Genomic DNA, 72,089 nt, shown 5'->3' on the forward strand with positions numbered 1-72,089 from the left:
ACATGTTCCCTGTATAAATGGGAGACCACAGTGCTCCATCTGAATCTGAAATAGCATTTATGAGAATGAGACATGCAGATAAAAAGGTGACTCAGAGTGCCACCTCAAACCTAATCTGAGTGAGAAATTGGTGAGTAAAAGTGTTTGCATGTTTCAGGATCACACATTGCCACATAGTGGTCCAATGACATAGCCAGCCAAACACCTGACTCACTACCCTGGAATGTATTGGTGAACCATATCTGTAAGGCACAGCTATCAAAGTACAGTTTCTATAGATGAAATCCAGAATTTTCTAACATCTTGGGCAGAATACAAGTAGTGAAAGCAGTGGCTCCTAGCATTCCCAGAAAGGAGGTACACTGGGCTCAAGCAATTTGCACTTGGCTTTGATGGTGACTAGGAGTTGGGAATTCTTCCAAAGAGCAGTGATGTACCTGGCACAGAAAGGGATACCAACCCAGAAGTGCAGAGACTCCATGGTGCACACATTACAGCCAGATGTATGAGGCTTTCAACACAAATCACCTCCTCACCTGTAGAATTCAGATATAAACACAATACATAATCCTTTGAAATGTCATGTGTACTGTATATCCTGGAATAACAAAGTTAGTTCCTTCAGTTGTGCCCACACTAATTTACTGTAGTATGTATAGATTATTTCTCCTCTTTGTTAGAGAAGAAAGTCTTAGTTTCCAGGAAAACTCCTCACCTGTTCATCCTTGACATATCACACATGATCATTTGCTTTGTTGGTCTCCACTATCTCTTCCAGAACTACATTGTTTAGGATTGAGAATCACCTGAATGGAGCCTCATTCTTAGGATGATGTCATATCTATTAAAAGAGATTATTTCTATTCTGATGAAAATTAATTAAATCCTACCACTCTAAGATATCCACCATGACCTGTTTTTGGTATTTCTTTGCTCACCTGTAACACTGGGATAGTATCACCTTTTATAATTCTCATATTTAGATCTTTCTACCTCTTAAACCACACCTTATCTTGCAATCCAAAAATAAAATAATCAATGATAAAAACCATTACTTAGTTCTAGTATTTTATGCTTCCCAGAAAGAATATTACATCAAATTATCTGGGCTCTTTACTTGGTCTTCAAGGAAAGCTCTATGGTGAAATGACTGCAACTGAAGTACTTGAAAAAGCATGACTTGAAAACTGTGCTTAAAAGAATGCTTACCATGTAGGCAGCACTGTATACTATATACACTATACTATTAATATTACTATTGTCATTCACTTCAACCCTCCTTATAAGCATTTTTCTTGTTGCTAGAAAATGTGTTCTGGAATTATGTACATGTCTTTTTTAACTTTCATTTGCTCATTTCCTGTTCCTGACTTTTTTTCCCCCTGATTTCTGCACTTTACCAACAAATTCTGTGAATTATTCAATTCTCAGCAGAAACATTATTTTCTTTATGCAACAATTTCTTATGGACTTAAATAGAAGTTGATATTCCTCTTTTATGTCCTCAGTGAGAGACTGGTTAATTAATATAACCCACTGAAAATTAATAAATTAATGAGTTTAATTTTCTCTCAATTGATTAAACATCCAATTTACTCAGATTTTAATGCAGATGGAAATCCAGTTGCTCTTTTCCTGCAGTTAAAAATGGACACATAAGACTGGGAAGGATAGAGGATAAATCTAGGAAAAATTCTAAGGATCATCCTACCTTGGGATATAAGTTTCATCTACTTTTGCTACAACTTACTGTTCCTATGCTGACCCAAGCAAAAACAAATGCCCTTCTTAGTGCAACGTTTGAAGAACACTAGTTCCGATGAGAGAAGAAGGGGAAAATATCCGGAGACCAAAGGAAATCCCTACTACTTTTTAACATTCCCCATGTCTTAGATCAAATCTTATATGAAAATTAATTTCCTTTTCTGAATGTCAGAATTTTAAATGTCAGAGTTAAAACTTACTCAGACTAAATCCCTTAGGTACAATCATAGGTTCAGTTCCCAATATCCTCTTTAAATATTACCAAAATGTTTCCCTTCAAAGTGCATAGTCACTCATGTGAACACTGACTCGCATATTTTATTTTCTGGTCTTCCTATGTGAACAGATCAGTGTACCCCACTGTTGCATTCCATGCAGATGAAGAAATTCATTCCTAGAGACATGTATAGCAGAAGAAATATCAACTGCCACAGTCTGGCTGGGCACAAATCACGGGCCATTCCGACTCGGCTATGGCTCTCAGCAATCAACATTCAAATGAAGTCAATAACGTGATTCTACTGAGGAATTGATGAGTGACAAAATAATAATTTCTACAGGCCAAGAATTTTAACTGATCCTTCTAGCCTTATTTAAGTGGAGAAGACATAAGGAAGCATTGTAAGACTCCATCGTTTTTCCTCCCTGAATCTCAGTAACTCCGGGACCATCCATTAAGTATTCAGAGCATAGGACTCAATCTTGGATTCCTAAAACTGTAGAAGTAAAATTTTAAAATTAATAAATGGGATAGTATCAAACTAAAAAGCTTCCTCATAGCAAAGGAAACAATAAAGAGCAGGAAGAGAGAGCATACAGAATGGGATAAAATCTTTTCCACCTGCACCTGAGATAGGCAGCTAGAGCTTTAATTTCCAAAATATACAGAGAACTCAAAAAGCTTAACACCAAAAACAATCCCCCCACACAAATAACTCAAATCAATAAATTGGCAAAGGAAATAAATAGACACTTCTCAAAAGAAGAAATATAAATGGTCAACAAGTGTATGAAAAAAGGTTCAACATCTCTAGAAACTAGAGAAATGCAAACTAAAACTACACTGAGATTTCATTTCACTCCAGTCAGAATAGCAATTAACAAGAATACAAGCAACAATAAATGTTGGCAAGAACGTGGTCAAAAGAGTACACTCATATATTGCTGGTGGGACTGCAAATTGGTGCAACCACTCTGGAAAGAAGTATGGAGCTTCCTCAAAAAACTAGGAATGAACCACCATTTGATGCAATTATATCACTTCTTGGTATATATCCAAAGGATTTAAAATCAGCATACTACAATGATGCAGCCACATCAATATTTATAGCATCACAATTCAGGATAGCTAAATTATGGAATCAACCTAGATGCCCATCAAAAGATAAATGGGTATAGAAATGTGGTTTATATACACAATGAAATATTAATGAATCATAAAGAATGAATCATAATGAATGACTATGAATCATAATGAATGATTAATGAATCATAATGAATGACTGTGTGACATTCACTGATAAATGAATGGATTTAGAGACTCTTGTGATGTAAAATAAGCCAATCCACAAAAACAAAGGTTGAATATTCTCTCTGATGCATGGATGTTAACCAATGAAAAGTGGGGGGAGGGAAAGAATAGAAGTTCAGTGGATTAGACAAATGGGGGTGAAGGGAAAGGAGGGGGCATAGGAATAGGAAAGACTGTGCAATCTAACATAACTTTCCTATGTTCATATGTAAATACACCACAAATAGTCTCAATATTGTGTATATCCACAAGATTAGAATCCTAATTAAAATAAGATATATTCCATGTTTGTATAAATATGCCAAAGTACATGTTGCTGTCATGTATAACTGAAAAGTACAAATAAAAATTTTAAAAAGACTCAGTTTTGGGCAGCTCCTAACACCTGAGTTGATAGAAGAAAGATAAAGAAGTGTCATCAAAACCATAAATTGCTTATTCTGGCTCTAAATGACTTCTGAAATAGAATGCATTGAAGCTGGGAAGAGGAACCAATTCTAAGACACCAGTTCCATTATACTCAAGGGACTCATAAATTACCTTCAAAAAATTGAAAATGATATTATCTATATCAAAAACAGCTTTTCTGAGCACCACTGAGATATTTACATAAAACCATTGTCCCCACTTTGGAAACCATCTCTGGTATGTCTCAGTTTTCACCAACACCTGCTAGACAACTCCCAGTATCCAGAATCAACCATCTTATCTTTCGTGTAAGCTGGCTCAGTGAAACACTTTTTAATGTGGTTATACCAGAGAAGTGCTATTTTACACAAAATGGAATTACCAAGACTTATAATCTCTGTACTTTAACCAATGTGTGTATCATAAACTCTTTTAGCTATAATATTCTGAAGCATGAGTGGTTAATATAGCTTTTGTTTGTTTGCATAGGAAAACAGTGGTTGATCTAGAGAGTCATTCCTAGTTTCTAAAAAAAGGAAAATTTCCCCATAAAGGTACTGTTTTCATCACTAATTAAAAATCAACCTTGAATTAGGGAACTCTGCAGCCATCATGATCCTTTTTTATAGACAACTGTGATTAACCAATAGGTAAAATATGCTTATATTTTAGGCTTCCTGATTGTCCAAGAATACTTATCTATTCTGTATATTATGAGACAATTCTAGTAAAATCTTATCTTGGGGTCTCATTTTATTTATATATAAAGTGATAACACATGACTTCTTGATTTTGAAACTCTTACCTGCTGTAACTTTCTACAGTTCTGTGATCTTCCCAGGGAGGCTTCATATACAGAGAATCTAAATAAGGGTGTCTCAAAGAGGAAATCTGATCAAAGTCTTCAGATAAGGGTCTTTGACTTCACTATTGAAGGAAGGAGTGGCTGAAGGGAATATTCTAGATTGCTTTTAATTCCTGCACATTATTCATACCTTGGTTATTTCTTTTTTCCAGTTTCCATAGTTACTGGTATAAACTGAAAATACATATGAATTGTGTAGAGTGAGACAATGGAAGTTGGAAAAGAAGAGCAACCTTAGCATAAAATAATAAATGTAGGGACAGAACTATAAAACTAGAATTTCTCCATGAAAACCAACTATTGTATTTCTTAAAACACATGGTGCCAGGATGAGAATTGTGATTTTTTTCTTGTCAAATTATGTGACAGTGGCTAAATGTACTAAAATTTGTGGAACGATTTTTTACACCTATAGAAACAATGCTATTTAAACTTGTAACAAATTATGTGCCATCTATGAAAAGTCTATGGCATAAGTACTTAATTGCTAACATATGAGTGGTTCAATCTTCTATGATCTCACAGTTACCTTTTTTTAAGAATATCACTTGATAAACTGTGATTTTGCATTTCTTCAATGTCCTGCAGGACCTTTAAGATCAAATCAGGAATATATCCAAAAAATGTAGATAGCCTCTAGAAGCTGGAAAAGGCTTGAGAACTGACATTTTTGTTCATTAAGCCCTGTCTCAAGATTCATACCCACCAGAATCAAAATAGAGAGAATAACAAGTGTTGGTGAGTTTATAAAGAAATCTCAACCAACATGTTATTGCTTGAAATATAAAATGTTTCAGAAGCTTTGGGAAATAGTTTATCAGCTTCTAAAAATGTTAAAAAATAGAATTATTATTCTGATCCACAGCTGGATATCTACCCAAGAGAATTGAAAACTTATGTTTGTATATAAATGCTCATCATAGCATTATTGGTGATAGTCAAAAAGTGGGAAAAAACACAAATGTAAATGTAAAAAGAAGTAGAATGCTGAATAATAATAATACAACACGGATGAATCTCAAAAACAGTATGCTCCAAGTTACACTCAGGTGGTTGGAAGAGAGTTCTCAAAGGAAAGTTATGGGATTCTCCCTTTTTCTCTTTGTATTTCTGGTTAAGTGTTTTGTTCATCATGTACTTCTGCCACACATGTTACCTTGGCACAGGCTCAAATGGATGGAATCAATTTATAACATGCCAGTATCTGCAAACTATGAGCCTGAACAAAATTTTTATCTTCATAAGTTAATCATTCCAAGTATTTTATTTTAGTGACAGAAAGGTAACTAACACAGAAGCTAAAATTTGCCTGATTAATGGGCCATTTGTATCATTATATCACTGTTGCCAGACTCATCAAGTGAATGGAACTCAGATAGGATCTTACAAGTCTGTGCTCGTGCTCACTGTGTTTTGATACCTGAAATGTCACTTGTGTTATATAGATTCAGTTTCCAATGTCCTAAAAACTTAACTTGTCATTTGGGCCTTGTGGCACACACCTATATTCCCATCCACTTGGGGACTGAAGCAGAAGGATAGCAAGTTGGAGCCCAGACTGTGCACCTTAAAAAGAATCTGTCTTTAAAAAAAAAAAGTTAAAATTGGAAGGGCTGGACATGTATTTCAGAGTACTCCTAAGTTCTGTTTCTAATAATGAAACAAAAGGAAGAAGATATTAAAAAAATAATAAAATAAAAAACAAAGAAAGCTATTTCCGTAAAATATTCCTGGATAAAAATGGTGGGTTTTGTTCTTCCAAAAAGTTTATTGCAGTTACATGATCTCCAGCCTTGCATTATCTATATGCTTAACATTTTCCATATCATATTCTCTTTTAAAACCTGGAGGTAGTCCACATTATCTACAAAGAATTTGTTTTCCTAACTCCAGATATAGTTTCTATTGGATAACAACGCTATCTACTCACTGTTTCAATCAGTTACCACCTTATGCATCTACAAATTTGCTGCTTTTTTATCTTTTTATACCTTCCTTCATCATGTACAATAGATGATACCTTAGTACTTTACATTAATTATTTGCATATAGACAGAGAAATTTATATTGCTTTTTCTAGATTTGCCATATATTCATTAGCATTGAACTCAGCCAGCTTATCTAACAGTTATTTTTTCCATAAGGCACAGTACTACTTCAGGGACACTGGCCTGCACTTCACCAATATATTTAATGGCCACTTGAAGCAGCAAATGACCAATAGAAAAACACAAAAATATTTATAACATTCCCTAAAAGACTATGTGAAGACATCTGTATATAGTATAAGAGATGAAAAAAAAGCAGATACTTTCATCCTGATTCAACCTCACCTGTGCTTTTCACAGCTATAAAACACAATTCTGACAGATTAAAGAGGAAAAGTACTATTATAATTTTATAGCTGCTGGAAAAAATTCACATGACAGAATTTAACATAGGTATTCAGATTGACACATTTTCCCTTCATTTTCTATTTTACTCCTCGGTATTTCTAGGATTAATTTTTGAGTGGTGTGTTAACTCTGTTAAAAAGAAGAATTGAACCTATGACAAAGTTTATTAGCTTTTGAAATATAAGCAACAAAACAGAGTGTCTATTTTAAGGAATAAAACATATAGTGTTTTGATATATGTACTTATGTAATCATTTTCACAATCAAGGTAATTAACATATCTATTACTTCACATAATTGTCATTGTGTGTATATAGTCTTTAGAACTACTCTCTCAGTGAATTTTCAGTATATGATAAGAACATGATCATTAACCACAACTAGTATGTTGTCCACTAGATATCTAGAACACATTCATTTCATAATTCTGAGATTTAAACTATAACCAACAACTGTCCACTTCTTCAGACTTCAGCCCCTGGCAACGATCATTCCACTCTCTGTTTCCTCTAAGTTTCACTTTTCTAATAGAATACATTTCTTTCTTTGTCTGGATTATTCCACTTAGCATGACATCCTTAGTTTCATTCATATTGATACATATGGAAGGTTTGCCTTCCATTTTAAGATCCATGATATTTCATTTTATCCTACTACTATAATTTATTTTTCACTTTTCTGTGGATAGACACTTAGGTTGTTTACATACATGACTATTGTGAATGGTGCTTCAATGAACATGAAAGTACAAACTATTTTGAGGTCTTTTAGTTCTTTTGTGTTAGGTAGAATCTATATTTAGTGATAGTTGTATATTAAATATCTGAGAATATTCCATAGATTATTTCAGACATATTTGGAGACACCCAATTATTTCAAAATATAAATGATGATCAATTATTTGCATATTTATAGGGATTCTAACTAGATTCTGTGATAAAGCTTTCAAAAATCAAGTTTTTTTGGAGAAGCTACAGAATTTACTGTAATTATTTTATACTTGTATTCAACAAACGTGTATTGAGGCTCTACTTTTGTAAGGGACTACATTTAGAGAGACAAAAACATAAAATATATCAAACCACAAGTTTCTTACTAAACAGAAAAGAGACACACATTGATTAAAATATTTTCCCCATTTAATTAGTTCTCTGTTAAGAACATTACTGAAATAGCTTGATGGAATTTTTTTTACTCTGTTTCTACAGACATAGAAAAACTTCATAGAAAAATTGACATGTAATTTCAATATCTTGTGACATTTCCCAGTACCATCCCCAAGCCATGTTTCAAAAAATTTATTGTGTTAATCACTGATATTTTAACTGAATACCTATTAAGAAAAATACTACATTTCTTGAATAATACAATTCTATTTCAAGGTAACTTTTTCTCCTTAACAAATTTATTAAGTACCTTCTCTCAAGGCTAGTATGCAGCCAATAAATTATATTCTGAGGATAGTACCAAAATTATCAAAAAATTAAATATTGACCTTATATTTGGAAATATTAACTTCTTTCAAAAAGATCAAATCACTTCTTCTTAGAAAAAGTTTTCTGTTATCCAATTATACAAATCATTTGGTAGACTTCTATGGAGCTTTAATTATATTCTAAAATCCTAGATTTTTTCTTATAAAATTCAGTATTTTATAAAATCAAACAGAGAAACTCATGTCATGTTGCTGTAAAATTATTAATGGGAATTTCTGAAATTTGAGGGAATTGCTACAGATCTATGGAGGGTAGATGCAAATCATATATCATGATTCGCTTTTAAAAAATTTTATATGCTTAAAATAAATAAACTTATTAGAATAAGTAGTTACTTAACACTGACATTAACAAAATGAATAGTATGAATATTTATTAATTCCATAAAATTCATGCCAAGTATGATATCAGAAATAAGTAATATAAAAGGTGATTACATTGTGATTAAGACAAAGTCGAAATTTTATGTAGGTGGAAGGGGTGGATGAAAACAGAAAGAAATATAAAGTATAATTTAAATAGGCAAAGAAAATTGAGCAAAATTTAAGATATCACTTAATTGATTTAGTGTCTCTTATTCAAATTTCCATGTTTGTCAAGTTAAATTATACTAACTAGTACATTTAAAGGGATTTTATGATCTGTTGCAACAGGGGAAAGCTATAATGTGGTACTGAAGTGGAAAATTGGTCATGTATTTCACCTAATCCCAAGGGTGTATCAGTCATGGTAGTGCTTTACACTGTGGTCATATATTAAATTTCTTTAAGACTGAACAGACATTCCCAAAAGGCTAGATTGCAAACTAAACCCTATGTACCTATTAGCATTATTGTAACTGAATAAAAGCACCTAAATTTCTGATATCCTCATTACTCACACTGTAAGTTCCATGTAGAGATAACAGGAAAAAAGAATCACGTTTCTATATTGATGCTTGTGGCAATTGCATTATATTTGATTTTCTTCTGAAAGCAGATTAACATTGCTGGAAATTTGGGAATCACAAACTTGAATAATTAAAATAGCTCTCTTAGAAGATTTTCCATCTTCTACTCATGTCTGCTCTTTCTCACTCCCACCTCAATATTTCAACATTTGTTCTCACTGGAGTTCCTGGTCTAGAAGTTTACTCCCTCTGGCTCTCCATCCCCTTCTCCTCCATCTATGCCATGGTGTTCCTGGGAAACTGTACGGTGCTCCATGTGATCAGGACTGAGCCAAGCTTGCACCAGCCCATGTTCTACTTCCTGGCCATGCTGTCCCTCACGGATCTGTGCATGGGACTGTCCACTGTGTACACGGTGCTGGGAGTCCTCTATGGGTTCATGCAAGATATCAGCCTGGATTTCTGCATTGCTCAGTCCTATTTCATCCATGGTCTGTCCCTCATGGAGTCCTCTGTCCTCCTGGCTATGGCCTTTGACCGCTACATTGCCATTTGCAACCCTCTACGCTACTCCTCCATCCTAACCAATGACAAAATCATGAAAATCGGGGTGGCAATTTTGTGTAGAAGTTTTTCATTCATTTCTCCTGCCATCATCTGCCTGAAGTTCTTAAATTACTGCCGTCCTCACATCCTCTCTCACTCTTTCTGCCTGCACCAAGACTTACTTCGATTGGCCTGTTCAGACATCCGCTTCAACAGCATCTATGCTCTGGTTCTGGTGATCATGAACTTGCTGCTGGATGCTGTGCTCATCATAATCTCCTACATTATGATCTTGCACACTGTCTTAGCCATCGCATCCCGGGAGGAGAGAATGAAGTCCTTACAGACCTGTGTGTCTCACATCTGTGCTGTTTTGGTTTTCTACATCCCAATCATTGGTCTGACCATGGTTCATCGCTTTGGCAAACACCTCTCTCCTCTGGTTCATGTCCTCATGGGCAACATCTATATCCTTTTCCCACCCTTGATGAACCCCATTATCTACAGTATCAAGACCCACCAGATACGAAGGAGAGTGCAGAGGTTGTTCTCCTTGAAAACAGTCTAAGTCTTGAGTTGCAATGTGAATATATTTGGAAGTCAATGTGTACAGTTAAGAAAAGTTGAGATTCAGTAAGTAATTCAAAATAGATTCTCTAACTTCTATTTAAATGATTGTATCCCCGATTTTTCACAGCTACCACAAATCTATGAAGAATTTTATAAATCATAATATGTATGTTGAATAAGAACCATGTTAATGTCTTAGATAATTTTTGAAAGTAAAATTCATACTGATTAGGGACAGATGAGTGAAGGTATATTTTAGTACATGGATCAGGAAAAAGGTAAATTTTGATGTCTAATTCCCTTTAAATAGTTGCTGAAAGACCAACCTTTATTTTATCCATTTTTGTTATTCTAAGCAGCATTTTTGTGTTTATCCATATGCCCTATACCACGTTCAGTCACATGGCCATTTAATGGACTAAACATCATAAGGAGACTGGACTTCCTAAATCTTGTAAAGAGTACTAAAACAAACAATAAGTAAGCTTGATGCTAGATTGTCCACTAATCCAACAATTGCCCCCACCCCCAGTTTATGTGCAATAATATAACTGAAGATAGGAACAACCAGCAAGTGCCATAGTGGAGGAAAATAGAGTTTTATTATTAGTGTCTTTATCGAAATTGCAATATCAACAGTAATTAATATTTAAAAATTATTATTTTCATTTATCATTAATCATTTCAATTCCATTTCCATTAAAAATAGTGCCTAGATTGTTACAAAGATCAAGTAATATAAATATTCCTTATATAAGCTCTATATAAGAATGAAGTAAATATTAATTTCTTTGATACAAATTGATTTTTTCTAAATACATATAGGTTCAGAGGTTTACAAGATGAGATTTGTCTATTCTGTCTCACTTTCTAATTTCAGCATAGATCCTTCAGTCTTACTTTTCTTCTGGATTTTTACATGAGGGGACAGAAAGAAATATATCCCTGAAGCTCTGACAACTTAGCAGAGAGGGGTGACTGTGTACTGAGGAGATGTAGAGAAAAACATAAAGAAGGGTGTGAGTACTTTTTAGCCATAACCTTTCATCTAACCTCTGTGTCTCAGCCCACCTTTGACTTGCCCAACCACCAGTTTGCAGGTAACAGAATCTTTGGAAACTGGAATTTTCATCTTCTGGTTAGTAATTTAACTGGTGAAGCTTTACATATAACATGTTGAGCTAAAGGAAAAGAGGTTATAAAATAATACACCGTTTTGTTTTTATAATATCTGAATGTATGGTAGACATTGATGTAGGTCCTTTAATACACTTGCCATTTCCAATTTCATGAGTGCTAAACAGACCATCTGGATTTGAGGAAACAAAAGACATAGAAGTGTGCTACGGAGACAAAATCCCTGGTGATTTTTCACCCATGCACAGGTTAAGATTTGGCATAGGGATCTCTAATCACTGAAATTAAATCAGTCTAGAAAAAATACTGTTTATTTGTCATGCATGAGAGCATACCTTCCAGCCGGACAATTTGCTTGATGTTTTTAGATTAAGTTTGTGACATGCCTACTAGCCTACTATATAAGTTCTTTAGAAAGATTGTCATTTGCTAATAATGAACTCTTCTTGAAATTGGACATGAGCATCATAGATGTAAGGTGATCCATTCACGTGCTATTGATTTGTAATAAAGTTGACAAAATTGAAGGAAAAAAGAACTATTTTAAGAAACATGTACTGCATAAATGGGACATCAGTATCTAAACAAAGTGATCTTAAGAGTTCTGATTACATATATGCAAAAATGTACTCTGAAGTGATCACAGATTTCTAGCAATAGCTAATCTATCTACACACACACACACATCTTTGATGGTACTAAAAATTATACTAGAGATTGTACTCAGGTGATCATGAGTTTGCAACTGCTCTATCACTCAGCAATCAACACACCAGGCCTTTTCATTTTTATTTGTTTTTTAATATTGAGACATGGTCTTGATAAGTTGTCTAGGCCGAATTATCCACCATTCTGCTCAATCTCCAAAGTAGCTATAATATGAGGTGTGTACAGTATATATCTATAAAACTTTGGTATAAAACATACAAATAAATCTTTGTGACTTCTCTTAGGCAACTATTTATTAAGTATGCCATCAAAATATGATCAACAACAGAAAAATGTAAATTATGATCAAGAAAAATTATAATATTTTGTACTTCAAAGGACATCCCCTTGACATTGCAAAGAAAAGCAATAGACAGAAATAAATATATTTGTAAATCATGTTTTTGATAATGGAGTCATAGCTCTTCTAATTAAATAATTTAATGATAAACAATATTATACCATCAATCATTAGTCATTAGAGAAGAGCATATCAAAACTCAAGATTCATACCCACCAGAATCACCACAAAGTAAATAGAATCACAAGTGTTACTGAGTCTCTTAAGAAATCTCAACCAACATCATTTGTTGGTGGGAATACAAAAGGTTACAACAGGTTTAGAAAATAGTTAATCAGCTTCTCAAAATGTTAAAAAAGTAGAATTATTATTCTAACCAACTGCTACATATATGCCCCAAAGATTTGAAAACATGTTTGTATATGAATGTACACCATAGCATTCTTGGCAATAGCACAAAATGTAAAATAAAATAAAATAAAATAAAATAAAAACCAGAAATGTCCATCAAATATTATCATATAAAAATGTAGTAGATACATTCAATAAAATATTTTCCACCTATGAAAAGATATGGAATACTGAGTAATGCTACAACATGGATTAATATCATAGTATACCCATTCAATGTCAGAGTCAGGCATAGAAGGTGGGTCTTTCACATGAAATTGCAGGACCTCTGCCTTTTTCTCTTTTGCTTCCTGGATTCTGAGTTCAGTGTTTTCATTCTGCCATGTGCTCCTGCTGTGGTATGGTGCCTTGCCACAGGGCTCAATAGATCATGTACCAGAGTATACAAAGCAGTGAACCAAAATAATCCTCTCCTCTTTGTAAGTTAATCATCTGAGTTATTTTGTTATCATAATGGAAAGCTGCAAAAGACAGAAAAGGCAAAGCTTTACATGTGCAACAGGTAATTTATCATAGGAAATTACTGCTTTAAATTCTCTCCCAGTGGGTTGAGTTCAGGTATTAGATGAATATTTATTTCTCCACCTATATATACTAACAGTCAAAAGGCATGCACTTATAAACTAATCTCATTATCAACTGAATTTGTGGTATATAAAGTTGACATAAACAATGCATAGAAAACTGCTGCTATGGAGGGTTCAATTCCTATCAGCCTGTGGCCAATAAATTTTACCAACTGAAATCCTGTTATAATATATGTTTATATACCAATGTCCTTGTGAAACAAACAGTTTCGTCATTATCAAAAATATGCTCATCCTCAAAACTTTTTCTTGATAAAACTTAATGATGCTCTTGTTGGTTTTAATTTATTTTGCTTTCCCCTGATCTGCACCTTTGCCTTGTCTATAATTTCTCATTCCCTTTTGAATCTGGGGAGACAACCAGCAGCAGCCTAGATGAGTTTATTTTCCTGACCCTGTGTATAATACTGAGCAGCCTAATACCAACGTTGTTCACTTCACAGTTTAGTCAGTTGTCACCTCATGTCTTGAAATATTTTTGCTTTTCCATATTACTCATATTTCCCATCTATATAATAAATGTTACTTCACCACTGTTCGTGGAAATTCTTTATGTGCAGAATGGGGACCTTTGTTTTCTGGATGGAACATATTGATTCATCAGCATTGAACACATATTTGCATTATAACTCATGCAAATGGTGAATGGTGTTTGTCTAACATATTTTTTCCCTAAGGAACATTGCCATTCTTTTGTACTTAGGAATTATTCACACTTTCACCACTTCCCTTGGAGGGCATATTCAACAACAATTACCAATAAGAAGCACAAAAATCTTTACAACATGGCACTAAACGACCACGTGAGGACATCTGTGTGTGGTATGAGAACTGAAACAGGAGAGCAGAGCATCACCTGGTTCAGTCTCACCTGAGCTCATCAGTGCTATGACACTCAACCCCGAAAGACTGAAGAGGAAAAACACCATTGTAATTTTGTAGCTTCTGTACAAAATCAAATATGACTAAATTCAACATGTGTCCAAGTTCACACATACTTTATCCACGTTTTCTCTTACTAATTTATACTTACAAGTAATAATCAATCCTGGAGAGGATGTGGGGTAAAAGGAACACTTTTACACTTTTGGTGGGATTATAAACTAGTATTTCCACTATATAAGTCAGTATGGAGATTCCTCAAAAGACTGGACATGGAATCACAGTATGACCCAGCTATGCCACTTCAATAAGTATGCTAAAGAATTAAATTCACAATAATACAGTGATACACACATACCCATGTTTATAGCAGTACAATTCACAATAATAAAATCTTGGAACCAGCCTAAGTGTCTATAAAGGCATGAATGGATAAAGAAAATGTCTTATATATATTCACAATATAATTTTATTCAGCAATAAAGAAAATGAAATTATGACATTTGCAGGAAAATGGAAGGAACTAGAAACCATTATCTTAATTGTAATAAGTCAAACTCAGGTCAAGGGTCATATGTTTTCTCTCAAATTTGGAACTAGAGAGGAAGAGGAAAAAGAAAGTTGAGGCAGATCCCATGGAGGTCAAAAGGAGATCAGGAGAGAAAAAGGACCAAAGGGTGTAAGTCAGATGGGGAGAAAGGGGGAAGTGCTGAGGAGTGATATTGGCCAAATTCTATAGCTACATAGTGTGCCTGTATGAATATGAAATTTAAAAATCCCATCCTCATAATGCACCACTACAAAATGTGAAAAAAAAGTGTGAAAGTTTTAGCTATAGTCAGTATTGGACCATCTAATTACTCTCTTATTCCCTGGAAACTACCATTTCTACCCTCAATTTCTCTCAGTTTCACTTTTTTAGGTATCAAATTTAAGGGATATTATGGACCATTCTCTTTTCCTTATGTGCCTTATTTCACTTACCATAATTTCCTCAGTTTCATTCATTTTAAGATGAATAGTATTCAGTTTTAACTACAACTTCTTATTTGTCTGCCAGTGAACACTTAGGTTGTTTCCATACCTTAGATATTGTGACTATGCTTCAATAAATATGGAAAAACCATGTTTTGAGGTCTATTTTATATTTTGCTAGATATAAATTCAGAAATGGAATATTTAGGAAATATGAGAGTCCTGTTTTTAATTTCTGGGAAACCTTCATACTTTATGTTGCACACATTTAGAGATACACAATAATTTTAATTTGGAAATGATTATCAATGATTTACACATTTATAACAATTTCTAACCTAGAACACATAATAGTGGTTTCCCCAAAAATACTATTAGAAAGGTCATATAATTTATTTTAAATCATTTCTTCCCATGTTTATAAACATGCATTGAATTTTTTATTGGTTAGGATATTTAATGGGCATAAACATAAAATATAGTGAAACAAAAGGTGGTCACAATATATTGAAGAATCATTAAGAAGGGGCTCCCTATTTAATCAATTTTATTAGTGACATGACTAAAATATCTGTTCTTGCAAGCTGGGAAAGTCTTTGTCTAAAAACTGACATTTATTTTCCCTTCTATCTTGACCTATCCAATACCTTGGTTACATTTCCCAGTGGCTTCTTTTAGCCATATTACCAGAAACTCATTGCATTAGTCACTGATATTTTGACTGAATCCCTATTCAGAAAAAAATTACACACATTGAATAATGCTATTCTGTATCAAGGTGATTATTCATCTTTATTAGCTGTCTTAATTACCCTTTCATATAGTATTCTGGCAATCAGAGGCATTGCACGATAATGCCATATATGTTGTAAATATGTGATTTTTAAAAATATTTGTAGATATTAAATTCTCTTTAAGAAAAACAATCATGCTTTTAAAGAAAGTTTTCTTTTAACCAAGTTTACAAATCATTTGGAAGTTTTGTATGGAGTTCCAAAAAATTCTAGATATATTCTTATAAGCTGTAATAATTCATAAAGTCCGTTAAAAAAACAAACTCATGTTGCCAGTCACATTGGTGCATACTTTTGATTCCAATTTTTCAGAAGACTGAGGTAGGAAGATTGCAAGTTTGAGGCCAGACTCAGCAACTTATCAAGACTTTACAAGTTCAAGAGTAGAGTGCCTCTGGGTTAAATCCCCACCACCAAAAGACAAAACAAAAGAAAGCAAAACAGACAAACAAAACAATAATGTCTTTTTTTTTTTTTTTTTGCATTTCATGGAAAGTTCTGAAATCATTGGGTACTACAGTTGATCTAAAGAGGCTAGATCTATATAGCATAACCTTATAAACTGGTTATTACAAAAGTGATATATGCTCAAAATATCTAGTTTTATTCTAACTATAAACAGACAGCACAGTTATTGATAACAGAGAGAGCATACAATATTATTTATTAATATCCAGTATAAAATGCATGCCAATTGTGCTAGCTTATTAATGAAACACATAAGATGTAATAGTACTGTGAATCAGAAAATGTAGAAATCTCATATGCGATTAAAAAGGGGATGAAAATAAAGAAGAAAATGAAATAAATTTTAAATATGTAAATATTTAAGGGAAGTGTCCAATATAGAATGCAATACAGTTCAGTTTTCACTTGTTTACTGGATCTTAGCTGATTTTTGTGTTCTACAAAATTAGATTACATTAACTAACCCTTTTCTTTAGGGATCTTATGATGTGTTTGTGCAAGTTGAAGGTACAGCTCTGATACCAAAGAGGAAAGAGCCTGTGTATTTCAGTCTCCTGAGGGTGAAGCCAGCCATGGTGCCACTTCACACCTGTGATCATTCATTATATTCTTGAGAACTGAACAGAGGTTCCCAGAAGTCCATCCTCCACACCAAATCCCAAGTGCCCATTTACACTAATATTACTGCATAAAAGCTTCTAATTTCTTGGAATACCGATTACTGCCACTGTCATTTCCGTGAGGAGAGAAGATGATTATCTGTGAAAAATAGAGACTCAGGTGTGTCTATATTGCCTCTTATGGAACTGAATGTTTTATTTTCTTCCTTAAACCATATAAACACCACTAAAGATTCAGGAATCACAAACCTGTACAATTAAAATAGCTCTCTTGGAAGATTTTCCATCTTCCACTCATGTCTGCTCTCTCTCACTCCCACCTCAATAGTTCAACATTTGTTCTCACTGGAGTTCCTGGTCTAGAAGTTTACTCCCTCTGGCTCTCCATCCCCTTCTCCTCCATCTATGCCATGGTGTTCCTGGGAAACTGTACGGTGCTCCATGTGATCAGGACTGAGCCAAGCTTGCACCAGCCCATGTTCTACTTCCTGGCCATGCTGTCCCTCACGGATCTGTGCATGGGACTGTCCACTGTGTACACGGTGCTGGGAGTCCTCTATGGGTTCATGCAAGATATCAGCCTGGATTTCTGCATTGCTCAGTCCTATTTCATCCATGGTCTGTCCCTCATGGAGTCCTCTGTCCTCCTGGCTATGGCCTTTGACCGCTACATTGCCATTTGCAACCCTCTACGCTACTCCTCCATCCTAACCAATGACAAAATCATGAAAATCGGGGTGGCAATTTTGTGTAGAAGTTTTTCATTCATTTCTCCTGCCATCATCCGCCTGAAGTTCTTAAATTACTGCCGTCCTCACATCCTCTCTCACTCTTTCTGCCTGCACCAAGACTTACTTCGATTGGCCTGTTCAGACATCCGCTTCAACAGCATCTATGCTCTGGTTCTGGTGATCATGAACTTGCTGCTGGATGCTGTGCTCATCATAATCTCCTACATTATGATCTTGCACACTGTCTTAGCCATCGCATCCCGGGAGGAGAGAATGAAGTCCTTACAGACCTGTGTGTCTCACATCTGTGCTGTTTTGGTTTTCTACATCCCAATCATTGGTCTGACCATGGTTCATCGCTTTGGCAAACACCTCTCTCCTCTGGTTCATGTCCTCATGGGCAACATCTATATCCTTTTCCCACCCTTGATGAACCCCATTATCTACAGTATCAAGACCTACCAGATACGAAGGAGAGTGCAGAGGTTGTTCTCCTTGAAAGCCATCTAAATCTTGAGATGCAATATGAATGTATTCAAAAGTCAACCACTGGAATTAAGAAAAGTTGATATTCAGTAAGTATTTAAAAATAGTTTATAAGTTCAATTTATATGATCATTTACATTTTTATGTACTGTCCCCTTTTGTTACTCATCCTTTCTTTGAAATTTAATGTATAATATAGCAGGCCAACTTATATTCCAGAATATGCACATGCAATGGATTGAAAGCACATTTAATTTGTGTTTAATCACTTCAATCTGCAGATTTTATAACGTAAAAAGGGTCAGCAGTGGATGTAATGAGTAAATTGTTATTATGACATACTAATGAAATATGTTTCTAATTTAATCTTTTCAAAAGACTGAGGTATATGTTGTTATCTTTTGCAAAATTGATGTTTAAATGTGTAGAGTTTAAAAGATATGCCAACAATTAGGCGGTAGCCTGTGATGGAAATTGTGTCTTTTGCCTAAAATATTTTGTAACAGGTCTCATGACAGTTCTTTCCTTCTTGCTTTCTTCTGTTTTTCTCTTGAATATAATGTTTTTAAATAGTTTTGTGACCATCATAAACATTAATATGACAAACAGATGTACAAACAGTCACCAAATTAAATCTTGGATGGTAATAAGCTGAACATATTTACACTCTAGTTTGTGTGTGTACATTTGCAAAAAAATCATTTCTAAAAGGGAAGGGAACAGAAGTAGAGGAAATAAAAGCAGAAGGAGAGATACTAGGGTCTGAATAGGATAAAATATATTTCATGTTTGTCTAAATATATTAAAATGGATACTATTGTCATGTATAACTAACAAGAACCAATAAAATAAAATTTTAAAAGTCATTTCTACAATTAAAAATATCTAATTAGCATTAGATACTCCTAATTAGTATTTCTTCAATGATACATATCTAATTAATATTAGATATTGCCACATCCTTTAAACTCTGTACATTTAAATATCAATTAATGTAAAAGATAACAACATATACCTCAGTCTTTGAAAAGTTTAATTTAGAAACATATTTCATTAGTATGTCATAATAACAATCTACTCATTACATCCACTGCTGACACTTTTTAAGTTATAAAACCTGCAGATTGAAGTGATTAAAGACAAATTAAATGTGCTTTCAATCCATTGCATGTGCATATTCTGGAATATAAGTTGGCTTGCTATATTATACATTAAATTTCAAAGACCGGATGAGTAGAGAAGGGGCATAGTACTTAAACGTGTAAATGATCATGGTTGGTTTAAGGTTGATTTCTTGAGATAGAATTACAAATGTAATACATTATAGTTAGATATGTGAATAGTTTCATGAGCTATGAAAAATACCTGATTGTCCTATAGCTGTAACGCAATTAATAAATAAATTATTTCCATCTCCCTCAAAAGTACCCTTCTAACTGAGTTTAATTCATCCTCTACTACAACTTCTAATTATTGGCTGCTACTCTTCTCATTTCCATCATATATGCTTGCCTTTCAGAGAAAGTCACACACATTAAGTAGTAGCTAATATCTTTCATGTTGGCTAATTTCACTTAAAATAATTCTTTATAGACTTATTCCTGTGGTCATATCCACAGTTTTTGTTGTTGTTTTTCAGTCCTAAGATTTCAACCCAAGATGTCATGCATGCTAGGCAAGCACTGTACCACTGAACCATATACCCAGACCTGCATAGTTGTATTTTGAATTCTACTCATTACTGCTTGTTTTGTTTCATATAAAAAAATCTGTTTATTCATTCATCAGTTGATCAACATTTTACTGGTTTGGGTTTTGAATAAAGGTAATATAAACATATATACCACATGATTATAAAACATTTCTCAAAATGTAGCTGAGTATCTTGCAGTAAATGGATTTTACATTAGTAGAAAATAATAATGGGACAATTTAAAAAAAAATAGCACTTTTACCATAAAAATGTTCAGTGATATATCATTTTGTATAAGAGTTATTCCCTCATTATTCTGGTACTTTGTGGTTGGTGGTATTACTTTTGTGAAGTATTTTAAATTGTATATTGATGTGAATATTTACTTTCAAGTGAGTTACCAACTGAATACATTATTTAATAGATCCATCCTTTGTCAGCCAATATCCTGGTATCAAATTCCTGTGTAGTAGGTTTTGCAGTTTGTATTTAAAGACAGGTATGGGTAGGCTTTGGGGGTTTGTTTGTTTCTTGTTGTAGTCTTGTTTTGCTCCAAGTGACCCTGTGTATGTTAATGGTTATCTGAACTGAAAACCTTCCACTTAAATGTCAATTAATGCTTCTGAACAAAAAAATTCCTTTGTTGTAGTATAAAATAAGGTATTTGAATAACTTTTCTGCCAATTGGCAGTTGACAATATGTACTGGACAACCTTTTTTCTCCATAGGTCTCTGGGCCTCCCATGTTCCACCCCATATCACCCTCTTTAAAAGGAAAACTACTGAATTAGAGCAAAGTATATTCCACACTTTTTTAATTATGTCAAAATTAATTCTAGTGTTATGTAAAACTACAAAGAACCAAATTTTAAAAGGGGGAAACTGACCTGTATTTGAGGAGTAAGGGAAAGGATAGGGTTAGCCTCCGGCATGTCATTTGGCCTGTTGTTATTTGACATTTTATTTGGCCTATGTTGAAATAATGTCAGCTTATCTCCAGACTTTGTATGAAAATTTATCTTTTCTGTACTCTCTGCTGAACTTTGATATTTTCTTTGGTGTTCATTTTGTGACCCATCTGTATCCTTGATTTTTACCTTACAATCCCTCAAACATGACCCACTTTCTTTTACTTATCCCACTGAACATTTGTTTTTATGGTCCTTGGCCATGAAGTCCTTTGTCGAATGTAGACATAGTCAAGATGTCTCTCATGACAATGTCACACAATTATTTATCATGATTAGCCTGTTTCCCATAGTACTGAGCTCCCACATCCCAGTGTGCCTCTTGGGGGAGAAGGAAACCAGTGGCACACTCACTTTCTCCTATGGAACATGCATCAATGTCATTTGCACTCCAGTGCTAACCTCCCATGTCCTGAGATGTCACACCAGGACTCTCCTTCAGATACTCAAGTAAGAAATCAAGTGTCACTGTTTCCTGGCTTTCAGTTTACCTCTCAAATCACATTGAGTTTGTCCTTTCATACCTTGAAAATTTGAATGAGGACCAGGGAATGTGTAGTTGAAAATGGGATCTTGAAGATCATATCTTCCATTTCTGTCTTTGTCTCTCTCCCACATCTCATGCTCAAGGGATTCAGTTTGTGTGTGTGTGTGTGTGTGTGTGTGTGTGTGTGTGTGTGTGTAGAAAGAATTTTTTCTGCATGCAAGAATTTTCTCATTATATAGTCCACATTCTGGCAGAAACACTTAAAGAGAATAAGACTCTAGGGTAAGATCAAAAATAGTCAAAAAGCAAAATAGCTTTGCATTTCAAAAAATTCCCTATATATGGAAGACAAATACATGTATACACATAATATATATGTGTATGTACTCTTTTCAACTATTTCTATCCTTGTGGTAAAAACTCCTAATTTTGGCAACTTCTACTTAAAAATAATGCTAATTTGTTTTTGGCATTAGCTGTTTTTCAGAGTACCACATTTAAACCAAATTCCAACCCCAACATGGCTATGAAAATTAACCTTTATTATTTTATTTATTAATAATTCCTAACATTCATAAAATATTTATTATGCTCTAGACATCAGTAAAACTGTTTTGTATAAACTTTCTTGATTGAAAGTTTTTACACATAGATAAAATAATTTTCCTAAGATTTTATAAATAAAGCAATAAACAGATTTTATAAATAAAATCAGTAAACAGATATTTGATTATTAGAAATATGACTCCAAAGAATGTCTTTTCAGTTATAAACCTATACTGTTGCCTAATACCTAAACTGGGTATTTCTCAGTGAATGGCTTAAAGTTCCATGATCCTCTACTTGTTTTACTTTGCACACTCTCTGCACTCTTTTGTAATCTCCAGTAACATTTTCACTATCTTGACTTGTACAATGACAGTTCCTTTTCTGGAATATGTTTCCCCAATTAACTCTCAATATTCCTGATGTCTGTACTAAAGTGGGAAATACATGTTTTTATTGACTGCTGACTTTTTAGGATTTGAATTTATTCTTGGAAAAATAAACTCCTATGCCTTCTTTGGCTGGAGACTGATTTTCTATCATCATTTGCTCTCACAAATCTCCCCATATCCATGACTGTAGGGTTATTTTGCCCCATTTTCTGCAAATTCCATTGTTTAGGAAGACATATATTTTCTTCTGGGAGTGTCTACTTTAAGAATTATAACTAAGGCATCCTATATTCTTTTTATTTCTTTTTCTTCTATCATACCTCAGGACAAGTTGAATTTCAGGTGTCTTTAACTCCTCTACCATCTTGAGGGACCACTGGAATTTATAAATTTAGAGACCACATCCAGAGCATTCAACCTGTATCAGACACACTTGGTGTTTTACAAGGATGCATGATTCAGTCATTTAATTCTATTATATTTCAAGGTGAGATATTGGACTGGGAATTAAGATGCTAAAACTTTAGAGAGCCTGACCTGCTGCCACAGGCACTTGGTGACAAGAGAAAATTTTGTATCTTTTCTCATGCCATACAGTACCCACCCAAAGCTGTAATATAAGCTGACCCCAGGCTGGAGACCTGTGCTTGGGTACTGTTATTTGTTATCATTAAGTGTGGCTGAAAATCTGGCAGAATTTAAATTACTTATCTAAGCTATGAAACAGTAACCAGAGTTTATGATGCACCTATCTATGGAACGAGCCCAGATGCCTGTCAACATACAAATGGATTAAGAAAATATGGTGTGTGTGGGTGTGTATGTGTGTGTGTGTGTGTGTGTGTGTGTGTTTATGCACATGTGCAATTGCCTTACTCCATAAAGAATAATGAAATTATGGCATTTGCCAGTAAAAGGATGGAACTGGAGAACATCATGCGATAAACCAGATTCAGAAAATCAGAGGTTGAATGTTTTCTCTGGTATGCAGAAGCTAAAGCAAAATAAGGAGGAAGGGGGGATGGTCAAATATCATAATGATATTGGAAAAATCAGGAGGTCAAGAGCAGGGGAGAAGGGGTGGTGGATAGGGGAGGAAATGCAGAATGAATTTAACAAAATCACACTTTTTGCATGTATAGATATGCCAAAGTAAATTCTACCTTTATGTATGTGTATAAAACACAGATCAAAAATAACTTATAAATGAGTGAAAAGAAAACCAGTAGAGGAAGAAGGGAGGAGAAGATGGAAAGGGGGGCACTAAGGGACTGAAATAGAATAAATCAAATTCCGTGCATGTATGATTTTGTCAAAATGAGTCAAACTATTATGTATAGCTATAATACTCTATTAAAAGTGTTTTGGGAAATGTTTATAGAGTTTTAATTTTAGTTTCTTTATACATTTGGTTGTGTTCACCCAGTAAATCTAGCTGGGCCTGGTAAACTGTTAAAATGTTTCCAATTACAATTTCTCAGATAGGTGAAAGGCTCTTTCTGTTATCTGCTTCTTTTGGAAGGAGCTTTGGTGGTTTGTGTGTTACAAGTAATTTCCCCCTTTTTGTCCAAGTTATTAAATATATTGGTAAAATTTGATCATGCTATTTGCTAAATATATAATTTGTCATTTATCTTTTCTTTCTATTTTCTGGTGAGTTTGACTAAGTGTGTCGGTTATATTCATCTTTACAACGAACCATGTTGTACTCTAATTCCTATAAATTCCAACGTAGTGATTTCAGTGTGTAATAAATAAAGAACATGAATATGTATAAACATTGACCTGCAACATGATATTGAAATAACAAATCCCAATACAACATTTTTAGTAAGCTAATCAGAGGCCACACAAAAATTTGAAAATCACAATAAACTTATTTTTTCATCTTTATTGCCAACTTTTAGGAAACAAATATAGATTATTTCCATTTGTTAAATATAACAAATATAAATTATTTCTATTTTTTAAACTATTCTAATTTGTTAAATATTCTTCATATACATTAATATGTCTTTCAATAATTCTTATTATAAACTTTGGATTTCAACTTAAGAGTGAGTTTTGTTCTCTTGGACTAGGTGCTAAAACTATGCCTCCAAAACAATGTGTCCATAATACAATAGTCTCATGCCAAATTTGTTATTCCTGTTTAGTTAGTCAATTTCATTTCATTGATTTGGAAGAAATTGTCACAGAATTTCATTTATCAATATTATAAAATTTCTAGTTATATTTAAATAATTTTATAATACAGAGTTTATGTTTTGGAGCAAATTGAAGGAAGATAATGAAATACACATAGTAATCACAAAGTTTGCACAATTCTTTAAAATAAATATTGCATTAATATAGAGTAAGAGATATAAATAATAGTGGGCAGAGAAATTACATCATTTAAAAATTAATCAGATTCATTGGATTGTCAGGTGGATATGAGCTCTCTAGCTCCAGACGATAGCAGCTACACTTTCAATAGTCCTTTCATTTGGACAAGTAGGCATAGTTTTTGAAGAAAGCCTGTCTAGAATTTTGAAGAAAAAAAAATAGATTGTGAACTTAGCATTCTATCGGTCTAATACACATGTTCCTTGCTCATGTTTTACAGAAAACTGTTATAACAAGCATAATACCATTCTCTGTAACACTTCCATGAAAATTAACTAAAAGATCCTTCTTTTGAGTGATCAAAAACTGAAAAAAGTTTAAATGATAATTTCAAGCTATAAATAAAATATTTAAACTTAAATCTTGGATTTTTTAAGGTAATTATTTAGTGCAAGAAAATTTTGATAACATAATAATAATTTGATAATATAATAATAATATAATAAGATTATGTTACATGAAAAAACAGCAGGAATATCTTTAGGACATGTGGAATGCAATAATGTCAAGGCCATGTACCTCATCTTGGAAAGAAAAGAATTGATAGTTATAATTTAAGTTTTAAATACATCTTTAATTAAAATGTTTCCTTTTATCAGAACTAAATTGTAACATTTAGTACTGCTTTTTAAGAATGTCCTTTGTTGGAGCCTCTGATCTTTTAAAAACTTTGTAATTTTAGACTTTTATGTCATGTGCTGATCAAATGTGATTAACTCCCTGTGTTTCAAAATATTTGTGATCAAGTGATTGTTTAAGAGACAATAACTGACTATTTTGAACAAAGATCTAAAATATGTATTTCATTACACTATGAACTTGAGAAAACACCAATGCTCACCAAGAACAAAGCTTTTTCAGAATGACCTTTGCAATTGGGAATAAAATGAGTTATGTGAGAAATAAAGAGGACTCCTTAGTGTAGAAATTTTTGGACACTTGATCTCTAAACTCTTTGGTGTTTACCAAATAAATGATAGGATTGAGCAAAAGTGGGATAGCTAAATAAGATTAGACAGAACATGAATATAGGCTGGAATGTGGAAACTAAAGCTGTGTGTAAAGATAAAGAAAGTGTCAGAGACCAGCTCCAACAGGGGGTCTCAGGAGATGAGGAGTCAGTGAAAGGTGGTGGAGAAACAACACAGACACCAAAGTGAAGGTGCTGAATCCCAATCTTTACTTGTGAAGTTGATCATATATACTTTTCATTTTGGCAGGCTAACAGTACTTTGTGGTTACAAAACAGGAATAATTATTCAAAGAAACAAAATATCACGTAGCTACAATTAGAATAGAAAAATGTATCTTGGCTTATGCATAAGCAAGCATTTGTACTTTCAGTTCGCATTTTGCTTTGAGCTCTTTCTGCTTAGTTAACTTTTAATAATAGTTAGAAATGTCCCAAACTATTGGTCTATACCTTGACTATTCTTTCTTGACTTACTGACTGGAACCGGTGCCATGGTTATGGCAAGTGGTTAACTTATTATTAGTTTTAATCAAACAAGAGTAAGAGCACAAACCATTGTCCACAGGAACAAGAACAAGTTGCCCAGTACTAAGCACTAATCTGTCTTCTTAACATTAATTCTTCTTCTCTAGATTTTAACTTAATTTCTCAAAAACTTCCTTGACAGGAATACAGGGAGTTTTTCATTAAACATTAACAATTTATGCTCCACAGCTGAATCGTTGCATTTAGAGCAAACAGATCCATTCTTTAATTGGGAAAGTCATGTTTTTTCCTTCATACTTAATGGTCATATGAGAAGTCGCAACTATACTTATTAAAGGAATTCAAAAACAAACCAGCCCATTCCCAGAAACATACTGCACTCCTCCATAGGATGGACGCGTTGTGCCATCCACCTCAGTAGGGCCTTGCCATTGCCTGAGTCAGGGGAGGGGCGCAGCAAAGCAGGAGAAGAAACTCCAAGAGGACACAGTGTGGGTGATGCAGGTATTAAAGGCCTTGAACCTAGTTTGTTTATTTGTTTACAATCCTGGAGAATGAACCCAAGGGTGCTCTACTGATAAGCTATATCCTCATCCCTTTTTATAAGTTTTATTTTGAAACAGGGTCTTATTAATTTACCAAGGCTGACAGTGTACTTGAGCTACTCCTGCCTCAGCCTCCTGAGTAGTTGGGATTAAAAGCATCTACCAATGAGCCCAGCTGAACCTAGTTTTCCTTGGAGGCAGCTTAAGTTATAAATATTTGAATGCAGGAGAGTGTGGTGAAGAATATGGTGAATCCAAGCATATTGTAATCCACAAATAGACCACATATTTTCTTTATTTCAACAACTTCTGCTGCCAACATCACTATAGCCATGTGCTTGCAATATGAATGGGAGACCATAGTAGCCACTTATTCTGCATTTGATGAGAATGAGTCATGTACATGGAAGAAATGCCAATGCTAATCTGAATGAGAAATGGGTGATTTAAAATTGTGGCATGCCAGAGGATCACAGATTGACACAAAATGGCCCTGTGCTATGATTAGCAAAGTGCCTGACTCAATACAGTGGAGCTTGTAGATGAACCACATTTTTTAAGAGAAAGGCATCAACACATTTTTAGCAGAGGACACTAGAATATTTCTAGAATATTTAATTGGATGCAGGTACTGAGAGAAATATACGTTGCTCCAAGAATTGCCAGAAAGAGCAACATAGTCTCATTAAAGCTGTACGTGGCTTTCATGATAAACAAAAACAGTGAATTACTACTAGAGAAATGATGTTCATGTCATACAAAGAAGTCCAATCCTGAACTTCACACACCCAAAGCCAGGGATCCCAATCAGTGTCAGCACCAAGGACTGAGACTCAGCCACTGAGCTTGAGCACGTCAGCTTAGAGTTTAGAGCTCCCAGATTTATTCCTTCTGATTCAAGCTGACTGTCTTTCATATTCTCTTCTCAACTAGTGTGTTAATCAATTTTTCATTACATTAACAAAATACTTCAAACAATCAAATTAAAAATAGAAAGTTTTATTTTGGCTCACAGTGTCAGAGTTTGCTGTCCTTGGCCACTCGGTCCTGTTGCTTTGGGCCTGTGACTGCACATTACAACCTGGTAGGAGCACATGGCAAAGGAAACCTCTTCACCTTATGGTGGCTGGCAAGCAACAAGAGAGAGACAGAAAGGGGCTAGGATTTAGATATCTTTTTGTAGTTCACCCTTCTAATGACCTAACTTCCTTCCACTAGGTCCCAACTCTTAAAGCCTCTACCTCCTCCAAATACGAAAATGGCTGAGGACTACATCTTCAGCACATGAGTTTTGGAGAACTTTTCATCACCAAACTGTAGCCTCTGGGAGTATACATTGAATATATTTCACATGCCCTTATTCAGACATAACCACTTACTGATGAGGCAATTAAGTAGGTCCAGGAATGTGTATAGAGATAGATAATCTGTCTAAATGGTTTACCTCAGATTTTATTTCTTTTTTCTGTCTTTTGTTCTCTCTCTTTCTTCCTCCCTCTCTTCTCTTCTCTTTCTTACACACGCACACATACCCCACATGAACACAGATACTTATTTACCAACAGGCTTACACAAATTCACTCCAGAGGAAAAAGCTATATTTTTAGTAAGGTGGTCACATGCAATTTGAGTGCAAGCAGTTAAAGATTATTCTACCGAAAGTGAGTTTCATTATCTGTGATAATTCGTGAATTTATTGACTATATCTTTTCATGTTCTTAATCAGAAGCATTTATTCATTCAATGAAGAGGTTAGGCAGAAGGGAACTGAAAAATTTACTACTTCAGGAAGGAGCTATATTAAGTACTGAGCCAATAAGAATTCATGAAGAAGCCTCCTTAGTCATGAAGATACATGATCTACTGTGGCAATGCTGTATGGTTAAGTGTCATTTTAAATAGACATGTAGAGTTAAAAAACTGATATGAAAATCAGGTTTTCACATTTAAATTTATAACCATAGGCTGGGGACAAATCTCATAGTAGAGCACTTGCTTAGCACAAGGCCCTGGGTACTATCCCCAGCACTGAAAAAAAATTACAACAGCAATTTGATCTGGGAAAATTTTACTTGATACAATATAGTCATAAGGTGAAAATCACTATATAGTTTTATTTCATCACAAAGATTTTCTATTATCAAATTCTGGTTAATATATATTGCCATTTTACCAGATGTATAAGAAAAAAGTGGTCTTAATATTATTTTATAAAATGTATCAGATCAAGGCCAAGTAATAAACAAATTTCCAAGTAATAAACAAATCATCCGAACCAGACTAAGATATGACACAGATTTTGGATCTAATGGGAGATTTAAAAAAATACTTAAGATGTTTAGATCAATGATGGAAAAGGTAGAAAATACACAATATCAAATGGGCAATTTCAGCAGATGGAGAGAAACTATTCAAAAAATCAAATAAATTGTTAGACCAAAAAAATATGAAATAAATTACTCAGAGGTAGAAAAGGCCTTTGAGAAACTTGTAATAAGGAAAGAATTTGTAAGTTTGAAAATAGGGCTACTGAAGGAAACATAATAAGAACAGGTGAAATAAAAGAAAAGAGAAGGAAGACGAAAATGAGAAAAAAAGAAAGGAAGGAGAAGGTAGAAAGGAGGAATGGAGGAGAACAAAAGAACATTAAAGAGCTGTCCATATCTACCATATGGTTAGGGAAACAACTTGGACTCTAGAAGGGAAAAAAGGCTAAATGGGGTAGAAGAAACATTTGAAAAATAATATCCAAATATGTTTCTTCAAAATTAATAATAGGAACTAACCATATACACAAAAAGCTCAAAAGAGGATAGATGTTAATAATAGTAAATGTACAAACCACAGACAAAGGTTTATTGAATTGAAATAAAACAACATTATAATATTAAAAAAATACAGATATAAAAGAAGACATACTTGAAAGAAAACAACATGAGACTACAGGATATTTGAAACTGTGCCAAATTGGATGATGAATAGCCATCTTTAAAATACTGGAGGATAAAAAAAAAGTAGTCATTTGAATATTGTACAATGCAAATATATATTTCATAACTCAAAACCAAATGAAAATTCCTGAGAAAAGCAAGAAAGGAGGTGACGTTTTTGGTCCATAAATATGTACAAGAAATGTGAACGAAGATCTTCACACAGAAATAATATGAGACATAAATACAGATCTATAGAGAGGAAAGAATGGGCAACTGGATGTGTTCAGATTCCACCTTGTTTAGTTTCTCTCATTTAACTTTTATGTAATAAAAAGTTAGATTACGCCAACCTTTTCTTTAGGGATTTTATGACCAAATGTACCTATGTGAAGGCACAAGACTGGTACCAAAGAAAAAAGTTATCTATGTATTTTACATTCTCTTGAGGGTGATACCAGCCCTGGTGACAATTCAAAATAATTGAGCATGCATTATTTTTTTTTTTCAGAATTGAACAGAGACTCCCAGAAGTTGAGCCTCTAATCTAAATCCCTTGTGCCCGTTCAATTACTGTTTCTTCATAAAACTCCCTAAAATTCTGAGATACTCATTACTCCCATTGCAAGTCCCAAGTCTAGAAAAAACGGTTACCTATAAAGAAAAATGAAGAGGGTCTCTCTACTACTGCTTATGGAATTGTTTCATATATTATTTTCTTCACCAATGAAGGTCAACATTATTGGAAATTCTTACATCACAAACCTGTATTATTAAATAGTTCTTCGGGAGAAGTTTCCATCTTCTACTCATGTCTGCTCTCTCTCACTCCCACCTCAATAGTTCAACATTTGTTCTCACTGGCGTTCCTGGTCTAGAAAATTACTCCCTCTGGCTCTCCATCCCCTTCTCCTCCATCTATGCTATGGTGTTCCTGGGAAACTGCATGATCCTCCATGTGATCAGGACTGAGCCAAGCTTGCACCAGCCCATGTTCTACTTCCTGGCCATGCTGGCCTTCACAGACCTTTGCATGGGACTGTCCACTGTGTACACGGTGCTGGGTGTCCTTTATGGGTTTATGCAAGAGATCAGCCTGGATTTCTGCATTGCTCAGTCCTATTTCATTCATGGTCTGTCCTTCATGGAGTCCTCTGTCCTCCTGGCTATGGCCTTTGACCGCTACATTGCCATTTGCAACCCTCTACGCTATTCTTCCATCCTAACCAATGACAAAATCATGAAAATTGGGGTGGCAATCTCATGTAGGAGTTCTTTACTCATTCCACCAGTCATCATCCGCCTGAAGTTCTTGAAATACTGCTGTCCTCACATCCTCTCTCACTCTTTCTGCCTCCACCAAGACTTAATTCGAATGGCCTGTTCAGACATCCGCTTCAACAGCATCTATGGTCTGGCTTTGGTGATCAGCAACCTCTTGTTAGATGCTGTGCTCATCATAATCTCCTACATTATGATCTTGCACACTGTCTTAGCTATTGCATCTCGGGAGGAGAGAATGAAGTCCTTGCAGACCTGTGTGTCTCACATCTGTGCTGTTTTGATTTTCTACATCCCAATCATTGGTCTGACCATGGTTCATCGCTTTGGCAAACACCTCTCTCCTCTGGTTCATGTCCTCATGGGCAACATCTATATCCTTTTCCCACCCTTGATGAACCCCATTATTTACAGCATCAAGACCCAACAGATACGAAGAAGAGTGCAGAGATTGTTCTCTTCAAAAGCCATCTGAGTCTTGAGCTGCAATATGAATGTATTTAAAAATCAACAAGTTAAGCAGGTGACTATCAGTAAGTTATTCAAAATAGATATATTAACTTCTGTTTTAATGATGGTTAACATGTTACAAATGCATTTCTGTCTCTTATTCTATTGCCATCATAATTCAGTGAAATTTCCATGTATAAAATAACAAAACATTTTAAAAATCACAATGCATGTATACAATGGAACTGTGAATCATATTAATGTCTTAGGCAGATTTGATAGTATTCTATAACTTATTAGGACCAGTTGAGTGAGTGTATTTTTGGAATATTCCCATGATAAATATGGTAATTTTGGTGAATAACCCATCTAGAAATTACTAAAATATTAATATTACCATTTTTTCTTTTTACTAGTCTAAGTAATATATTTATTGTTTGTCTGTGGTTCCTACACCAAGTTGAGTCACAATATCCTATAACAGAGAAATCACCAAAGGAAGATTGGACTTTTTAATCATTTCAAGAGTGATGAAACAACCAAAGAAATAATCTTGCTGCTAGAATATCCACTAACACATCATTCAATATCCCCATCCTATGAATAGTAATAGCTGGAGATATGAAAAGCCAGTACATGCCAGAATGGAAAGAAATAGGCATTCATAATTAGTTTCTTATTACTAATAATTATACCAATAACAAGTACCATTATAAGATTATTTGAATCACTTGAAAATGTGTACTTAAATTCCTTAGCTTTGTTTTATTTCATCCGAGTTCCCTCAAAGTACCTAGATCAATAACATGATGAAGTAACATATTACCTATTTCATCTAGTAATACTCTGAAGTTGATATTGTTTTCTATTGTATTTTATTTTTTTTTTTAGATTTTTTTAGGGGGCCACAATATCTTTATTTCACATTTATGTGGTGCTGAGGATCAAACCCAATGCCTCGTGCATGCTAGGCGAGCACTCCACCACTGAGCCACAACCCCAGCCCAGCCACAACCCCAGTCCATGTATTTTAAATATTCTTACAGATTAGATGACATGCCAAAGTTTTAGGAACTATTACTACATGATGGAATTTGGACATAGTGTCTATTTTTGTTTGTTTCAAAATATGTGACAACTGTTTTCTGCTTTCCTTTTGTGTTTCTTTTAATGTGAAGTATTTAACTGGTAGGTGACCATCATAAAGCATTCATACATTTAAAAAGTACAAAAACTTACTAAAAAATTAGGGATTTTAATAAAGTGTAAATATTTAGACCTGTATGTACTAATTTCCTCAAAATAGTATTTCTAAAATGATATGTACATAATTCATTTAATATTTTATAAGCAGCCTTATTGAGGTAAGAGTGATTCAGTTGGTAGATGTACGTGCACAGTTTGATGGGCTTTGAAAAATCTGTATAGTCACACAATCAGGATATAGAATATTTCCATCACTCAAAAGTGCCCTCATGCCAGATGCAAGTGGTGCACACCTATAATCCTAGCAACTGGGAAGGCTGAGGCAGGAGGATCATGAGTTCAAAGGCAGCCTTAACAATGTCGAGGCACTAAGCAACTCAGTGAGACCCTATCTCTAAATAAAAAACAAAATAGGGCTGAGGATGTGGCTCAGTGGTCGAGTACCCCTGAGTTCAATCACAGGTACAAAAAAAAGTGCCCTCACACCTGTTTTTGGTACATCATCTTCAATAACCTAGAAAACCTTGATTTCCAGGTTGCTAGTTATCTAATTTCTGTCTTATAAATATGCCTTTAAAAGATAGTCATTTAAATTAACTAGTAGCAAATATAATCTTTACTATGTTTATTATTTCATTTATAATAATATTTTGAGATTCATTCTTATTGTTGCTTATAGCTATAGTTAATTTCTTATTTGTTGTTAATATACCATTGTAGCATTTATAGGAAACTATTTATTAATCAGTTGGTGTCCATTGTACTGTTTGTTATTTTGATTTTGAATAAAGTTACTATAAATATTATACCATATGATTATAAAACATTTCCCCACATTTGGTATTTTTCTTTATTGTTATATGAGTTCAACATCCACCACAGCAAAAATTATCATAGTCTTCAAAATAAAATTATTTTATGTTACCTATTACATGCCATACTACTTAGAAACACCATTAGTGATTCTAATTATCAATCTCCACAGCAAATCTGTGGGTAAATAATAAGCATTCAATTTTATTTCTAAGACTATTTAGGAAAAAATGTATTTTAGATTACTAGAAAATAATTGGGGAACGATATGGTTTCAGAGTCTAAAAGCTATCTCCCCTTTGTTCTACATGTATATTCACAGTGGCATTCACGTTATAAGGTAAGAATTTTAAATTGTATATTGACATACATGTTTATTTTCAAGGGAGTTACCAGCTCACGACATTATGTAATAGATACCATTTTCCTCAGCCATTATCATGTATTACATTCCTACACACTAGGCTTTGCACTTTAAGCTCTACAGATAGGTGTGGGAAGTTTTTGTTCATTTGTTTTTCTATTGTTATCAAGTGACCCTATTTATGATAATAATTGTCTACACTACTAACCTTCCACTTAAAGGTAAGTTTATGCTACTGAGCTTAAGACAGATCCTTGCTGTGGTTTAGCAAAAAAACATTTGAATAACCTGTCAACCTAAAGTTGATCCTCTGTGCTAGACTATTCCTCTCCTCCTCTGTTCTCTGACCCTCACTTCCACACGCATCCCCTATCACCCACTTTAAAGAGTACCCTGATATGCATTTGAGGACTCAGTGAGAGACTGGGGCCATCCTCTGGCATGTTATATCACCGGGATGACCCGTGCAAGATCCCACCTCCCTCCTGAATTTGTATGGAGCTTTATCCTTTCAACATCTTCTCTTTGATTTTGACTGATTATTTCTCTAGGATACATTTACCAATCCTGTCCGTAATCTTGATACAGACTCTTGGAGTGCTGAAACCGGATCTACTTTCTCTTATGCGATTAAATATTTTTTTAATGGTCCTTGGTCACAGCATCCTTTGCCCCATGTAGACATAGCCAAGAAAGTATCTATGTTGAAAACTTCACAAGAGCATTTGCCCTGATTTGTGTTCCCTGCAATGCTGTAAATAACTACTAGATCCCTTTGCCCAGCAGCACTTTCACTGTTTGCTGTTGTTGTTCTTTATAGTTATACATAACAGTAAAGTCAGTTTTGACATATTTATACAAACAGGGAGTATATCTTACTGTCATAAGACCCCTACTGAACATGTCCTGTGGCCATTTGCTCTCCAATGGATTAAGACTTGACACAAGAAAATTTCCTTAAGGTATTTAAGCAGGAAATGGGGTACTAGTGTCTCTCTGTTTTAAGTTTTATTCTCAAAGCACACTGGATTTCTGTGTTTTTGTACCCTTACAATTTAAATGAGGACTGGAAAATGTACAGCTGAAACAGGCCTTGAAGACCATGTTTTCTTTATTACCCTTTACCAATATGTGTCTCTCCCAATGTGATGCTGAAAGAGTTCTGCTGCTTTGTGTGTGTTTGTGTGTGTGTGTGTGTGTTTAAAAGAAATTTACTTTCAAGCCTCTTTTTTCTCTATCTTTTTTCTACTTGTCACTTTCTGATAGAAGCACCTGATGACAGTTAGGCTTTAAAGGAAAAAAATGAATAATCATCCAAAAGGTACAATATATTTACATTTCAAAAAATTCAGCATATATAATTTATATTTTGTAAATGTGTAATATATACATACATATACATATGAGTATGTGTATCTCTGTATTAAACTATATCTGTCCTGATAATATGTCACAATATCGGCAACTTCTACTCATAATATAATGCTAATTCATTCTTGGCATATATTAAGCATTTTTTTTCCATTTTAGTACTTTTAAAACAACTTCTAATCCCAACTGATCTTGCAAATGTACAAACTAAATATGATTGCTATATTTATAATTGCTTAATAATATTTATAAAACATTTATTATTTTCTAGACACTTCTATAAGTGTTTTATATATACTTCCTTACTGTAGAATAAATGAGCACATAGATAATTTTCCAAAATCTCTATAAATAGAAGCATTGGAGCAGAGATTTATTATGGAAATATGACTTCAGAGGCTATGCTCTTTATCATAAGCTTACATTTTGTCCTAATACATAAATATTTATTTCCTGATAAACTACATTAAAATGATTGCACTGAATAAAATTAAGTTGCATGAGTCTCCATAAGTTTATCTTTGCTCCTATATGACATCTGTACTAATTAGTTTTGTAATTTCCACTTTCACTTCTTGATTCCTATAACAGTATCTTTTCTGGAATACACTTCCCCAGTTTCCACCTGACATGCCTAAAGTAGGCTCTAAACTTCACTTAAAGTGGCAGGACATCCACATGTTGAGCACTTTTAAATAAAGTACTGTATTGGGATTCCAAAGGAAGGACAAGAGATGATCTGATTCATCAAGATCCTAAAACAATAGTTACATAATCCTGGGATCCATTAACAGGTCTTATTCCTTTTTTCTAATTCTCTGCCGACTTTTCTGGAGCTGGTATTTCCACTTGGAAAATTAAACCTCCTAGACCATCTTTGGCTGGGACCTGATTCTCTCACTCATCATTAGATCTCACAGCCCTCCCACATCCACAGTTGTAGCAGCATTCCTCCCCTCTCTCTGCAAATCCCATTGTTTTAAAGACGTAATATTGCATCTGGGAGCAGCCTCTCCAAGAATTATTGCCTCTAGAGCGAGTGGTCTATTTCTTTTAACTTGGCCACTCGTTCAAACTAATATACTCTTATTTGCTTCTTTCTACTTTTTAATATGTGGATCAGCTCATTTCCAGGTATCTTTAGCCCCTTACCATCCTGGAAGATCACCTTGGATTTAGTAATTTACAGACAACATCAAGAGATTATGCCTGTACCAGACACGCTTGATGTTTCACAAGAAACATTCATGCTTCACTCATTCTATTCTATCTTCAAGTATAGAAATATTGATGAGGTTTTGGGGCTAAGCATTAAGATGTCATGGCTTTGGAGAGTTTTACCTTCTTCCATAGGCTCTTCGTAACAAAGAAAGTTTCTGTAACATTTCTTCTGTCATGTAGGCAATGGTGCAGTAACCATACAAAGCTATCATGTAAACTTATTTAATGCTCCAGGAAGCTTGCACTTGTGAAATTATTCTTTATCTTATTAGGTGTGTTTGAAAACCTGACAGAATTTATATTTCTGAACTGTATGTCATGTATGAAGTAGGGATTGGAGCTTATCATGTGTCGATCTACACAGTAAGACATCTCCAAGCACTTGAAAAATGGAGACTCTCCAAGACAGTGATAAGCACAGAAAAGCTCCAAGTATTATTTTGGCCTCAGATACAAACAGTTAAGGACTAGATTTGCACTATATGTGGAGAGAAAGTTTCATTTGTGAAATAAATTGCCAGTAGTTTTCTTATCTTATAACAACATTGTCTCCGTTTGTATCTGGGTAAAGCTGCCCACATGAAATGATCTTGGAAGTATTTTCTTCTATAACATTTTTTTAGAAACATTTACTTGGCTTTCATTTTATTTTTTTTTCTCCTACATACTTGATTATATTCACCTTGTAAATCTAACTGGGTCTGGAAATGTTTTGTTAAAATGTTTCTAGTTGCAATTTTTCTTTCTTTAATAATTTATTTGGAAAATGAATTATAATGAGTCTTTGCTTTACATAATTTGTATTAATTTAATTTTTATATATTCAAACCATTTCTTATTTTTAATGGTCCCATTTTGCATATATTTATGTTTAACTGTCACTATACAAAATGAGTACTTATTTAGTATCAGTCTAGCTCAGAAGACAGTGTTCTTCATCTTCCCTCATGAATTACCTTCCTCCACTTATTCTCTTCCACCTACTCTGCTTCTTTCTCCCATTTATTTCTTCTACTTTGTGTTTGTATACTTCCTTTCTCTTCATTTTCCTTTTTACTCAAACTAGAATATTACTAGATAAAATGAAAGTAGTTAATAGAAAATGAAGTTGTTTTCTTTTTAAATAAATGAGTTGGCAAGCACATATACAGTAGGTAAATAAGTTAATGAATATTTTAAAGTTCTCTCTGTGCATAGCACTATGCTAGACAAGGAAACAAATATAAGCCATAAATATAATTTTTCGAATTTAACTCATTCTCTTTTGTGGACCCATAGCTTGGACATAAATAACCACCTGTTAAAACATATCAGGATAAGAATTATGGGAGATATTCAATCACATGTCTCTATCAACATAAAGTAAATGGTATCTTTAGGAGGACAGGGCAAATATACATGAAGCTATAGTCATTAAGTTGCTCAGCAGAAAAATGTTATGGTTTCAAAAGAAAGCTTGTTTTGGGGGAAAAAAGTAAAAAGCTTAAATCAGCAAAGTAAATCACCATAAATATCAAGCCATTTAGCATTTGAAGTCTTATATACTTGAGAAAATATGACTGGACATATAGATTGTGACCTTGAGGATTCAGAAATTTGAAGGCAAACTAAAAGCTTTGGTTTAGCTCACTATGCTAAGAGATATATTATTCAATAATATTTAATAATTTTCTAATATTTTTAAAATCTTAAGAAAAACATAATATGATCAAAAATTAAGCTTCATCTTTTCAAAGCAGTCTTTGCAAATATATGATATGCCTATTTTTTTCATTTATACTCCTAGACAATTCCTAATTACGTATTTTGTTTTTCTTCACTAATAAATTTTAAGTTTTATGATATCTATGAGCATATTTTCAGCATCTAGCATATTTTATTGAGAAATATCATTTAAAAGGCAGCAAGATTGATGTGAAAGAAGAAAAGCTAAATGGAGTTGCTTGATAGACCAGAGCAGAACCAGAATTGTGGCCTTAACAGTGAAAATGGGATAGCATAGAAGTGGATGTGAATCAATAAATACCTTAAATGAAGTATCCTGTGTCACAGGTGAATTAGGGATGAATAAAAGCAATGACATAACTTTCACAAATTGAGTTAAATAGTGATGCCACTAACCAACATAAGGAATAGAGTAAGAAATGTAGGATTCAAAGAAAGTAGAAGTCATTGTTTAGAAAAAATAAATTCATCATATGTCTTAAAATATAAAAGGAAATAAATCTGCTAAATTGTATCAAACCTGCATAGTGCACTGAAAAGGACTGGACCAGCTTAAGTCTGTCTGAGTGACAGCCTCAGCTCTGTCATCAACCACCTGTGATGTTGATTGATGGATGTCATCACTCTGAACACTATCCATTCAGGCTGGAGCAGAACTAACTTGTCTCTACATTCTTTCCCACATACAAACATCTAAAATTCCATCATGGATCTGGAGCTCACAGCGGGGAAAAAAAGTGGATAGAATATTGAATTGTATTTTTTAGTTATACTATATAACATTCTCTTAGGTTCAAAAAGAAAGAAGAAAAATGAGTCACATATGGACATTAAATATCTTCTTTAATAGCTGTATATATAGCACATAGACTAGTTGATAACAGTGTTAGCTCTTGATAATAAGCTGGACTGTTTAATTCAAAGGACCCATGTTACTCAACTTGTTAAACTAACTTTCAAGAAGATTCTATGAGCTGTGTTCTGTGTTAACCATTTTATATAATTTAATCTTAATGAACTACTACTTAGTTAAAATAAGAATCCAACTACATGGTTACTGATATGACTTTCATTTCATGCATTATAAAATTATAGCATGAACAGGTTAGGGTCACAGAGCCCAATGTCACAGAGCTAAGCAGAGATTCAAACTCAGATTTCAGATTCTAATGCACTGCTTCATTTATCATTCACAAGCAATCCCTTCTTCAAAATTCTTCTCTTCTGTTTTCCTTGACCCTATTAAACTATTGTCTTCCTACTATGTTATTCACAGTTCTGAGTCTTTTGAGCCTTTTTCCAGGGCTATTATTCTTACTTCCATTATATTCTTTTTCCTCCCTTCCATTTTCTTTCCCTCCTTCTCCTCTTCCTTCTTATTCAATTTTACTTCCCAATTGTTATGTGAAAATAGATGTGAATTAATATATTGAATCTTCTGTTATGGGCCAGGCTATATGGGCAATGACCAAACAGACTCCATTTACCCTAAGTCTCCATATCATGTAAGAAATGCTTTTCCCATGGGAAAGCCCCGCCTCTTTACCCATTAATAGTTACCTAGCATAGCATAACTTGGCAACACAAAATAGCAATTTTTATTCAATGTAAAGTTGTTCTCTTTGCTATCCATTTTTCTTGAACAATGCACCTTGTCAGAGATTGATTGTCTGGACATTAGTAACAATTCTCTAACTTGTACTCAACTAGGGTCATTTTGACCCACTTCCCTTCTGCTTGCTTGCTGCTGTGCCAACCTGAAAAGTCCTATGGGAAATATCAATGTACCCATTGCCTTGTCTCGCTAACTGCCCAGTCCAGCTTCTCTACCTGCTTGCTTACAGCTACATCAACCCTGGTGTAGTTTTTGCCTTTAAATATCCTGAAATTCTCAAGCTTGGGGCTATTCCTTGCAGAGACAGTTATGGGTCCTTTTGGGGAGCAGTGGCTGGCTGGTTAACTAAATAAAGACTTTTCAATTTGGACAAAATTGGGACTTGGTGTGTTTTCTGAGTGACTTGCCCCACAACACTTCATCAATATTGACTTTAATTTTAAGAAATAGTGAAGGGAAAGTCTTATTACATTGAGAAGTGTTGGTTGTGTGACTGCTGAAAACTTCAGTGGATAGGAGATTGTTGAGAAGATTGGCACTGATGTAAGGAACATGGTAACTGGGAGGATCAAAAGGTATTGGCATGTTTTCTTTTCAGTGCATAGGAAATTACTACATTGTGTTGATTTTTCTTAAGAGTGTGGTATGAAGAAAACTTGGAAGCAAGGAGGTAAATGGATAACTTTTGGAATTAAGCTTCCATCATGATAAAAGATCATTCAATGTGGTTATTATTTTGTTACTCTGTTTCTTCCTTTGAGCCAAAATGGAGTCTGAAAATGAATTTAAAAGTTACTTTTTAATGCCAAGGGCTGTTACCTTTATCAACTAGATTATCTGCTAGAGATACGTTAAAATGTATGCACTGGAAAATTTTTTATGTCTCACATTTGACTCAAATCTGTATAATACAATAAAAGTAAATGCCTATTAAAGAGTACCAAAGTTCATTCATTCAAGAAAGAAAGAAAGAAAGAGAGAGAGAGAGGGCTGGGAATGAAATATAGTTTGAAGTTTAGTGGTAGAATATTTGCCTAGCATATAAGGACCCTGGTTAAAATCCCAGTACCAGAGGAAGAGAGAGAAAGAGGAGAGAGAGATATGGAAGAAATACCAATGAGGAAAAAAAAGTATGTGAAGTACAAAGTAAGGATGAACAAACTATTGTGACTTGTGAGGGCTTTTCTTTTGTTTTCCTTGATCCTATTAAAGATGAGATGAGATAGAAGAAATTTCTAGAAGAGACCTAAGGGGACCCTGTGAGACAGAGAACCTGCATATGTTGAACTAAGGATAAACTGATTTTTCAAGAGGAAAGTTCAGTTTTCTGAGGTCAAGAAATAGTGAAACAGAAATAGAAATAGGAGGGGCACAGTTATCCAGCAATTAAAGGAGCATTCTGAGTAGATGCAAAAGGTATTCCCTAAGTTGAAAGCAATGCCAAAGAACCAAGAAAGAACAGGTTTGGTCCAACTAATTTTCTCCTCTTTATCTAATTCTCATCAGGTAACTTTCTGTTCCTGTTTTTGCCAAACTTTCTTTTCTCTGATTTCTCTGATTTGCAGTCACATTTCCCCACTCATCATCTTCTCTATTGCTCACTCTGAATTATCTTTCCTCTCCAAAGTACTGACTACACTGATTTTAAATGAATGTATATTAATATATCAAAATCAACCCTAGAGAAAAACAGAAATGACCACAGAAACTAGCTTAGATATCTACTAGACCAACATTCATAAAATAACCAGAAATGGCATAGTCCCCAATGTGGGATTTCTTTCTCACCTTCAGTTGTTCACCTCTGATCTAGGAATCATCCATACCTTCCATATCTTCTTCTAATTCATATGATTTCTCCTTTATCTCTAATAATCAATATTTATCTCACTAAAGTAACAGCCTGCTACAACTTTGGGATTATACTAAATCCACAACACTGGCAGAGGAAGCCATAAATAATTGGGAATAACCAAATTGAGAAACTGATAATCCTCATGCAGTCTATTGTCCACATGCTTTTTACTTACCAAGACTAAAATTTTCACTTAATACTCTTCTTTGGCATTTCCTTTTTAATCCTATTTATATTTCTCATAAATTTGCCTTTTTTTAAAGAGAGAGAGAGAGAGAGAGAGAGAGAGAGAGAGAGAGAGAGAGAATTTCTAATATTCATCCTTTAGTCCTCGGCAGACACAACATCTTTGTTTGTATGTGGTGCTGAGGATGGAACCCAGGCGGCACGCATGCCAGGCAAGCGCGCTACCACTTGAGCCACATCCTCAGCCCCTAACCTTGCCTTTTAATTATGAGAAACTGACTTCCACTTCCATCACACACCTGTTCCTATTTCTGTTTTGAATAAAGGGAGGCAAACTCCTTTCTGCACTAATTTTTCATAGACATCTTTAATTAGAAAGCTGAAAGTAATAAAAGAAACCAATCAGGAGCCCATGAAGCACAATCTAACAGAATATCAGGAATCTCTCTTCACTTTAAGGAAGTCTAAACTGTGATTGATAGTGATCGGAACAGCAAACCCCAAGTTCTTGTCCTGTTTATTATCAGTTTGTAAATGCTCATCTTTCACATTCTAGTATAATTTTTCCTTATGGAGACTGGCTGTTATCAAAGTTAAAACTACACTTAAATGAAACCTCCATTAGCTTAAAGGAATATGCACTAGTTGGGTAATCAGAAATGACCATCAATAACAAATATCAATTCAACAGCATGGAATAGGACTCCATCCCAGCCTTGGATCAGCTGAACCCACTGCCAGGGGCAGTTTCTGTAACAGGGGGAGGCATGGCAGGGAAAACATCACAGTCCCTTTCCTCTGAATCAGGAGTTTGCTTAATCTGAAACCTGAGGGCCATGGGATTGAGTTTCTGCAGGATGCTTTGCCTCTGCATAGTCTAGGACACATCCTATAGATTTATTTAAAAGCAAACTACTGAAAGAAGAATTTTGCATCTAACTCAATTGTTCTTTGCAGGCCAATGTATATTCTTTGGAGATAAAAGCTTTTAAGGTTACAGGAGCATTTGAGCAGAATTTAAGATTAGAAATCATTTGACTGAGAGAGACAGTTTTCAATGTATGGGATGGGTGCTTGTACCACTTTATCCACATCTCTTACTTCAGTTGCCCCTCTAATAATTCAATCAGCTGAGGTTTTCATCATATTGGTGGTTTTTCTCTTTGTAGTATAATGGTGTGGATTTGTTTCCCAGGGAATGTGATGAGAGATGATGCTTAGAACAAAGAAGTATTCAATGCCAGCCTGGAAGGAGTGTGGAGATGAGAAGTATGAGAGCCTCAAACAGAGATGTAACAGCTGCATCGTCATAGCCAGGCCTTAACTGAGATTTTTAGTAGCCTTAGTAAAGCTACCCTGAACCAAAGTAGGGGGTGAGTCAACATCATCAATGTATTCATTTTTATACTTGGCAGGAGATATATGCTAAAGAAAATTTGGCAATGGGTGTATCTCATGATCCACAGAAATGTTAAGCAATAAAGATAGTGCTCTGTGACAGTTCTTCCTTTCAGTGTCTCAAAATTTTTAGATGAAAAACGTGTCAACACATAGCGGCTTAACATTGACTCAATTGAATATATTGTTTTGGCTCTTGTAGAAGGACTAACCAGGGCCTACTAGTCACTCCAAGGCCTGGGCAGTGACAGACAAGCACACTTATTTATAGTTTTCATTGAGCCAAAGTAGGTAATGGTGGTCTGTGAATCAGGCTCAGCTCTGATTCTGACTTATGATCTATGTCCTGGGCACCAATCTTTGTACACCTTGCCCATCATCCCCCTTTCCCTAACCTTTCACCCCTTGAATATTCTTAACCTTTGTTCTGAAGGTCCATTTAATTTTGTAGGAGACAATATTACTTTAAAAGCATAAGCAGAGAACACTTAGTCTAGGACTAATCACTTCCCATTAAAGGACTGTTTTTCCATGTACTCTACTCAGTTCCCTAAGAATTATGAGGCATTCCAGTATGCTTGGGAAAAGGTACTTATTCAGGCCATGTTGATCACTGGGCTTATTTCCTTTTATACTTTGGGATGTCAGAGGGGGCTTTGTTTGTTTGTTTTTGTTTTGACCCCAGATACTTTTCTCACATGCATGCAACCATGAATGACTGGGTGCATTTCTACAGATCCCTTTGTCTGTGAAGCTCTCTCTCACCCACTCCTATGAACTCAATACTTTGGTTCCCTTCATTCCTCAGCAATGAATTGTCATCTCTGTGGGTTTATAGGCTCTGTCTAGGTTCCCCCTTTATTTACCTTGACCTAAAAACTCAAAGCAGGGAGATGCAGTGATTATAACTCTTAGCATGTTTGCTTCCCTATTTCTAAGAGATTATAGTACTTTGTTGCCAGATATTCATTATTTTGAAAACAGTTTCTTCATTTATTCATTATTTATATACTTTTACTGTTTCAGGTGGAAGATATACAACCCTTCTCCATTGACTAAAACTGGAAGTCCCCATTTATTCCTTATTCATTAATCAAACATTGATTCCCGTTTATATACCAGACTGTCTTAGGCATTTGGGATAACATAGGAAATAAATCATAAAACTTTGAAAATAATGGGAAAAATTACAATAGGAAATATATAATAAATCTTGAAAAGTGCATTTGTGGGGTTGGGGGATTTCAACCAACAGCCTGATAAGGAAAAAAGAACAGAAAAATAAAACATTTAATGAAACCACACTCATTCAGACTAACTGGACCTATGTTCATCAAAAAATGTACAGCATTGCAATATTTTAAAACTGTATAATAATGATAGTGGGCACTTATAACAGCAGGTTAAAAAAGAGACTATTTCTAATTCTCAACTTCACAGAAAGAAAGTTAAGAATCACAGTTCAAAATTATTTACCTCACAAATGGCCCAAAACCTGGACATTAATGAATCATTTATCAGGAGCAATTATTTGTAAAGCAGAACTCATCACATGTTTGTGATGGACAGTAGAGGAACAAGGGGTCTCATGCTTGAATTATGATAAATGGTAAGAGCTCTGTAGTATTGAGAGAAGAAACTTTAGCATGGCTTGTCTCTAAGTAATTTGTTTTTGTGGCATCTCATTTGTGTCACATTAAAACCACAATCTCAAGGGAATATTTAAAAAATATCCCTCTGGCACCTTCCATCTGTAATTCTCTACTGATTATAATCACTTAAGTGTCAGACAGACACCTCTATCAAAGGTTTTTAGCAACTCCTAACAATGCACCTTTTCATCACCTGAGCCAAAGAGGGTGCGACTGAAAGAGAACTGTGCTGCTGAACTCATTTACCAACTTGTGCTGAGGCTTCTGGTTTCATGGTGAGGAGACCACGCAGTGTGTTCACTAAACAACAAGGATAGGGCACTGCCTTTATGAGTTGCCCAACTGAAGGTTTCCTTCTTTTTCAATGAAGAGTCATGGAAGATCACCATGGAAGAGAGTTTGGAAAAGGGGAAAATAGAGTCTTCATTGATAAACCAAGAATAAAGCTAGAGGAGCTAAGGTTTAGCTGATGGGGAACCCTAGTGCACAAGTAAAAGAAAATGTGCTGTTTGGGCCTGCTGAGAGATTGGAAAAACATAATTAAAAAGGATTTAAACTCAGTGGAGTAGGAGAAGGAGATTGAGGGGGAAGGAGGAAGAATAGGAAAGTGAGGCACTGTGCAATGAAGTTTACCAAATTATGCTATGTATATTCATGAATATACCACAGGGAATCCCACTGTTGTGTATATCCACAAAGCATGAATTTAAAAAATAAATAAAGATAAAGAAGATCATTACAGGATTGAAAGTGGAACAGGAGAGGGAGGAAGGAGGAAAAGTAGAAGTACTGGGATTGAAGTGGAAAAAAGTATATTCTGTACATTTGTGAATATGGCAAAATGAACCCCCATTACTAAGTATAACATTAATATACAAATTTACAAAAACATTTAAAAAGTATTTTAGGGGAGGTTAGAAATGGGAGGTACTAGTTAGCTAAATGTCTTTGGATCTCCAAGTATAGTGGGAAGAATATCTTTTCGACTAGAATGGATAACCTACCCAAAAGGTCCATGGAAATCTGGGCAAAGATAGCTTGCAATTGAGTAAGTTGACAAATTCTAGAACATTCTCTATCATATTATAAACATCTCTTCTTCTACTTTCAGGTTTAGTGACATATGTTGTTCAGTTCTAAATACTCCTAGAGAAAGTATGGCCTTGAAATCTTTTTATACATCAGAGTTTAAAATGGATCTTTGATTACTGGTGAGTTTTATGTCTCACCATATTTATGAAGAATATGCTACAGTAACACCCTCTAAACTATTGATTTATTTGTTGAAACAAAATCTACTATGGGCCTCATATGTCCAAGCAGATCTGGAAAATCCTAATTGATCTTTGACATCTACAATCACAATTTCAAAGATATTTAAAGTCCCATTGGTTAAGGGAAACTCACTTAGGTAACAGGCAGAAGATAATATGTAATAAGTGTCAAATAGAGGAATGAAGTAGTGCTTTCAGTAAGAATTTAATGGGAGGAGGGATTCTTGTGATATGAAATAATCACAGGACTATATCAATAGAATGTTGAATATATACTGATCTTTAATCTTTTGATTTAATAGCTGTCATGTTTAGATAAGTCCTGGTTACATTTGAGTATGTGATGAACTGGTGCACAAAAATTCTGATATGAAAATGAGTAAGTCATAGGCAACCCATTTGGGTTAAAAAATAAAATTGGTAGAAACAAAAGGTATACCCAGTGAAGAGAGCCAGGGATGTAGATATAAGAAGTATAAAAATGAACTAGGAAGTGATAAGAACCAAGTGCATCCTTGAGTTTTACTCTAGTGTTTGCAAGATGTTGATAATGGGCTTGATGCTGGCTGTGTAAGCAGTGCCTGAATCAGTGCGAAGAACAGAGGGAAAAATGAGTATAAAAACAGTGAGTGAGGTTCAATGTGTTCTGGAGGAGATAAGCAAAAGGAGAACTGACTATATGTGTATATAAGAATACTTGTATAAAGGCATGAAATGGCATGAACATACTTTGTATGTAGAGTATGTTCAGTATGTTAAAAAATTGTATTTCTATATGTGCAATAAGAATTGTAATGCATTCTGCTGTTGTGTATTTAAAAAATGAAATCAATAAAACTAAAAAAAAGAATTTGTAGTATGTGTATCTGTGCATATTTAAGATGGGTGAGGTGATTTGGTAGGTGAGAATTTCATGTTTACAGGAAAGTTCTTCTCTTAACGTGCTGAGAAACAGTGTGATAAGTTGGGCAGTATTTGCAGTGTGTATGGACACTCCAGTCTACTGTGCATTATGACTTTTTTCTCAGTAAGCTAAGTGACTCTGATACTCTGTGTGTCCAGATGGTAGAGTTGTATTAGGCTTATTTGTCCTCAGTATTCTAAGTTGCTAAAAATATAGTCATAGCATGAAAGCATGCAGTATGGCATGGCAGGCAGGCAGTGCTGAGAATGTCTGCATAGAGATTGATCAGATAAAACATAGGTCTACACATCCGTGAATGGAAATCAGCAAATAGTAAATAGTGGCATTTGCTCTTCAAAGATATATTTACATGTAAAATATTTTTTTTTAATTTACATAGTTCTAAAATGGTTCAAAATTTTGCATTTTGGCTGAGAGGAAAAGAAAATGGACTAGTTTCTTGCCAGAATCTTTTGTGCTTATAGCCCTTTTTCTGAGGGGAAAAAAGGTTCATTAACTTCTGTTTAACTTTTGTTCTGGTACTTCTGGACTTTTTGTCATATTTTTAGTTGATATTAATTCTTCAAAAGGCATTGGTTTCGGATTCATGCTCCTCTTGTTAAGGGATTATATTGGTTAGGTACTTTCCTTCTTACCCCTTTCTCCATATTAAAATCTAGTTCCATCAGTATTTACTGTTTCTGTATAGAAAATTGCAATTTTAAAGTATTTAAATCTAAATGTATTTAACCAAACTTAAGTAGTATCTTTTCTCTCTTCTTTGTGGTATAAAAACATAAAATAATACCATTTCTTCCAATTATGCTACCTTAAGACATTTATTAAGATATTGGTATTTGTTGGTTTCTAATACATTGCCTTTGTATTTTGGAAAAGAGATATTTCAAATGTTTTCAAGAAATTGTTGTTGTTTGATACTATTTTAGCATCAGCTGAGAAATTATAATGCCCACTTTAATAATTTCATCATTGTTATATATTGATGAAGATGAAGCTGGAGAATATCATGCTAACTGAAATAAGCCAGTCCCAAAAAAACCCAAAGGCCAGATGTTTTTTCTGATATGTGGGTGTTAATTCACAATTGGGCAAGAGGGCTGGGTAAGAATAGAGTTACTTTATTTTAGGTGGAGGGGAGAAGGTATGAGTATAGGAAGGATTATAGAATGAATGAGACATTATTACCCTATATATACCTATATAACTATAAGACCTGTGGGATTCTATATCATGTACAACCAGAAGAATGAGAAATTATACTCAATTATATATGTTGTACCAAAGTGCATTCTATTGTCATAACTAATTAAAACAAATTAAAAACATAAAAACAACAAAAATAACAGAGAACCCAGAAATTCATTGTTATAGTGAAACATATTGCTTAAAATTTTTAAAAGTGAATTGGAGTTTATGTGAGTTATTGAAATACCTGTTGTCTATTTTTACAGGAAGAAATATCAAGAAAACCACACATATTTCCAGATGCCTGAGTGTTCACAGGTATGATATTAATGGAGGAGAAGTATTACAATGTCTTTAAGAGATTTTTCAAGATGACTAAAAATAAGAGTAGACACAAATATAATTAAATAATACCAAGAAGGAAAGACATGAGAGAGTGATTTTTTTTCTAAGAATTGTGATAATAAATAATGTTCTCAAGTTTCATTTTCACTTGATCAATGTTTGAATGTTCTAGATCAAAGGAATTAAAATAGTCTTATATTTTCATAGCAGTTATTCATTGATCTAACTGCAAATAGTCATTCAGATAGGTTTGAAAACTTTCTAAGGATTAATTCCTTAAGGTAAACATATCTAGGATTAATACTGCCCTGGAGGAGTCAGATGAGTTATCTCTTCCTATCTTAAAATTTATGATTTTTTTTTCTTGCAACAGGAACATTTGAAAACTGCTCTGGGCACGATATGGAGCTTACAAACAAGAGTTGGTTTCAGCCACCTACTTTCCTTCTAACAGGCATTCCTGGACTGGAGTTTGTACAAATATGGATCTCTATTCCAGTGGGCTTCATGTACCTAGTTGCCCTCCTAGGAAACTGCACCATCCTCTTCGTTATCAAAACCACCTCCATCCTTCATGAGCCTCAGTACATTTTCCTGTCTATGCTGGCAGCTACATATGTGGGTCTGTCTTTATCAACTCTACCTACAGTACTCAAGTTCTTCCTCCTGAATCACAGGGAGATTGAGTTCCATTCTTGCCTGGCACAGATGTTCTTCATTCATACCTTCTCCTCCATGGAGTCAGCCATCCTGCTGGCCATGGCTTTTGACCGATTTGTAGCTATCTGTGACCCGCTGCACTATACTGTGGTTTTAACTCCTCCTAGAATTATAGGAATAGGGCTCATAGCTGTGTTTCGGGGTGTGCTGTTGATGGTGCCTTTGCCAATCTTGCTGAAGCGATTGCCTTTCTGCAAAGGTGTCATTCTGTCCCATTGTTACTGCTACCATCCTGATGTGATGAAGCTGGCCTGTGGCTCTGTGAGAGTCAACATTGTCTACGGACTGTCTCTAGTCCTCTGCTCCTTTGCAATTGACTCTATATTCATTGTCATTTCATACATCTTGATTTTGAAAACAGTGCTGGGTGTTACCTCAGGAGATGGTCAACTTAAGGCACTTAATACTTGTGTTTCTCACATCTTCACTGTCTTTATCTTTTATGTGCCCCTCATTGTGTTGGCCTTAATTCACAGGTTTGGTACGTTCACATCTCCTCTTCTCCATGTCACCATGGCCAATCTCTTCCTCTTTCTGACTCCTGTCCTTAATCCCTTGGTTTATAGCCTAAAAACCAAACAGATAAGGTTAGCAATGCACAAGATACTCAAGAGCAAGGCAAACTTTATGTAGTCCCATATGGCCTTAGTCAAAGAGACACCCTGACCTTCTCTGCCCTTTGATCTATCTGCTTCTCTAGGGAATATGTCATCACTTCAAGATATGGTTTTACAAGAACTGATATATTTTCTTGTCTGCCAAGATGGTGGTGTCTTGTTTATTGTCTAAGAAGAAAATTACCACATTGTGAAATGGGAGTATTTGTAAACATCAGTGTGTGATATGTGTATTTCTGTTTTGTTTTCTCTTTTAAAGAAACACATGAAATGGTGTACCTTGAAAGTCTGTTGAAACTGAGCAGTTAATGACCATCTTATGGAAAATAGCAATGAAACCAGAACTAGGCAGCAAAAAAAAAAAAAAAAAAAAACATTAACTTGTTTTTATAAATTTCAAATTACTCTTCCAAGGAATCATCCATTAGCATAAGTGAAAAATTTGAAAATTAGGGGAGGTAAAAATATTTTTGTATTGTTAACTAGAAATGATAAATTTAAAGTTGATGAAAGTTTATCTAACATTTAATGTGTCAATGGATAAACAATAAGGGGATCTATTTGACTTTTTGAAAGTGTAAAATTATATCAATATTAAAACTTAATACAAATGTCAAAGAACAATTTTAAAAAATGCAAAACACCAGCTTTTAGGTTACTCTTCCAGGACAACACATCTATATTTACTTAGCATAGTCAGGCCAGGTCTTTTTCATTTGATGGGCAGGGAATAAACTTTAGGAGACAAGAGTTCATTGTTTGAAAAACACTAAATGTACGTCTGAGGATAAATTCAGAGGAGACAAGAGTATCTGACATGGTATGGAGAGAAAAATGGTCATCTGAGAAGAAGAGACTGTGTATATAAGAAACCACCCTGTCTTCTCACTTGGAGTATTATTCTGATTGAACCAATATTCTCAGAAAAGGTAGTGCTTTGTGTTTTCCCTGTTTCCCTCATTTTTAGAATGTAAATTCCACAAGGGTGAGTAAACTTCTTCTGTTGTTCAAAAATGTATTCCAGGTACCTATATGAAGCCCTGGAAAATAACAGGTGGAAACAAGTTTCCTGAACATGATGAATTCCTTTGTGTCTGCTGAACTGCTAGACTGTCTCCTTTCCTCCCCCCACCCATCTTCTTCATTTCCATAATTCTTTTAAACTAATTGATATGTTTCTTATTTGCTGAGATCTGGGAATATGAAGATAATGCAGAAAATTGCTTTAGTTTTGAATAGAGTCTATGCGGAAAGGCAAAGAGTACATAATGGATATACAGTGTCCATCATAAAGGTAAGGTCAGATCACTGTGAGATGTATTAACCAGGCTGTAAGAGTCAGAGACTAAAATGAGGAAATGAAAAAAGTAAAAACTAACAGCTCTTAGTCAGGGGAAAGTAGATTGAATATATTAGGCAAAATTAGAAGTATATGCAAAGGTATGGGAGTAGGACAGAGGACTATACCTAAAGGAGATACAGGTAATAGAGTACAACTACTGAAGACAGTTTGCAGGAAAGGAAGGGTGGCAAAGGATAATAGCAAGCGGTGGTTAAAAGAGCTTTAGTCAGTGTTTTACATTTATTTATTTAATTGATTAATTGGTATTAACATATATTAATTATATTAAGTTAGTATTCTATTAGCCAATTTCAATATTTTTTGCAGGATGTTGAAATGTTCTTCTTGGGTTGGGTTAATGTCTACCACCTTGATACTATTTTCACAATAGTCAAGGTCACTCTGATGATATATTAAGACATTATTTCATATATATTATTTAGCATTTTATCTATTATTAGATTTTTCTTTTTGGAAGTCTCTTGAATATTTAATTTTATTATTTCTTCTATTGTATTTTAATCTTTCTCCATCTCCCAACCCCTTACACACACACTGAGAATACAGGGGGAAACCAACCAAAAGGATTTTTCCTATTCTCATAGCTACTCAATATAGCACAGAATGCTTCTAAAACCAAGCAAACAATTCTCCAGTGGATACTAGTTGGATATATGTTAATTTGATTCAATTCTGACACCATCTGTCAAGAGATAGCATCAGATACCAATGAGCAAGGGCTCAGTCTCACAAGACCACAGCACTCAGGATCATTGGGTCAACGATGAAATTTCATTAACAAAATGTTGGTTGAAGAACTGGGTAGTGTAGTGATTCATGCCTATAATTTCAACAATTTGGGAAGCTTGAAGCAGGGTAGTACCTTAACAAGATACTATCTCAAAAATAAACATAATAATTAAAATAAAAGAGCTAGTGACATAGTTCAGTGGTAGAGTTCCCTTGGGTACAATTTCCAGTTCTGAGATATATATATATATATATATATATATATATATATATATATATATATATATATATATATGTATTTTTTTTCTTTTTAGAACTTACAAGAGGATCTCCAATGATGAACATTTTTTCCTTAATAAAGAATGTGAAGTGTATATAAGGCTAAACAATACAAAAATATAAAAAGAATCTGAACTAGCATGCATTGTTCAGAGAACTAAAGATTTTTTAGTAAGAATGGGGTGTGAAAGAAAATGGGAAAAGGTCAGATCATGGACAGCCTCCCATATAATAAGCATTAAGTTAAATTTGTCATAACAGACAAAAAATTCAATTGCAAAAACTCAAAGATTCAACATGATCATATTTGTTTTGCAGTTTAGGGAGCAAAGTAAGCAATTGTTTGAGAATGAGTTAATGTTAAGTGGGAAAATTCAGAAATTAAAATAGATAAAGAAGGAAACATTAAACTAGTGAAGTGAAACATTGAACTAGTGAAGAAAATATAGAATGTAAATGAGTGGACACATTTAAGATATATTTAGGAGACATAGTGAGTGAAAGGTGAAGAAATGTAGGAGGTACATAGAGATAATAAGATTCTTTTCACTATAGCAACATAGACATTCTAATCATAATTTACATACAATAGGAATTTAATAAAAGGAAGAATTTGGAGCAGAATTTCAATAATTTAATTTTGACTGAGTGCTCACACCTATATGAAGATCATAAATTAGTAAAAATTTCCTCAGTGATAATATAGAATATGTTCCATGTCTGTGGAGAAAATAAAAAGCAGTAAACATAGTAACAATGGTACAATCTGTAGGAAACTTGGATAAACAACTTTTTTAAAAAATATGGATTTTCATATCTTAGTGGAGGAGTTGGAAAGAATTTTATTGTATTTGACTCAAATCTTGGATAAACAAACAGAGTAATACACAAAATTATTTATACATTTTCTACTATGATCCAGGTACCTGTAATTTGATATAGTCAAAATAATATGGAAGAATTTAGAAAATATAATAAAACATATGGAAAGAAAATAAAATGGAAAGTTAGAATATATGGTTGGAGATTTGCTAAACTCTCTGGTCTTCTCGAAAAATTGTTGAATTATAAACTTTCTTAGGAAATATGGAAAAACATTAGAACTATCTATGACAAGGAGCTGCATGAATAATCTAGCCAAGTATTTCTCATTTGTTTCAACTTTGTTCACAAAATATCTCAAAACACATGTTAAGGAATGTGGGAGCAAAGACAATATTATGAATACATAAATGTATAATCTTTATTCATAAACTGTAATTTAGAAGATTTTTATCATCATATTCATATTTATACCCACATCCTATATGTAAAATTACAGCAAGAATATTCAATTTTTAAATAATTATAAAATTGAAAGTTCTATTTTCCCTCATTTAAATCATATTTAACTTTTCTAATTCTTCATGCTTGCTGGACCTTGAAAGATTTTCTCAGAGCAGCACGTATCTGTTTGGTCTTCAGACTATACACAATTGGGTTGAGCATTGGGGGCATAAAGAGGTAAATATTTCCCAGGACTGCATGTGCCAATGGAGAACTTTTGTGGTGGATTCGATGCATTACAGTTATTGCCAGGAGAGGTCCATAATAAATAAACACAATAAAGATATGAGACAAGCATGTATTGAGTGCCTTCATCTGTCCTTCTCTGGAAGCAATACCCAGCACTGCTTGGAATATCAGAACATAAGAAAGGGCTATGAGGAGAAAATCAATCCCAAAAGAAAAGATGACCAAAATCAGACCATAGAAAATATTGATTTTGACTTGACCACAAGCTAGCTTCATGACATTTGGATGGAGACAATAGGAATAGGAGAGCATCTGGCCCTTGCAGAAAGGCAGCCTCTTTAGCAGGATGGGCAATGGAGTCATGAGTGCTACACCCCTCAGAAAGGCTGCCAGTCCCATTTTGGTGACTCGTGAGTTGGTGAGTATGGTGGTATATTGCAGGGGGTGACTGATGGCCACAAAGCGGTCAAAAGCCATGGCCAACAGGATACCTGAGCCCATGGAAGAGGATGTATGAATAAAGAAGAGTTGAGTGAGGCAACTATCAAATGCAATTACATAGAGGCCAAGGATAAAGACCTTGAGCACAGACAAAAGGGTGGAGATAGAGAGGACAATATCGGCCCCAGCCAGCATGGACAAGAAATGGTACTGAGGCTCCTGTAGACTCCTCTCAGTCCTCACCAAGTATATTACTGTGCAGTTTCCTGCCATTGTAGTAATGTACATCAGGCTCAAGAGTGGTCCCAGCCATAGGCGGGCACCCACCAGCCCTCGGAGGCCAGTAAGAATAAAAAAAGAAGGATGAAATGTCGTGGTATTGAATTCAAACATGAAAACTGTGAGGAGCCCTGTTCAAAACAGTTTCCCAGAAATGGATCCTAAGGAAGAAAAAAAAAAGAAATGTCAAATTTAGGAGACTAGTAATTTGACTAAAAGAGCCTAGTGAATATTAAAGTTTAAGAATGAGACTGAATCAAGAGTGAAATGACATTAATAATTCTTATACTGAGGAATAAAAGTGATTTCCCTTCTGAAACTGCTGTGGGATCAGTTACTCTGTTTACTAAGAATCTCCACTCAGACCTATGCAAGTTAAACTTGAAATGAAAATGAGTAGAGTACCTACTACTATCTATTCTAAAGTCAGGTCCAGAAATTATGCAGTGGTAAAAGCAACTCTGTTGTAAAAACACAGGCTGCTTAAGACTCTCTTAGGAAAAGAAAGTGAAGAACAAGTGATCTTGAACAGCAGGCTAACCAGTGCTTCAGCAAGGTTATAGACACAATCTGTGCAACAGTGTTTCAGAGTCTCTCTCTCTCTCTCTCTCTCTCTCTCTCTCTCTCTCTCTCTCTCTCTCTCTCTCTCTCCCTCTCTTGCACTCTCTCTCTCTCTTTCACACACACACCCCCCCACACACACAAACACACAAATACACCCATACACAGTGTATGCATTGAGCTTTATCTCTGCTGAAACTTTCAGAAATTCTTTTCAATTCCCAAACTAACACAGAGAATTGACATTTTACATTGTGCTCCTATTTCTAAATAAGGACATATCCTCACTGTAATCTAAAGTAGCCCCTTTCTCAATTTAGTCAGTGCTGAACTATCACTTTGTTGATCATTTCACCTATAATTGCAATCTTTTTGCTATTTGTTTCCTCATATCTGTAATATAAGACATTCAAATTATTTGTGATAAAAAGTTATATGACAAAATATTTCTCCTTTGAGCTGAATTCCCACTCTAATTACACACTAATTTTCTGTCATATATTAGTATACTTTAAACTTTAAATCTATATTTACATATATATCTGCACACATTAATATATAATATAGTTTAATCTTTCCATATTTATATCAAATTGTTATACATAAGATGGATAGATATACATATCATATGTGTGTCCCTTTATTATCCATAGTATGATCTTTACCTCTATGGTAACAATTTCATATAATTTTCAAACATACTCATATGTTTTATCTGAGTAAAGGGAGCTGAAAGGGAGCTCTAATAATTATTGTCACAGAATAAGAAGCTTAAATTCCTATTGGAGCAATTCTTAGTTGGGCCAACTAGGATGTGTATTCACCTGCTCTAACAGTCATCTCACCATTGGTTACTTAGATTCTTTGGGCTTTTGAAAGTAGTTGACCATCTCAATTATTTTGTCTGTGGAAACTTATCTTTCTTGACTTAAAAGATTACATTCTCTTGATATTTTTTCTTGTTTTAAACAATACTCCTTAGACATTTTTAAGGTGTCTCATTATCTGTGAGAGACTCTGTAATTAGTATTACTCTGTTGTCAATCGCTATGTTCCTCATATCAATTAAATTTTGATGTTAGTTGCTTTTAAATATATATCTTGTTTTTTTCCTCGTGTTACTTTCATGCATTTTGAATTTGACTTTTGTAAAACTAAAGTCACTTTCCATATACATAATTAGATGTCTGAACTGTCTCCATGATATAGCCTTATAATTATCTGTAACACAGTCCTGAGGAAATCATCATATCTGTCCTAGATTAATTAAATACATTACTACAGACACTCATATATTAATGATGAGAATACATTTCACTTGGTGGTCCTATAATTTCACTTTCTCTTCATCAAGTAATAAGTGACCAAACGTTCAAAAAATGGTATCATTTAACAATGCAATGATCCAAAACTGTCAACTTAGATAAATAAAAATTTATACCTCCAAATTCTAAAACACTAAAGAACATTTTAAATGACATGATAAAGAACCTCAAATAAATAAAATTATCTATACAAAAGTCTTCATTTTTCTTTAATCTCTTCCATATATATACTACATATGTATGTATTTATAAAGACAAAGATGTGTGTGTATATATATATATATATATATATATATATATATATATATATATACACACACACACACGTCTTTGTCTTTTATCCCTCCTAAATTCAAACAAACATACACTAAATGTTGAACAAAGAAGAGAGAGTACATTCATTGAAATACTAATTTTTACCATTTTTCTTGGGCAAAGGGAATGAAAGTTATGAGATAAAACTGATTTATAATGACCAGGCTCAAACATGCATAGGGAAAAGGTTTTAAGAGAGAAGACACCTGTTCCATAGAATCATAGAGATTTCCCAACTGGCATGATTGGTATGCACAAAGATTGGGGAAAGCAAAAGGAGAAAATAGAATCATAGATTTGGAGTATTTGAAATTTTGTTTACTAAGTTGACTTACCAAATTGTTTTCTAATTGACTTAGAAAAATAATATTCACCTTTATTTCTTCCCATATCCCCTCCCCAGTCTAGTTACTTAGAGATATGTAGAATAAAGATGAGGATGCTGAGGTGCCTTCCTTAAAGATATTGAAGAAACTACCCAGAAGAGATTGATAGCATTAGTGCTATATCACCTTTGAAGGCAAAGTAAAGGACTTACCACAATGACCTAAAGCCAATTTCTATCCAGTGCACTCTCATATCTACCATTGTCAAATAACTAAATTAAGAAGGAGACATGCCAAAATTAATAGTTAACTGAAATAAAACTAGTGGAAGAAATTTGTACAACCTTCTTACTAAGGTAACTAAAGTAAACACAGTGTTTCAATGGTAAATAAAAATAAATAATGAATCCAGGTGTGGTTGTACACACCTAGAATCCCAGCTACTTGGGATGCACAAAGATTGGGGAAAGAAAAAGGAGAAAATAGAATCATAGATTTGGAGTATTTGGGCAACTTATTGAAACCCTGTTTCAAAAAATAAAACTAAAAACATCTGGAGTAGCTCAGTGGTAGGTGCTTGTTCTGGGTTGAATCAAGACTGAAAGAAAAAGAAAAACAGATAATGAAGTTTTTAAAGTTACTAGAAGTATAGGAAAGCATAACATCTAACTCACAGGAAAAAAAATATATGTACTAGAAAAGAAACTTAAAACATAAATTAATATTCTCAGATATACTTAGATATATAATATTTAAAAATAATCCATTCATAAAGCAACAGGATACGATGTAAAACACTATCTGGTACCTGGGCTTGTATCAGAATTTTTTTTCTGTTGGGCTTATTCAAACACTGAAGACTGAGGCTCAACCCCAGGGTCTCTGATTCAGTAGGCCTTGGAGGGGACTGAGGATTGATATTTCTAATAATATCCCTGGTCATACTTATGTGGCTGGTTCAAGGACCCAACTTTGAGTACCTCTGAGGTAAAGAAAAAATCTGAAGAAAAGAAAACTTCTATGAATTCAATCTGGACAATTAGAACACAAATAAATAAAACACCAATTACAAAAAAGAAAAAGAAAAATGATAAAATAAACTAGAGAAAAATAAATAAAATCATGGTCACACAAATGAGAATATATGAATATGTTAAGGAGGTATAATATGTGATTTCCTAAAGGACAAAATACTGACATTGAAGGCAGGATCACTTAAGAAATTGTGTAAGAAAGGGATTCTTGATATCATCCTGAAATGATACATAGGTATAACAAAGAGAAGGATAGAAAAAATACACCCTTATGACACTTGAAAACTCATTGGAAAACATGAACATCTTAAGTGCTTATTGATAACAAGACCACATAGAAGAAATAAAGGAAAAGGGAAAAGTCCACAAATCAGAGATAACTAGATGCTATTATTCTCATTATTAAACCAGGATTGTAGAAACAGTAAAATGATGCTTCCCTGTGTCCTCCTCCTCCTCCTCCTCCTCCTCCTCCTCCTCCTCCTCCTCCTCCTCCTCCTCCTCCTCCTCCTCCTCCTTCTCCTCTTCCTTCTCTTTCTCCTCCTCCTCCTCCTTTTCTTCTCCTGCTCCTTCTTTTCCTCTTTCTTCTTCTTTCTTCTTTTGTTCAATCAAGAATTCTGTAGACCTCTAGCTACCAATTAATGTGAGGAAAAAATACAGATACCTTGAATTTTATAAAAATAAAGGAGGGCTGGGGATATATCTCAGTTGGTAGAGTGCTTGCCTCGCATGCATAAGGCCCTGGATTAAATCCCCAGCACCACAAAAAAATAAAATAAAACAAGGAACTTTTATCCAAAGTCATAGACAGAAGTTCATTAAGAAAGTGGAAGCACATTTAAGAGAAAACATGGGCCATCTCTAGAGTGAGACCTTTTGGGGTAAAGCAAGTAATACACATTCAAGAGAGAATGGGTGTTCTCTCCAGGGGGGGTGGGGGTTAACAGCCATGAAAGTTTTGGGATATATATGCTGGAAAAAAACTTTAAAGAATGTTTTCCAGAATAATGAGTCTGGAAACCAAGAAAGAGAAATAAAAGATGCATGAAGTGGGATCCAGGATTCTCAAGAGAGGCAAGGTTAAGGTGATGAGTATTGCAGAGAGAAACCGGAAAAATGCATGATGGAGATGAGAAGTCAGCAAACCTCCAGATGAAGCAAAATGTTCCAAAATAAAAAGATGAAACAAGAAGAAGAAATCTTAACAATATATTAAACATCAAAACTGGCAGACAGCATATGGGGTCATGATAATGGAAGCATGTTTCTTTTTCAATAGGATAGGATATTGTTTTGGTTAGAAATTCCATGTAAGACTAGGAGTGGCTAGCTCAGTAAGCTCAGTGGTGGAGTGTGTGCTTAGGATGCAGGAGGCCTTGGGTTAAAAAAAATAAAAAAACAGAGAACTTGCACAAAAAATGAAATCGAAAATGATGATAAATTAAATAACCAAATATTAAGAAAACTAATATTTGGTATAATTCCTGGTAACTTTTGGAATGGGAGAAAAACTAATGATTTTACCCACATTTACAAACTTTCTTGTTGCACAGTGATTGCTGTATTAGAATCTCACAGAATAACATTTTTCCCTCAAACAAGATTCAGTGCTACCTAATAAGAATTTTAGAAATTAGATGCAGTCGATAGAAAACACAGAATATTTCAAAATTATTCATAAAACAAGGGGTTGGGGTTGTAGCTCAGTGGTAGAGCGCTCACCCAGCATGTGTGAGGCATTGGATTTGATCCTCAGCACCACATAAAACATTAAATAAATATATTGGATAAAGAAAAACATGGTTAATACCAGCACAGCCAATGCAAAACTAAATTTAATAAATAAGAGAGAAAAAGAAGATTAGAGGAGAAATAGTGGAAATTTTAGAGGTAAAACTTACCATGGTGGGAAATAAAAATATACTACTAAGTAAATATAATAATAAAGAAATATTTACATATAATATTTAAATATATGAATAAAAAATGAGAAAAATATTCAAGATATAAGAATATTTTTGAGAAGGTTAGGAAAATAAGCCTATATTTCATTATTGCTAACCTAAAGTCCATGAATTTTTGTTTATTCTCATTTGTTATACCCCAATGGAAAATTGTTAATTTTTTTTTCAAAATAAGCACTATTATAGGTTAATATATGGCAAGAATGATATATTCTGATTCATGAAAAGAAAAAATGTCAAACTCGTAGGCTGGAAATTTGCATTTTTTCAAATCTAGCTCCTCTTCTCCCAAATTTTACTTTTTCAAAAATAAAAAATGTGCACCCTTCTTAATGCCCCCTGGATCCTATAAACAGCAGACTTTCCTATCTTTCAACCTGGTGTCCCTTTCATAATGTCTCTGCTATAAAATATTCATGTCTCTTCTCTTTTGGAGTTCATTTGTTCATCATTTCAATCACTTTTTAAACGTTTATTGAAATCATAATGTATACAAGGGATTGCTCTAATGCCCTGAACACATGGGGAAATAACTTCATTATTTTCATGACATTGTTATTAAAACTAATTAATATAAAATCTCGAAGTGTAATCATATTCATATCTGTAAGTTGAGCCAAATGATCTCTGCTCAATTTTATCCTTAAAAATTTCCAAATCTCTGAAAAGAAAACAAAATTTAATGGAGTTTTTCAACATTGTTCAGTCATTGCTACACAGGAGAGAATGCTTTTACTAGACGTATGTAATTATTATCCTAAAATGTACTGAATATCAGAAGATAAATTTGAAAGCATACAGTTACTGATTGAGATACCATAACCATTTGCAGGGGAAATCACACTTCTTTGTTCAAGAGCTTCTGGTATTCAATGTACTCTAAGTCAATATATTATGGGGCTGAGATATTACTTTTAACTTTCTGAACAGGGTACAAACCTAGATTTCAGAAAAAAAAACAAATAGTAAAAGTAATTTATACCCTTTGATTATGTATCCTCTCTAATGAGGTATTATATTAACCTGAAGGTATTGTATTAACAAGAAGAGGTTGACACAAGTGTTTGGAATGAAATGGGGAAATAAGTTATCAGGAAATACACAGGGAGAATTCTTGTCAAAGGAGAGACCAAGGGACTTAGCTTTAATGCATGTGGGAGAGCACAACTGAAAGAAAAACTTTTTGCAAGGATCAGGTTGTAATGAGCCTAAGTAAATCAATAGACTCCTGATAGGATTATGTTTTCAATTCAGAAAGTTTATTTCCACTACTGTTTAGAGAACGACTTGAAAGGGAAGAACTGTAAGAAAAGAAAGATACTTTGAACCTGTTTTAGTTTCCCAGGAAAGAAGAACCTGGGTCAGAGTGTGTTTGATACTGTGAATAAAAGTGAATGTGCTCAAGCCATATTTTGGAAGAATGTGGATGTGATTCTTTAATCCCTGGTAAATCACTAAATCCTCCTGATACTGTTTAAGTTTATATCTAACAATGTATAAGTCATGTCTTGGAACTGTGCCCCCTCAATATAACCTTGTGGTCTTATGTTTGGGCACATGAATGTCACCCAGAAGCAGACCAATAAAATAATATTTATGCTTAGCATCTTATTCTTCATCTATACCCTAGGTAGATTCCCAAGCACACAAATGTTTAGGTTTACCTTGATGCCTATGACTGGAGAACTTGGGTGAGGCTGGCACTGCAGTTCCATCAACTGAATTTTCATGGAAGTACTTATTGCTTTGGATAATGATCCCAGTGGAATTTTGTGAACATTCTCTCTCTCTCTCTCTCTCTCTCTCTCTCTCTCTCATAAAATTCATATATAGAAATACATATATCCCTAATGAAGCAATTGTTCTTCCATTCCAAAAATATGTGTGTTTATTGGCTGAGAAGGGGGTTGTTTAAGAATGTGCAATAACATGGTCATCAGGTAAAAAAAAAGTTTAAAAAATTCAGAGATGATTGCAACCACAGAAAGTCAGTTATTGCAAACATCGGACAGGAATGTATTTTAATTCTTTTGGTGAATGAGAGGAAAAAGATACTCAAGTTTAAGATAAAACTCATTTCCTGATGAGTTATGATAAACAGCTATAAACTTTGAATCATTAATCAATGTTTGATTATAAATTAACCAATTGATACAATTTATAAGGAGTATAAAATTCATTTGAATTTCAAAGGATGTAGAGGAATCATAATATTTTTAAGATGAAGTTGGAAACAACTTTACAGTGTGTGATTTTAAGTCTTATTATAATGCCACAGGAATAAAGATAGAACACTATTAACATTAAGATAGTTACATGGATCATTGAAACAAATTAGACTGTTCATATATAGATTAATGTATATATGTCTGATTTATCCAACAATAGTATAAGGATAATTCAATGAATGAAACTGATCTTTTTAAGAAATCTTGATGGTTAAACAAGACATTCATATAATATTTCATAATTTATGTTATAAAAATGGCATTTTTGGTTTATATGGCATTAGTTTAATGCCATATAAAAATTAATTGTAATTACAGCAAGACCTAAACACAAAATTTAAAATCATAAAACATCTAGTAGATAGCCTCATAGAAAATATTTTTGATCCTTGATTGTGACTTATTAGAACTTAACATCATGAAATGAAAAAAAGTAATAATTTAGACTTTATAAAATATTTTTAATTCCTTCCTTTGAGAAACATGATTAAGAAAATGAAGGTAAACCATGTACTGAAAGAAAGATATTTTTTTTTAAAATGACACAAAATAAATTCAACACGGTAAGTGCAATCAAAACCATGAAGTCATAATGGAATGGTTGGAATAAAACAAGCACTTGATAATACTGCTTTAGTTATTATTATTATTATTGTCATGAATTTACTTTCCAAATCAATTGAAGGCACTGAATTCACTTTTTTTTCCTGTTGCTTTCTAGCATAAATAATTTTCTGTTTAGAAATAGCACCCAACACTACCACTCTTCTTCTATCTTGACCTGAGTTAAATAGCTTTGGGTTTTTTATTGAATGTTGAGTGTGAACTATGGAACATGACAGGCTTGCTTTATATCCCAGGAAATGCCAATTCCAAGATATTTACCTGAAAAACGAGTCAGTTTGAATTTAATTTGTTAAAATATTATTTTCATAACATAAAGCTACTAATATAAATGCAAAAATGATATATTTCAAATATTCATTAATTTGTTCATTAACAAGGGAACTGTAATATGATAATAAAGGAGAAGAGCTCTGAGGAACAGGGGTTTGAACAAAGGTAATTTGTATAAATATTCAAGTAAGCTTGCTAAATTAGACATAAAGTGAGTTAATGCATATAAGTTTATATCTAACAATATACATGTCTTAGAACCACAGTCCTTCAATATACACATTGTGGTTTCATTTATGGAAAAAAATATTAACCATGAGTAGAGTAAGACTAATAAAACAATATTTATGCCTTAATATCAAAGAGATTTTTAATTCTTAGGAAACAAAATTACTATGCTTAGCTTTTTTTGTTAATTTGTTTGTTAATAATAGAATACGCTGAAACTAGTAAGCCAAAAATATGTTTGACAATAAAGGTCGAGGGAATTGTTACTAATGAGAAAAAAAAGAAAGGAATAATTTTTGATAATATTGAATTTTTCATTTTATAGAATAGAATTAAATAAATGGTCCAATCCATCTAAAGAGAATATTCTATACCCTTAATCTGCCTCATTATTTCATTTATAGATTAAAAAGAGATGTAAAACAAAATACTAAAATAGATACCAAATTCAAAGTAAAGATTTTATGATCCTAAAGATAGTATTAAGCACTCAGCACAATTAGATTTTTACTTATTTCTGAAGCTATATCTCATTTACTTTTATTTTGTTTTATACTAAATTCACATAATTTAGATAGGTATTAGCTTCTACATATCTGGGAAATATGATTACCACAAAAAGTTTGGTATTTCTTCAGTGTTGCAACACAAACATTAAACAAACAAACAAACAAACTTTCATATTACATAGTTCTAGAGTAAAACTTGAAGGGGAAAATTGTATTCAGATGAAGCATGAATGGAGGAATTTACTGGAATGTTCATAGTATTGATCTCAAACATACCATGCAGAAAAGTGAAGGGTTTCACAAAGGAAATCTGTCTCCAGTTTTCAAAAAATTAAAGAATTGTTGAGCAATGGTCCCCAGATCTCTGCACTCATGCTTGGAGAAGTCAAGAGATGCCTGACCAGAAAGACTCACCAAAAGAAAATGATCAAATTGGACCTTAAAGGATGGAAAACAGTTTCAGAGACAGAATTTCATTTAATAGTTTTAGTGTGTTTAATATTTATTAAATGTTCTTTTACTAAGAGCAAAGATCAATTTTTTTTTAATTAACCCCCTCTATCTTGGAAATATTTACTAGAACACAGGTAAGTAAATGATTTGGAATTGAAACCAAATTTTCATAATTTGTTTATATATTTCAGTCTTCCTGAATGTTCTTAACAAGCTTTACTTCCCTCTGCATTCATATACCAATTCAAACCAAACCCTATCCCAATAATTACGTTCTGTTCCCTACATTGTTGGTGTTGTATGGTTTTCATTCATAGGATGTAAGCTATGGGACTATTATGTCTTCTATATGATTCTAATGCCCACTAAATATATCAGAAAGATATTAAAATATATATTTTGTGTGGTACTGAATTCTGAATCCAGGAACACTTTCCCACTAAGCTACATATTTTATTTTGAAGCAGGGTCTCTCTAAGTTGCAAGAGGCTGTCCTAGAACTTGCAATCCTCATGCCACAACCTCCGAGGCACCTGAGATTTACAGGTGAACATCACTACACCTCGTTTAAAAATATTTTTTGAGTGTTTATTTGAACTATCATTCAAAAATTCATTTAAAACTTTCTTAAAGAAGATTTGAATACTTGCTGGTTCTACTAAATGTTTGTTTATTACTACAGATAATTAAGTCACTCTCTTTCATTTTCCTCCAACCTTGAACCTAGCAGGACAAGTCTTCATTTGCTTAAGACTCTAAAAACAGTTGGCCCCAGGAGAAAACACACCAATTCATTTTTCCTCCTGGGGAAGTTAGAGAAGAGGGATACATCTTTATTAATGAAGTCAGGATATGAACATCCATTTTAATACGAAATTGGAAACAAAAAAGAATCTAAATTAAGTATGACTTTTGACTGAAGTATCAAGATGGATAAGAGTAACCATTTCTCAGACTCATGTCATTTTTTCTCAGAATGTTCCTTTATCTTTTGTTAATCATTAAGATGTTTTGAACATCAATCAATATAAAATATACAGCCATAAATTCATCATCAGTTTTGGATTTTTAGTGTTCCAATTTAAGCAATGTTAGAAACCAGGAATCATGTGACATCAGTACTTCTCTATAAAATCAGCCCTTGGGGCTGAGGTTGTGGCTCAGTGTTACAGTGCTTGCCTGGCACATGTAAGGCCCTGGGTTCAATCTTCAGCACCACATAAAAATAAATAATCAAATAAAGGTATTGTGTCCATCTATAACATATATATATATCATATATGATGATATATCATTATATATATACATATATATATCATATATGATGATATATATATATCATATATGATGATATATCATATATATGATATATATATGATATGTATATATATGTATATATATATGATATGTATATATATATGTGTATATATATATATGATATATCACTCCTTTCCTGATCATTTATAATCCAGAGTTAGACTTAACTTACTTACAACTTAGTTGTGATGATAATGTATTTTCATTTAACTCATACCCCCCAAAAATGAACTAGGCTTCTATTGCAATTTCTCCTTATTATTACCAGTCATCATTCAGGATCACAATTATTATAATTTAAGCATTCTGCCTTTCTTTCCCACCTTAGTTCCCTTCTTAAAGGAAACGCCTGAGCATTTTTTCATATTCAAATGCAAGGGACCTAGCATGTTATTTGGCACATAGATCTTAAATAGCATGTTGCTAATATAATTGCACCTTCTGATACGATGAGAAAATCTCACTCCCCAGCAACAACACGTTGTGCCCAAAATCGCTTGCGCAGGGCAGCTTGGATCTGCCGGGATTTGAGACTGTAGACGACAGGGTTTAGCAGTGGTGTCATGAGGAGGTAGGCATTGCTCATGGTGGTGTACAGAATTGGGGACGTTTCCTGGGTGTAACGATGCAGTACTGCAAGGCTGATGAGAGGCAAATAGAACACAAGCACTGTGCACAGGTGGCAGGCACAAGTTTGCAGTGATTTCCAGTTTCTGTCTTGGATTCCCAGTTTCATAACAGTGCCCAAGATTTTCATGTATGAAACAAGGATGAAGATAACATCCACTGCAAAGGTGCAGAGCACACAGACCAACCCATAGACACTGCTGAAAGTAACATCCCCGCAGGCCAGTTTCAGCATATCTGGATAGTAGCAATAAGAGTGTGAGAGGATATTGGCCCCACAGAAAGAAAAGGTCCTCAGGAAAAAAGGCAGAGGGGCCAGCAGAGTGGCACCCCGTATGAGGGTAGCTCCACTAAGGCAGGCAACAGTGTAGTGCGTCAAGATCCTGGTGTAATTCAGCGGGGCACAGATAGCCACCAAGCGGTCAAAAGCCATGGCCACCAGGACACCAGATTCTACAGAGGAGAGGGTGTGGATGAAGAACATTTGAGTCAGGCAGGCATCCAGATCAATGTGGTGGACATCAAACCAGAAGATAGCCAAGACACTTGGCATTGTTGACAAGGAAAGGCCCAGGTCCGTGAGGGCTAGCATGGCTAAAAGATAGAACTGTGGTTCATGAAGATTCTGTTCTGTTCTGACTATAACCAGGAGAAGGACATTACCCACAAGAGCTACCAGGTACAGGAAACAGAAAGGAATGGAGATCCACATATGTGCAGCCTCCAGACCAGGAATACCAATGAAGAAAAAAGTGGGCCAATTAGACGTGTTATTAAAATCCAGCATGGTGAGATGTAGGTAGGACTGCAGTCCAGGATTCTTGCAAACCTACAAAAGAGAGATCCAGTGTCAAGGAAGTGGAAAAACAAATTGGAAGTAAAATATATATAAATATATATTTATATGAAATTATAAGATAGGGAGAACTAAAAAAACGAAAGCCAAATTTTGTGAGTGAGGATGTAAGACAACTGGAATTCTCATATATTGCTAATGGGGTGCAAAATCATACAAGCCTCTTTGGAAAAAATTTAGCAGTTTCTAAGTATGGATTTATCATTCAGGTAATATTACCCACTGATTCCACACTTAGGAATTTACCCAAGGGAAAGGAAAACACTTATCAACATAAAGACTTATACAAAATTATTCCTAGAAACTTTACTTAAGGTTGTATGTAGCAAAGAACTGAAAGGAAATCAAATATATATTCATTATTGAATGGATAGACTGTGGCAGATCCTATAATTTAAATTTCAAAAGGAAGAAATTACTTATGGTTGCAACAGCAGGACTTGATCACTTATGCTATGCTAAAGAAGACAAATACAAAACACCAAATGCTATGTGATCTCAGTAACATAAGTAAATAAAGTGTAAAGTGTTTGATTACAAAGGGAAATGCACAGACATTTTAGAAAGATGAAAATGTTCCATACCATCGTGATTATTTCCATGACTTACACATTTAAAAATCTCATCAAATTTTGCTGTTAAAATTGGTGAATTTTATTTTATGTAAGTAATAAATCAATAAAACTGACTAAAAATAAATATTTCTTTGTCTGAAGAATGGCTTCTTAATAATAATAAATCCATATTCATCAAAGTATATTTTTTTGGAAATTTTCCTAAATTTCTGCCTTTCAATTTATTCATAAAGGAATACATTGGGTGTGTGAAATAACTTGACTCCCATTACCAGAAATTCATATGTCAGCGCTGAGCCCCAGACACTAGTATTTTTCACCCTCCTGTATTTGACTCTGATATAGATTGTTCACCTATCATAAAGAGCTTCATGACCTCACTGATATTGTTGTTTAAATATTATCTTGTAATTTTTTTTCTCCATTTCAAAGAACCCTAAATCCCTACATGCATCCCTCTGTCCTACAAATGCAAAGCTGTCTTTGGACAAAAAGCATAAAATTCTATATTTCTCTTTGGTTAGCTTCTTCTCTACTGGTTATCTTCTGGGCAATTTGAGTTCTCTCAAGTCTTCAGTTAACACACTTACTCTCATACTCAATCCAGGTTACCTTTTCTGAATATATATTTTATTTTGCTGAGCCATGGACATCATAGCCCAAATGATTCATGGGAAATTCAAATATATGCCCTAAGCATATGGGACAATTTAATCTTTCTCAAATCTTACAACTTTCTCTTGTGTTTACTCCAGAAATATGATCGATGAGCTAACTATTCAATTAATGCCTGTTTATTTTTGTAGTTCTGGGGATTACAGGATCAGAAACCAGAATATCTGGTATTGAGTTAGGACCCTACTTCTTACTTGTAATTTTTCTTTGGTTAAGTTTTCTCTCTGGGCCTATTTCCTCATTTATAAAATGGGAATGCTATTGTGTACATTCCCTAGGCTTCTAATGAAAAGCATAAATACTATTTAAGCAGAGAGAATTACTAATAAATCAATCAATTATTTTTCATTTTTATCATCATTGCTTTAAAATTAACTCTGATCTTTTTTTTCTGGTATCTGTCTAAAATATCCATACAATTGTTGTGAGTACATATCAGAGCTCCATCCTTAGATTTTATTAGTTTATGTTTTTACATGTTTGCTCAAGCCAAATACTCTGACTCAATTGTTGGATTCTCCCTCCATCTTTCATAGCTAGTGAATTCCTGATCAGTCTTTAACTAACCTTTCATTAATCACAGATTTTATCTGCTCCAGACAGTATTCTCTGATCCTTTGACCTAGAATTAATAGTCTTCTGAATATTTTTAGTATCTTTTCATTATTCTATGTTTGATCATCTTTCTTCCCTATCATTTAGTCTTCAGGTATTTGAAATCATAATTTTTTTGTTACCCTGAGATTTTTTTTTCACAAAAATGTTAGGCATTGTACATATTATGACAAACTACTTTTGTGTAAAGACATGATTCCTTCCTTAGGTAAAAATGACTGAAATAAGTTACTTGATTTTTTTGAATCCTACTTATCTTTTAAATAAATTTGTAATAATGATTCTCTATGTAAATGTGGTTGTGAGGATTTATTCTATTAATAGAACAAAAGTCAATTAATTCCCATTTGTATCTGAGCTTCCACAGTACTCAATTCAATACAAATATAAACATAAGTGAATTATGGAAATTATAAAATAAGATCCCACATTAATTTCACTAGAAATCACAATGAATCATTAAGAACAACAAAATTATTTCTGTAAAACAATAAAATCTCATAGTTTTTATAGTCCAAAATTTCATAAACTAAATTTAAGTAGTATAGAATTTCATAAGCTACATACATATATGATTTATTGAAATTCATAGTATAAAATAATAGTATATGAAAGAAATTCTATATATAACTGAGGTTCTGCATATTTATAACTGAACTTTGCATGTATTATGTATTATCTGTACTTTTGAGAGCATTGTGAAAATGTAAAGTCATATATTTTATCAAGTTCCTGGTAACTAATGGTAGGTTAAATATTTGTTGCATTTTAAAATAGAGCAGAAGCTATAAAGACAGAAGTAGATACAGAGGAAGAAAAGCAAGGAAAAAAGTTTTTTAGAAACAATAATTAAGAGCACTTCATGTCTGGCCCATCTCCATATCTAGTGGTGAAGTTGAAACACATTTACTAGATCCTGGTACTTGAATTTCTATGAAAAAATAAACTATTGTGTTTGTTAACATTTAGGTACTGAATGTTTTATATATGTGTGTATGTTTACAGCCTTAAATTTTAAAAAGAATATTATACATATTCCTTTCAGTGAGACCCACCTCCATGGATGAGGTTAAAGCTCTAGACTAAATAATGTTATTAAAATATCTCATATTTGTACATAAGCATGTATATAAACCCACTCCTTCATATATATATATATATATATATATATATATATATATATATATATATATATATATATATATATATATATATATATACATCTTCTATGCATGCACCTTAGTTATTGGCACAAAGCTTCTTACTTTACCGTAACTTTAGTTTCAAGCAACTCCTTCCTTCTTTCTTGTCTTCCCTTTCTTTTCTATTTCTCCTGCTTCTTTTATATGTTTATGTTATAATATGCATATTATGTTATGTTATACCTCCTTATATGAATTTCTGTATCAGGTAAGGTTCTAAGCACTGAATGAGAAATTCAAACATAAGTGGAAAAGAACAAGTCTTATGGAAGATTACTATTATTACAGTTTAAATATTAGCTTCATCACCTCATGTTTGTACAGCCCAAAGGGCCACCTGACGTTTCTGAGAACAACATTTCTTATTGTTAAAATATGTGAATCATAACTATTAATGGGTATTTAGAATAATTAATTAAACATAAGACAAAAAATAATCCTAACAATTGAAAAACAGAGCTTATAAAATATCTGATTCAGAGGTATATATCAAATTTATATCTATATCTGGATCACTCTATTTAATTTTAGATTATAAGTAAATCTTCACTAATACATTAAAATTTAACAAAAATTATGAAGAAGCTTCAGTTGGGGAAAGGCACACAGAATTACAAAATTGCAGTGAGTTTAAAGAGACCCTAAAAAAACATAGTCATATAATATTATTCATTGAGGTTTGCAGTTGAATATCAACAAGCCTCAAAGCAAGAGCAGAAGTGTCTTCATGAAGATGAATTTTGTGTATTTTTGAATATTTTAATTTGCTTTTGAATGGTCATGCTCACAAAATATAATCCCCCACTAGATTATACTGGAATTTGTAAAGAAGATGACAAATATCACTAGTAGGCTTAAGTTTAGTATTTAGATTGGGAAAAGCTATTTTTCTTAATGCGGGGAGAAAAAAACTACACTTTACAAAAGCATAGGGTGTTCTCTATAAGCATTCAAACACAGAGCATGTTGATTTATTCAAATCTAATGCATGCTTGCAAATTATATTCATGAGATAATGGTTTCAGGACTCAGGAGAAAGCTATCAAAAGAATCTTTAGATTTACAAATTCAGCTTTTACAACATAATATGCACATAGTACATTAACAAATACTCTAAATAAATTGTTGATGAATACAATAACTATTACATTATAAAACCCAGATAAAATGTACTAATACTTTAAACTTATGAAACACAAAATTCTCCCAAATAATTTAGTCCTCACAACACACTCATCTTAACTCAACATTATCCATTTGTGTTGGTCCCTTTACCCCCTGGGAAACTAGTTATTATTGTTATTTTTCTGTTGTGAAATTTTAAAATCTTAATTTTAATATCATTTGGTTATTTTTGTACCAATTTACTTGAATGGACAGTCTCAAGGTTAAGATGGTACTTGGTATTACTTATCTCTGAAACTCTTCACTCACTGAACAATGTGTGTGGCCTTTTCAGTTTGGATGTATCTGTCCTCAGGATTGTCCTTCCCTCTAAGAAGGAAAGTGGCCTCTTACTTGAAGCATTTGATAGTGCTATGCAGACCAGCCAGAGAGGGATTCCCAGGAGCATGAAAAGCCCAGAGTGAGATTCTAAAAG

The 72,089-nt window shown here is 33.8% G+C and overlaps 6 protein-coding genes across 6 annotated transcripts; 4 read left to right on the top strand and 2 right to left on the bottom strand.

The window, feature by feature from the left end:
- Window positions 1–9,518: 9,518 nt before the first annotated feature.
- On the top strand, window positions 9,519–10,463 carry LOC124090955 (olfactory receptor 51V1-like). Its single transcript, XM_046441765.1, has one exon. The coding sequence runs from the start codon at window positions 9,519–9,521 to the stop codon at window positions 10,461–10,463; it is 945 nt and encodes a 314-aa protein (XP_046297721.1).
- Window positions 10,464–17,644: 7,181 nt separating this feature from the next.
- LOC124090954 (olfactory receptor 51V1-like) lies at window positions 17,645–18,589 on the top strand. The gene has a single exon (XM_046441764.1). It carries the CDS (start codon window positions 17,645–17,647, stop codon window positions 18,587–18,589), a length of 945 nt encoding a protein of 314 aa, XP_046297720.1.
- Window positions 18,590–30,784: 12,195 nt separating this feature from the next.
- On the top strand, window positions 30,785–31,729 carry LOC124090950 (olfactory receptor 51V1-like). The gene has a single exon (XM_046441759.1). The coding sequence runs from the start codon at window positions 30,785–30,787 to the stop codon at window positions 31,727–31,729; it is 945 nt and encodes a 314-aa protein (XP_046297715.1).
- Window positions 31,730–49,241: 17,512 nt separating this feature from the next.
- Window positions 49,242–50,192, top strand: LOC124091135 (olfactory receptor 51A4-like). Its single transcript, XM_046442105.1, has one exon. It carries the CDS (start codon window positions 49,242–49,244, stop codon window positions 50,190–50,192), a length of 951 nt encoding a protein of 316 aa, XP_046298061.1.
- Window positions 50,193–53,951: 3,759 nt separating this feature from the next.
- On the bottom strand, window positions 53,952–54,896 carry LOC124091136 (olfactory receptor 51E1-like). The gene has a single exon (XM_046442106.1). It carries the CDS (start codon window positions 54,894–54,896, stop codon window positions 53,952–53,954), a length of 945 nt encoding a protein of 314 aa, XP_046298062.1.
- Window positions 54,897–66,399: 11,503 nt separating this feature from the next.
- LOC124091185 (olfactory receptor 51G2-like) lies at window positions 66,400–67,353 on the bottom strand. Its single transcript, XM_046442145.1, has one exon. It carries the CDS (start codon window positions 67,351–67,353, stop codon window positions 66,400–66,402), a length of 954 nt encoding a protein of 317 aa, XP_046298101.1.
- Between the last annotated feature and the right edge of the window lie 4,736 nt (window positions 67,354–72,089).

This window comes from Marmota monax, unplaced genomic scaffold, assembly GCF_021218885.2.
Source record: "Marmota monax isolate L192 unplaced genomic scaffold, Marmota_monax_Labrador192_F-V1.1 WCK01_AAM20220418_F8-fsc00068, whole genome shotgun sequence".
NCBI classification, from domain to species: domain Eukaryota; kingdom Metazoa; phylum Chordata; class Mammalia; order Rodentia; family Sciuridae; genus Marmota; species Marmota monax.

What these genes read in the sequence shown, in the direction of transcription:
- LOC124090955 (XM_046441765.1), top strand. Translation starts at nt 9,519, where the DNA reads ATGTCTGCTCTTTCTCACTCCCACCTCAATATTTCAACATTTGTTCTC.
- LOC124090954 (XM_046441764.1), top strand. Translation starts at nt 17,645, where the DNA reads ATGTCTGCTCTCTCTCACTCCCACCTCAATAGTTCAACATTTGTTCTC.
- LOC124090950 (XM_046441759.1), top strand. Translation starts at nt 30,785, where the DNA reads ATGTCTGCTCTCTCTCACTCCCACCTCAATAGTTCAACATTTGTTCTC.
- LOC124091135 (XM_046442105.1), top strand. Translation starts at nt 49,242, where the DNA reads ATGGAGCTTACAAACAAGAGTTGGTTTCAGCCACCTACTTTCCTTCTA.
- LOC124091136 (XM_046442106.1), bottom strand. Translation starts at nt 54,896, where the DNA reads ATGTTTGAATTCAATACCACGACATTTCATCCTTCTTTTTTTATTCTT.
- LOC124091185 (XM_046442145.1), bottom strand. Translation starts at nt 67,353, where the DNA reads ATGCTGGATTTTAATAACACGTCTAATTGGCCCACTTTTTTCTTCATT.